We start from the raw sequence: 72089 nt of genomic DNA on the forward strand, positions 1-72089 counted from the left end.
ACATTACTACAACTAGTCCAAGGGAATCAATTTGGGGGAGGTCCAACCGAAAACCCAAATGAGCATATAAATGACTTTTTGGATAGTTGTGAGATGTACAAGGCCAATGGAGTCACGGATGATGCCATCCTGTAGATACCTCATTTCTGCACCTCCCGCCAAACATCCAGTGATGATTGGGCCGCATGTCTAGCATATGTCGCGATTTTATGACGTTTCGTAAATCGGTTAATAAAAGGTAACTCAAACACTTGTGTCTACCCCTTGGTCGTCATCTACGTGTCATTACGGTCATTTTGACAGTAATTAGAGTTCATTTGGAGTCCGGGTCAAAAACCGTCTTTATTTCCTAAAACCGTCAAATCCCGAGTCAAAGCAATGTGCTTGTCTACCTAAGGTTAGGATGTCATAAAATATTGAGATTATATCTCATTTTGAGTCTCATGTCACTTCATTAGGCTAAACTAAAAGCTTACATTACAAAATGTGCATTTCATTTAGTTAAAATGACAACCCGAACTTTAGGCCCGTTTTACGAGGTGATAATGACTTTTTGGGTCAAGCCTATTTCACAGAAAGTTCTATATCTTTCTCTTAGATTTCCAACGCCACCGAAATCACCTAATTCCGAGTCTTGTAGAGAAAGTTATGCCTAAAATACGACATGCTGTCAAACGCGCTTTCTTGCGCAGGAGAAACTCGCTGAGGAAAGGACGCAGCAAGTGCTGCGCCTCTTCCAAGGGACGCAGCACTTGCTGCGCCTTTTCCTCAAGGTTTTCTTTTTGTCCAAGTTTCCGTGTTTAACCTAAGTTGGTTTTTTCCGGATCTTTCTCTCCTTTCCTAATTCCCTCCGTGTGATTAGTATAAATAGAGACCTTCGGTCTCACATATTTCTCACGCGAGTGTCCGCCCTTCTCTTCTCCCTTTGCATTCTAAGACCACGCTCTTACTTATTGGCGCCTACGTGCTTGAACTTTCGACCACGTAAGCTCGGATCCTTTCGAGTACCAGCCTCGTTTTGCATGACCGGCCAATTTGACCAACTCCACTACACCATAATCAATTAATAAATTCAATTTGCTTTTAAATCCTTTTTCAAGGGCAATTTCATATTTGCATTATAGATCGAGTCGAGTTACCACTAAAAACCGATTTAGTTAAATCTCGCGACGCTAACATGTAAGTCTGAGGGTGTAAAATCCCAATTTTATTTAATGTATTTATTTTCTGTATTATAATTAATGTAAGAATTTATATCATAAGCATGCTCGAAACCGTCTTTTAAAACCCTTTTTAACGGAAGTAACACAGATCTGACGTGGGGAAGAATCGCATCAACTGATGCGCCTTTTGGAAAGGGCGCAGCATCTGCTGCACCTCTTCCAGGGGCTGCTTTCAGTTGATGCACTTCTTCTTCTTCCTCGGGTTTTTGTTCCTTTCGTCTTTTATTTTTCTTTCTTCGTTCTTTCCCTTATTTCACCTAATAATTTTCAAATTAGTTTTTATGAATCCATTTCAATAATTTTCGACTTAAATCCTTTGTAATTAATATTTGTGGGTTTTCGTCACAAATTCAAACTCGGATTTTAGAGACTCGATTCGTTTATATCAAGTCCCTTGATTTCGTCTTTGATACATGTTTTAAATCTATTTTCTTCATCAATTCGTAATCTTTTGTTTCCACCATTAACTTCAAGTTTGTAAATAAATCAACTCCAACATCGTAAATAATATCTAACTTATAATAATTCGTTTTAAATTGTTTTCTTTCACTTCATGACGATCTCAGATGCATGTAAATCAATTAATCACTTCTACTCGAGTTACCAATCAATAAATCAATGTAAATTAACCAACGAACATTAAAAAACAGCTAGTCGACTTTCACAGTCAGAACCCAACTCAAGAACAGACGCAGGAAGTGTTGCGCCTCTTCCAGAGGACGCAGCAGATGCTGCGCCTGTTCTAAGGTGGTTTCTGCCTCTGAACTCTTCTCGTTTTGACGTAGGGTTTCTAATTAGGATTTTAATTAACCATTATTCTTATTATCACCATAATTTCCATAATTTCCTTATTTTCCATAATTTCCATATTTTCCAAATTTCCATATTTTCCAAATTTCCTTATTTTCCAAATTTCCATATTTTCCATATTTTCCTTATTTTCCAAATTTTTCTTTTCTTCAAATTTCCTTATTTTTCAATTTTTCTAATTTAAATCAATTTCCAATTTCCTTATTTTTCCAATTTTCTAATTCTTATTTATTCTTTTATTTTATTTCTGAAACTCTTTTGGGCATGTTTATGACGTAAATTCAAGTTTATCAATTGTAATTTATTTCTTTATTTCGTATTCGTATTTATTATGTATGATTTATTTACTTGGCATTCACATGTAATTAATCTAACATTCACTTCGACCCCAATTTATGTGTTAATTACTTGTTCACCGACTTAATCTAATTCTTCACATGTTAGGATTAATCTAATGAATGTTGCATTGCATGCATATAATCGACAACATATCGAGTATAGACAATTTCCCTAATCATTAGTAGAGGCCGCTATCGAGGCGGGCGGGATTAGGTGTTCGATCAAAAGAGCTTCCTAATACGTACCCTCACCCCTTAATCCAGATCTCTGTGAACATCCGTGTTCATTGGCATCCACGAGAGTCATTCTAGACATAGAATGCTAAGGGTAACGAGTTCTTGGTGTTCATGTCACTACTTTGTGTCTTGACATGGCACGAGGTATTCGAACGATTTTCAATTTTCCAAAATAAATTGGTGGCGACTCCACAAATGCAAACACTTGTTCCCAAGCGCCCCTGTGGCCCATGTCCACACATCCGCCTTAGGCTATTCCCTTACTCTTTGAGGGGAAGTGCTAAGGAGTGGCTCAAGAGTTTAGAATCCGAATCTCTAAGGACATGGAATGATGTCTCAAAAGCTTTCTTGAACAAATACTTCCCGCCTCAAAGAACGACAAAGATCAAAAGTGAGCTTCAAGGCTTCACTCAACTCGATGATGAAACCCTCTACGGGGCATGGGAAAGGTACAAGGCCCTTCAAAGGTTGTGTCCTCATCATGGGATTGGTGAGGATGATCTCATTAACAACTTTTACGAGGGTTTGCACAATGACATGAAAATGAACCTAGATTCCGGTTCCGGGAAAGGGGCACTTGACAAAATTGATCACAAGACGGCCAAAGAGTTGATTGAGGAGATGGCATCTCGAAGTTTCCATTGGAACAATGACCGTCATAAAAGGAAAGGAAAGGCAAGTGTTGAGTCGGTGAACAACATGGAGGTTAAGGGATTGATAGAGGAGCTTAAACAACAAGTTGCATTGTTGAGTTCTAACACACCCAACAATTCTTCACCAAGAGCCCATGTTTATAGTTGTGACTTTTGCGGAGATCAAGGGCATCCACCAAATAAGTGCCCTTTGATGGTGGGAGATGTGAGTTGCATGGAACAAGTTAATGGGGTGTGGGAATCAAGTCCGGCTAGACAAGCTTTCAACAACAATCAATACCATCCCGGAATGAGAGCCCACCCAAATTTTTCCTATGGCTCACAAAATGTCCAAAACCCCACTTTCCAACAAAAACAACAATTTACACCAAATTTCCAAGCCCAGCAGCAAAATTCCACCTTTCAACCAAGACCACCATTCCAACCACTTAATCAACCCACCCAACAACCATTTCACCAAAATTCCCAACCTCTCCAACAATCCACCCAACCCAAATCAAACATGGAGCTCATGATGGATCAATTGATGAATACTCAAACCCAATTCATTACCCACTCTAACCAAAAACAAGAGGAGACAACATCTTCTATCAACCAACTAAGGACTCAAATGCAAGCCTCCCAAAGAATGACAGATAATCAAATCTCTTAATTGGCTTCTCAAATGAGTTAATTGTAAGCCTCAAATGGAAGGTTTCCGGGTAAAACCGAAGAAAACCCAAAGACTATAAATGCTATACATTTGAGGAGTGGTAGAGAATTGGAAGACCGGGTGTTCATCAAGAGGAGAAAGAGTAGCAAGCCGGAAGTTGGGGTTGAACCACCAAAAGTGAATGAATAAAAAGTGGTTGAAGATGATCTTGTAGAGGTTGTTGTGGAGACTCCCATGCTTGTTGATGAGTCCACCAAGGTGTTGATGAACCCATCAAGGTTGTTGAGGAACCCAAAAAACAACATGTGAGAACATATGTGTCGCCAATTCCTTTTCCCCAAAGGTTGGCCGGTGCAAGGCTTGAGCAAAAATATGGGAAATTCATGCATATGATGAAGGGAATGAATATCACCATGCCTTTTATTGATGCCATTAGAAAGATTCCCGCTTATGGTAAATTCTTGAAGGAGTTGATTTCCAACAAAAATTCTTTTAATGCCTCAACAACGGTGAATTTATCCAAGGAATGTAGTGCCCTTCTAATGAATGAGTTACCCCAAAAGCTTGAAGATCCGGGGAGTTTTTTCTATTCATGCACCATCGGGACCGTTTAAATAGAGAGGGCTCTATGTTACTTGGGGGCAAGCATTAGTCTCATGCCTCTAAAGACCTTCAAGAAATTGAAAGGTTTTGAACTTTCACCTACAAGAGTATCTTTGCAACTTGCGGATAGATCGGTGAGGTATCCAATTGGCTTTGTGGAAGATGTCTCACTCAAAGTGGGTAAACTTGAAATTCCTTGTGATTTTTATGTGATGGATATACCCGAAGATTCAAATATTCCTATCATATTAGGGCGCCCTTGCCTCGCTACGGGGGGTGCCTTGATCGATGTGAAAAATGACAAACTATCTCTTCAAGTTGGTGATGACAAGATAGAATTCTCGTTGGAAAATTCCATGAAATCTCCTTCTATGAGTGACTCTTGTTGTAGAGTGGATGTGTTGGAGGATTGTTTGAATGAGCATAATATTAAGCCTTCACACTTGGATCCATTGGAAGTTTGTCCAACCAACAAGGAGGGAAATGGAGGTGATCCTTTGTTGAGGCTTGATGTGAAAGGAGATTTGGGTAAAGATGACTCAAGAGAAGATCAACTTGTAGACCAAATTAATGATGAGATTGAATCGTTCTTGAACTCTTCGGATTCATTTGTTCTAAGCTCTTTAAAAGACGCACCTTGGTTGGATAACTCTTCAAGTGATTGGGAAGCTCAAATTGATGCCTTAGAGGCGGCTCTCAATGGAAATAGTTCGGTTCAAAAGGAAAGTCAAGAAAATGGGGATATGAATGTTAGCATTATGAACCTCAATGTTGAGAAGTTGACTCCTCCACCTACTATTCCCTACCAATTTCCTTGCCTTGATGACCAAGAAGAGATTTTCCAAACTAGTGACACTTATGAGATCCCGTTCCTCCTACCGCCTAGCTACCATTCCAAGATGAAAGGTTCTAACCATCAAGAGGACCCAAGAAACGGTGCTAAGAAGGGTAAGAGGAACCATAACAAGAATTGTTGGAAAAGAAGTTGGGTGTGCCTTGCTATAAAATGGTGTTATTTGTGCCTATTTGAGGTTTTTGTTAAAGCCTTCGACCGGTTGCTTCGTGCCTTGTGTGACATGGATCATGTCACTAAATAAATCAAGAGATGAAGCCCTTGAAATAAGAGGTTTGGTGGAGTTCCTTAAGAACCACCACATTGTTCGAATTCTCTTCCTTTGCTTTATTTATGTTTTTTCTTGCATTTGCGTTTAGTTTACTTAACCGAATAAGAGTTAATTCAAATTAGCTCTCCCAAATCATGCATCCAAGTAAATTGTTTTGCATTAGTTTAGCTCATCATCATTTGCATTAGGTAATTCATTGCTCATTTAGTAGTAACTATTCATGAGAGAAAGAGAAGGAGGGTACTAATTTTGGATGAACTTGTTTTGTGTGTAGTTTGTTACGAGTGGAGCGGATTTGACACGAATACCCTTTGTTAGAAGCATACTTTGCTTTTATTTTGGCCTAAAGACTGTCTCAAGTAATGGGGAAATGAAGAAGAGGAGGAAAAGTTTCATTTTCGGTATCCCAAAAGTCATCCCTATGGGACAAGAAAAGAAAAGAAAAGAAAAAAAGTGGGGATGAAAAATGCATGAAGAAAAGAAGTGGAAAGAAGAAGAAGAAAAGAAAAGGAGAAATTAAAAAAAAAAAAAAAAAAAAAAAAAAAAGCAAGACAGGGGAAAAACAAGGGAAACACCCGACAAACCTCCCTCCCACCGGTACAAGCCCCTCCTACAACCCCTTTCCCTGCCCGGTGTCCCACCGGGACCTTCACCCATCCCGACCGGTACCCCCCTACCCCCCCCCCCCTCTCCCTCCTCGTACCGCAGGTACAACTCATACCGCACCCAACACCTTCATCCCACCGGTGCACCCTCCCCATCCCTGCCGGGACGGGCCCCCTTCCCCCCTCTACCTGGTTTTCAATAAAAAAAAAAAAAAAAAAGAAGGGATTTTTCCTTTTTACTTTTCCTTTTTCACTCAAAATCTCTTCATTTCTTTACACTTTCCTAATTACTTTACTACCCTTTTCAAACACAAACAAAATATCTCTTTCATCTCTTTTCTTATGTTTCATTAGCATTTTAATTGCATATTTAGCATTGCATAGCATATCATGTAGTAATAATTCGTGCATCATATTTACATTTTCGCTAAATCAAAATACAAAAAAAAAAAAAAAAAAAAATTGAAAAACTCAAAAATTTCAAAAAACATGTCTTTTAATTTGGTTCAATTCCCACATTTATTCCTTTGGAATTATGTAAATAAATAAGTGTGGGGAGAGAACATTAAATCTAAAAACACAAAAAATATGTTCTTATTTTCAAAAATTCAAAAACCAAAAAAAAATGTTATTTTCTTTCAAAAATATGCCTCCTACCCATCCTTCATTCGTCATAGAATTTTGTAACTATAAAGTGTGGGGAGGAGGCCCCAAAAAAAACAAGTTATTTAATTTCAAAAATACAAAAACATGCTCTTTCATTTTACTCTATTTTCTCCCTATACTTTGTTCCATTGAGGACAATGTCAATTTCAAGTGTGGGGAGGGAAATATCTACCCCGTATATATTTGTAAATTTTTGCACAAAATATATACTTGTGTACATTACTTGTAAATTTTAGAAATATTTCAAAAATTCCAAAAAAATTGAAAATTTTCAAAAAAAATCCTATAAAAATGCATTGTATATATTCGTTTTATCTAACATGTTTAGATAGCACACATCACATGGAGCATCGGAGACAAGGAAACTAGAAGATGCTCGGTATACTCTTTCCTATTTCTTTTCCTTGTCCATTTTCTATCGTTTGTATATATTGTTGAGGAGTATGGGCTATTGTTGATGAGGATGTTCCATTTTTGGAACTTGGTGATGTGTGTGGTTATATGTTGTTAGGCCTTAGATTGCTTGCATTTAGATTAGTTTGATGTTATATGTAGGATGTTAGTTGCATTCATATAGCTTATGTATATATTTGTTTAGTTGCATCCATGACATTTCCCTATTATTTGTAAATATTTGTCAAAGATGTTTTAAAAAGGGGAATAATAACCTTATATGACGAAAATTGTCTTGACCGTGCTTTTTCCCTATTTGTAGCTTGCACCTTAATGGCATGACATAGTTACGGGTGTTTGCAAAGACACCCCGGAAAATTGTGCTAAAATGAGCAAGTCTTGACCGCCTTGTGAAACCTTGTCGGACCTTAGACTTGACTAGATGCCAATATAGCTACCAAATTATGAGGATAGAGCCTCCTTATGGGCCGGCCCATCTATAACCGGCCCCCGTTTAGGATTGAGAGTAGGCCTCCTTACGAGGTACGTCACATAAAAACGCATAAGTGTGGCATCATTACTTGTACCGTGGAAATGTTTATTTTTTGTGTACATGTTTAGAGGCAATTTTAATGCATAAAAATTAACCTCACATAGCCATACGAGCCTTGTTTATACCCTTTAGACTAGGTCCCTTTTTTATTAACCCATTTGAGCCTAAGCCTTATTCCTTTCGTTCATTAAACCTACATAATCAACTACATCCCATAAACAACTCACCTGGTCGAGTAGTTTGTCATTGTAGTAATTGTAGTGTTAGAATATGGGTCGGAACCTAGTTTGAAATGTTTGAGTTAAGGGTTAACATTAAGCCCGTAATTTGGCTATTGTTGCATAATAAGAGGTCTTAGAAAAGAAAAGAAAAAAAAAGGGAGATGAAAAATAAAAAAGAAACAAAAAAGGGAGAAAAGAAATGAAAAAAGAAAAAGAAAGAAAAAGCCAAGGCAACACCCCTTATACATCATAGAAAGGGGTAGTAAAAGGCGTTGCAATAAGGGGTCTTGGTGTTTTTTGTTCAAATGAGCTAAGCAATTATTGCAATATCTAGCTTAAGTGTTTCACCATTTTGTAAAGAACTCATTTGTTATTCTAGGAAAGGTTGAGTCGGATAGGATATGATGACTACTCGATGATTAGCTCCACATTCCTATAATGGCGCATGCGCCAACCCACTTTCACCTAACCCTTAGCCCCGTTACAACCCGATTGCCTCTTTATATGTACATTTCCTTTCCTTTTTGCATTTCTTATACGGTTATTAGGGAGAATTTCCACATTAGAATGCAGGCGTACCCCGCAAGTCATAGTAGGAGAGTGATTCTTGGTTACTAATTTTGCAAAAGAAATCACCCGAAATTCACTTGAGCGGCGAGTGGAATCCGTGAGGAAATTGGCATTCTAAGTCTCCCTTGGTCAACGGTTTGGCATTGTCTAATCTTGTGCATTTGTCATGTCAATCTTGCAAGTTAGGCTATTTTTTTCCCCTTTCCCGCCTTGAATTCGTTTCATTAGCATGTTGCATTGTTGCAAAGGGTGCTTGAGCTAATTCTAGGGACTAGGCACCTCGTTGAGACCCGAGACGGTTTTTCCCCTAATAAAACTCTTTGTCTTGAAATGAAAATTGAGCCATTTAGATGAGGAAATTGGCTAAACTTTTGTTGATGCATCCTTACTTGTCTCTTTGTGCCTTTATGTTGGATGTGTCTAAGTTTTGTGCAAGACCTTACTTGCCTTACGATTTTTGCTTTTCCCTCATGAGTGAAATTACGTGAGTTGAAAGGGTGTTGAGTGCGCTAATACTCATTCGGATTTTATTAGTTAGAATAAGTCAAGTGATGCTTATATTGTGCACCCACTTCGATAGATCTAGCTTACTCGAGGACGAGTAAGGTAAAAGTGTGGGGAGATTTGATATGCTATTATTTTGTGTCATTTTACCGCTTATTTAATGCCTTATCAAATGTCATTCCCGCTCTTTGAAGCGATTTTTGGTACTAATAGCTTCCCTTTAGTTCATTTGGCTTTAGATAATGCTTTGTAGGTGAAACAAGGCAAAGTGAGACGGAATTGGTGCATTTTGAAGCCATTTGGATGGAGCAAGGACTTAGGTGCGGAATCCTAGCTTAGGAGCGGTCCCGGCTCACTTGGAGACCCTTTGGATGAGCTCTCAAGACCCCTTGTCCCTTAGGGAGGAGTTATGAAGCAACTAGTGTCGTCCCTTTAGCCATCCCTTAGGGACAATGATTGGTATGAAGAAGAGAAACAAGAAGCAAGTGCTGGAGTCCGTCCCTAAATCCATCCCACCGGGACAGCCACAAGGACAAACACCCGTACCGGCCGGGACAGATTTTGTCCCTAAGGGACGGTTCACTTCGCCCATTTTCTCTTCCGGTTCACCTCCATTTGTTTTTCAAACACTATATATACCACCACTTTGTAATTTTTGAGACACACAACCCTAGATCTACTTTATTTCCATTCTCCAAGTCTGAAACTTTGCTAATTACTTTGTTAATCCTTCCCTAATTAGACTAATTCCTTCAATAATTAGTAGATTATTTGTAATACTACGGTTTTATGGGTCTTAGGGTATTCTATCGAGTGGGGCTTACTCTGTCGAGTAAGTATGGTTTTACGCAAAACAGTAGTCTGTCTGATGGGTACTCGATCGAGTAAGCTTGGCACTCGATCGAGTAAGGGTCACTCGATCGAGTAAGTGACTTACTCGATCGAGTTAGATCGAGTTAGTCAGTTGACGGGTGATTTGGACGGGTTTGTTAATAATGTGGATTGGTATATAAGACTTCCGTCACTTTTTCTTAAAACACTTTTTGCAACCTAAAACACACAAGAGAAGATTAAGAGTTACGTTCTTTCATCCTCGCCGCATTATTAGCAAATCCCGGAGCTAGGAGTGTTGGTTTTCGTCGTTCTTTACATCTTTGTGATCCTTGAGTCGAGGGTAAGCTTTACATATAATTTTTATACTGTTTCGTTAAAGTTGGTTAAACCCTAATTGGGTGATTTGGGGGTTTTTGGTGGTTTATGTGAATATGGTTGTGATTGTATGTATGTATGTATGTATAGGAGGAGGATTCGTTGAGGAGAGATTCTGAGTTAGCTGCTTGATCGTCTATTATCGGTGTTTGCATTCCAGGTAGGGTTTCCCTACTCAGTATTAGTTACATGATTGTGTGGTGAATGTTGTTGTGGCTATTGGTTACGTATAATGTTGGTTGATCTGGTTGGTTGTGGATTTTCTACTGTTGATTGGTTTGTATCTGTCTGTGATCTTCGGGGTGCGTCCCTGGCTGAGTGGAGTCACTTACGGGAGTGACTTCACGCCCTTGATTCGCCTTCTGTGGAACCCGCCACAGGAGGGATGTCCACATTAATGAACGTGGGTTTATCGCTCGATGGAGATGAGCGGGGCTTAGGTGGGAACGGTTGCGGTCCCCTACTGGCGGCGAGGAGTACCTGTTGCGATGGGTACTCTGGCAGGGTTACACACTTTAGTGTGTAGTCAGTTGTGTGGAGATTGGAGATGGAGACTGGGGTTGTGCTCAGCTGTTTGAACTATTTGTGTACTTGTTTCATTGTGGCATTGTTTTTGTGTAATTAGTACTGACCCCATAAATTGTTTTGAAAACTGTGGTGATCCATTCGGGGGTGGTGAGTAGTTGTCGAGCAGGTATGAGAAGATACGCTTGGGTTAGCTGGGATGAGTCACCACGATGCAGTCTTAGAGTCTTCCGCTGTTTTGGACTAGTTGTTTAGCACTTTTGGATTTGAGAACATTGTATTTCACTTTTATCAGTTTTGGGTTTTGGACATATAATCACTTTAAACTATATTGTTATTTAAGTATGTTTCTTTATTGTCATTTGATTATTTTTGCCTCGGGTAACCGAGATGGTGACGTTCTCATACCTTAAGTGGTCCTGGTAAGGCACTTGGAGTATGAGAGTGTCACATTATTAGTTCTAGTAATTGGGTTGTAAAAAGGTTGAAGATTTCTCCATCCTTATTTTCAATCTAAGTTTCCTTCTTGTTATTGAATTGGTACAATCTCTCTCCTTAGTTTCATTTGTTTACATTTGTTTTCTCTTAAGTTTTGTTTAGTTGTTTATGTTAGAATTCTTCTCTTTGTTGTTTGATTGTTGTTTTTCTCTCTCTTGTTAATCTTTTCCTTGTTCACCATTGTTGTTTTCACCCAAAGATTGAGTCTTCGGGTTTATTGTGTCAAAGTTTGTGTCTTTTGGTTTAATCCTTACCCATCTTAGACTAATTTGCCTTTCCTCATAATTTTGTTGGTTTATTGCATGATTAGTAGTAGAATTTATTCTCCTATCATGTTTATGCTTAAAGAATCCATCTTTATTAATTGTTTTTGACTTGACAACCATGATTAGTGAGTAGTCTTTCACTAGGATTCGGTTTAACCCAACATGAGTAATTTAATTAATTGATTCACATAAAGGCTAATTGTTGGGGGAGATTGGTAAGGGTAGACTAGAGGATTGATTTGATTTATGAGTCAATTTTGGGTAATGTTGATTTGTGACCCTTGTCCACCAACGAGAGTTGGTTAGGTCGGGAATCAGGTACCCGGGATTTGGTCTTATTGCTAACCTAGGCTGAGACCGAAAGGGAGAAGCAAGGGAGGATACCTCTAGGCTAGCGTTTGAAATCGACCTCCGAGAGGAAGAGTGGGATGACCCGGAATTCGATGGGGGCTAAATGACCTTATCCAATATTAGGCTACCTTGGGAATATGCATGTTTTTGGGGTAACCGGGTGTTAAGCTAAGGATTCCGACCTTCGAACCCGAGAGGGGGGTTGGTGGGGAGTGCTAGTGTTCTATTGCGAACCCGAGAGGCGGGTTTTAGGCGAATTAGAGCCATCTCCTCCTTACTTGTCTGCCCAAATAATTAGTCTAGGGAATCGTGATGTGGAATTACGAATTGTTGAGGGGGAACCGAGTTCTAGGCCTTTTAATCATTTGATTTACAACTTAATCTTCTCTTGCTCTTTTTTTTCTTCTCTTGTTAAATTGCATTTCATTTTGTTTAGGTTAGTTGTTAGTTTAATAACCTCATCTAAATATTGTCGACTTAGCTAAGCCTAAGAATTAAAACAATTAGTAATCTTCCTAACTCCTTGTGGGATCGACCCTCAATTTTGCGTGACGACAACCGTGCACTTGCGAGGTTGAATTTGACACCATCAGGAGTACGGGTATGAGTCGGGATTTAATTATTAAATAATGGGTACGAGTCGGGATTTGAATTTAATTATATTAAATTATATAATTTAATTTAGCTAGATTAGTTAGTAATTAAATGTATTTAATTATTATATTTAGGTGACGGTTTTGTGCAAGATTATTATTAGCCGGATTGCTTACGGAGTATGCTAAAAGGTGGGTTTATCCTACTCAGTTTCAATATTGTGTTTATTTTCTAATGAGTCATTTGTTATCAATTGCATTAAATGAGTCGGTAATTGGCATGTTATATGGTATATTGCATTTATTGTGTTGTCTTGTATGTCGGAGGACATGGAGGTTTGATTGGTTACTTGTTGTATGGAGACGGAAGGCGGTTGGGAGACCGTCTTTCGCTTGAGTCGCCTCTTGGAGCTTCCCACTCCAAGAGGGATGTGCACATTAATGGCTTGAGTTACGGAGGGACTCGTGTGGTTGAGACACGACGTCTGGCAGGGGATCCGGTTGGCTTCCGGACCCGGTATGTTTGGGCGTGTCCCGGTACCTGTTTGTGGTTGTTGGTATGTATGGGCGTGTCCCGGTACCAGTGTGGGTGTCGGTATATCTAGGCGTGTCCCGGTACCGTGGTAGTGGTTGTTTGATAATGGTTCATTCATGTTATAGTCATGTTGCATACTCACACACTTTGAGTCGTGTCACACTTTATTTATTTATTTAAACTGACGTTTGTGTGTCTGTGTACTTGTTACCTATTTCCGGGGTGGCCTGTGTCGATCCATATGATATTTCCAATCATATGGGGAGCAGGTTAAGTACAGGTTTTGCTTGTTGACGTAATCGGGATTTGGGCCGCGCCTTGGAATCGGAGTCGAGTAGTGTAGCATGGATGACATAATCATAGACGAGTTGTATTTCATTTATCCATTATTTTATATTTGTAATAACTAAACTTGTATTTATAATAAATGTTTCTTAATTGTATCTCCAGTTTACCGCCTCGGGAAACCGAGATGGTAACATCTCCCAATTACCTTGACCGGGTAAGAAGGGGGTGTTACATATACTCCCTCCGTCCCAACTTAGTTTTCTTATCTTATTGAAAAAAAAAATCAACCTTCCAGCAGTTGCTCAACATTGACACAGGAGATAATGGTAGAGTCGTTTTGCTATGAGCAAAAAAGTGTTGATCTAATAGTATTCTTGTTGCTGAAACTCTCGCTTTAAAAGAAGACATTTTAGCAGCTAAATACTTAGGAATCTCGAAGTTAATTGTAGGAAGTGATAATTTATGTATTATCAACTCAATCCGTAATACTTTGGCAAATTCTTTGGAAAATTTCTAGTATTATCAAGGATGTAAAATTAGATCTTCAGTTCTTTGATGAAGTGATAATTAAACATTGTTTTCGTGAGGTCAACAAAGTTGCCGATTTTATGGCTTCTATTGGACCTTTCGAGGTGGTTTGAAAGCCGGTGGCTTCAATTTACCTCTATCATTCGAAAGGATGAGATAGGTTGAACTTACCTTAGAGGATCAATCTAGTTTTATTACCTAATAAAAAAAAAAAAAAACAAAACAAAAAACATTGACACAGGAGGATTTAGGACATTTGCAACCTCCTTGTGCTTTAAAAAAAGGTTTATGAATTCATAAATGAGGAGTTACAATTTTATATTCAAGTTTGTGTTTATATTTTTACAATGCCAAAACTGTTGCTGTTAACACAATAACATCATTAATGAAGCACGTTGTAACACATTCCAGGACGTCAATTACGCCGTTGTCAAGAACAGTGTAGCTCTTTCAATAACTGGAAAATTTGTAATCAGCTGAAGAATTGTCGAATGATCAGTTCAATAGTCTCTGTTCATCTATATTTGTTCCATTACCACCTTTAGAATTTGATTCTAATAGTCTTTCCTTTGCCTTGCATACCTGTAATACCAACAAAACAGTGAGCACAATAAAGACCCCCTATGCTATTTTTTCCCTCTAAATAGCTGAGATATTAATCAAATAAGAAATAGCAAAAGAGGTGGGTCATACTTGTTTTTCCCAGTTTGTAGAAGCATTAATGATGGATAAAAGCAGCACTTGCACAGTAGAACCACAAAGGATTCCGATCCACAAGCCTCTTCCTCTCATTTGTAGCCAGAAGCCTAGTGTTGCTGCGATTGGGATTCCGAAAAGATAGTATGCAGCAAGATTCACATAAGCACCTATATGTTGCCATCCACATCCCCTAGCGACGCCTGTTTTACAAGACGCCCGAAAGAAAAGCCTAATTAAATGTGTGAACTTGCATTCTCTGATCATCTTCCGACTAACCAAGTAATGCTTACCAGAGAGAACGGCTTGTAGACCGTCTATTAGAATATTGAGACAAACCAAAGGCGCCATGCTCGCGGCATAATCTATGACTTCTTTGTCATCGCTGAAAGCATATCCGAAAACTCTTCGTGAGGCGAATAAGGTGGAGCTTACAAGTATACCACAACCCACCTGAATCACCAAAGCTGCCAAGGCAGCTGTTCGAGCGCGTTCAGGGTTCCCTGCCCCAAGTTCGTTGGCCACCCTTGTGCTGTATATTAAATTCAAAATCAAAATGTATAAGAAATCTAAAACAAATTTGTTATGCAGTACTCCGTATAAGAAAAATACTTGTCAAAAGCATACCTTGCTGCAGCACTAATTCCGTAAGGTAATGCATAGAGTGCTGCGATAGTTGTCAAGCTATTACCGACCAAACATGCACACAAAACATAGTCATTTCATATGCAATGAGGAATGATACAAATGCTCTGGGAGTAGTTACAAATAAACATTACCACACTGAGAGGATAGAAGTTTCGAGTTCAGGATTCGGTAGCAGCCCTGATAGCAAGATCAGCAACTCATATGACCACCATTCTAAACTATAAGCATACGAATTAATCGTTAGTCAAAAGATCTGGTTTTCTCAAGTAGTTTTTTCTGTAACAAATGTGAGGAATTAATTATAAGATGCAAAGAGAAATTGAACTTACCAAACCATTGTAGCGGAAGGAATGGCATAACCAAAAAACTCTCCAATTCCATGGAAGATGTCCATGGAGAGTGGAGAACGGGTTTCTGCGCAAGAAGAAGAGAATTTCATGTATAAAGCGAGGAAAACAACGTTCACCCAAAATGACATATTCATTGCCAAAGCAGCTCCGACATTGTATAGCCCTGACTTAAACACCAGAGCCCAACATAGTGGTATATGGAGACACATAGTTGCGAAGGAAGTAATGACCATCGGCATGACCAAACTTTGAACTTGAAAGAATCGAACAAGTGGTTGAAGAACTGCACAGGCAAAGAGGGACGGAACTAGGAGTGTACAGAATCTACCGGCTTCGTGGGCAATCGATGGTTCTTGTCCCATTAATACAAGGATTTTATCCATGTTAATCCATATCATGGAAATCGGAATGCAGGTCAAGAGGAGACACAAAATGGCGGTGTATGTTTGAGTTCCAAGTTTGTTGTGTTGTTGTGCTCCATAGGCTTGTCCGCTTAAAGTCTCCAGTGCACTCGACATCCCAAACTGAGAAAAAAGCATGTTAAAAACTAATGCAATGAAGCAGGGAGAAAGTGTCCTATCTAATAAAATACAGCATAGCAGCAATTAGCAAAAGAGCTCAAACAATGTATATTCCTTACCTAATAAAATAAAATACAAAAGTATGAATACTGTTGGCGGAAAGCATAAAACTTTACCAAGAAGCTAAAACCGGTGACAGTACAAAAGGAAAAGGCGATAGCAGTACTGGAAAGATAAAGTGGACCAAGATGGCCAGCCATCATCTGAGAAATAACTTGTAACATGTATTGTAACAAGACTACAGCCATCATTGGACCTGCAATCCAACTTATCGTCTTCATCTCGTCTACTATAATTCGCCATCTTACATGTCGTCTTCCAAATGCCTGGTTTCCTCTGTTATTCTCAAGCAGCCCTTCTTCCATCTTCTTATTTATCTCTATCTCTCTATGATGATGTTGTCAGCGTTTGAATATATATATATATATATGTGTGCGTGTCGCGTAGAATATCGCTGTATGTGATCAGTGATTACGGCACGATTATTATGCTGATTGATTGATATTAACAAGTCCTGTCTAATTAATTAAGATGTTGGATGGACCTCTTCTTTACAGTATAATAATTTGTAGCAAGTTGTAGACATGCTTCATATGCTTTCTACTCTTATTTGTCTCATTACCTAACACCCTAAAACTTGTAAATTTTTAATTAGGGAGGTTTTGTTTAATCATTATTTTGTTCTTAGATACTTACTTTAATAAACATCTAAAAGAGGAGAGGAGTCAAGAAAGGAGGATATACACCAAGTCAAGGCATTATGTATGTAGGATAGACTTGTCCACCAAGTTACCAACTCGGAATTCTCATGAAATCAACTCTCCAATATGAAGTCTTTTTTAGTGACCGTAACAAACTTGGAACGTCTCACAACCCATTTCTTTTTTAAAATTATTTAAATTGGGTGTGAGTTGTCACAAGCTTGTCACGCTCACAAGTAAGAATTTGTGTTTTTAGAAAATTCTTATGAATTAAGCGCGAGGGGGGTTTATTTCCCATGATATATGGCAAAGCAGAGGATACTTATCTCTGTGCAGCAACTCAATTGTTGGAGAGTTTGTTGAAACTTGTACTTCAGAACACAGTAGTAACTCTGCTCCAACAAGGGGAGATAGATACACTGATGAAGAGCTCCAAATAGTCGCTTCATCATTTATACAAATCCATCCAGCAGCAGTTCAAGCATACCCCAAGTCCCCCATTCCCCAACACATTTCGAAAACCTTGGGTTTTGATTCTTTACTGTAATCTTCGCATAACCTAACAATTTCTTGTACGCACACTTAGCATTGTCTAACAGCTTAATGCTTCCATGACTTGAATTGCAAATCAGGTATCACGCGAGTGAGAAACAACAATTTAAGGTAAAATTCGCAAAGAGCAGATGACTCTTGTAAAATGGTTACTTTGGCCTACCCAGACTTGCGTTTCCGAACTCCACGAACAAAAAAAACTGTCATCAAGCCAACTAGAAATCAAAGGTGCCTTAGCTGACAAGGCACTACTGAGAGTGACCGTCTTGCATCAAGTGAAGATTACCTCTGACCTTGATCCATGAATTACTGTCAACTGTCATCCTCTTAAAAGTACAAAGCCAATGATTCAAGTTTCTTGTATGCACAATGCCACTAAAAAGCATTCAATTATGGACCCATTCCAAGAATTTCAATGCAAAGATAAGACAACTGATTACATCCAACTCTTCCTGAAAAGGTTAATTCACCATTCAATTTGTAATCCCTCAAATACATCTTTTGCTATTCAAGTGTATTAAATCGGAAACAACTTGTTAAGTTTTACACTTTAAACAAACGACTGGCTGATAAATTCACTAATAGGTAATGGTAATCCTCCCAATTTGGATACACTGAAATCAAATTAAACTCCAATTTTTGTACACATGAGAAATACAAATGTGATGAAAACATTTTTTAGGAATATATATGACACAAAATGAACAATAATTCTAGTCTTCTATTCAATGCTATAAGCCTTATAAAAACATTCCGGATGCACTGCAGATTTATCAGTTACTTTTCCTTCCCCAAAGTACATGACAACAACGATGCAGCTAAGCGATTTTCCACTGTTATCATATTACTCCTGCTTTCCAACTTGTTAGGTAAAATCTTTCCTTGTAAATATTCTATTCCACTTGAAAAACATCTTACCCAATGGGAGTAATAATCCCAAAATTGTGATAAGGAACTTGCACGACACACCAATGGGGCGGCTAATATCATTGCGGCTCAATGAAGTTCCAAAAAGTGTCAGGTAGACAAAAACCATGCTACAAGTGATGAACGTTCTTCGCTATTATATCTGTCTTAACTCTTAACCATCATTGGCAGCATGATTACTCGGGAAGTTGGAACGCAAAAGACACCACTTGCCATCTCACTTCTCCCCTCCTAGAGCTTTGAGATCATTTTCTTTTAGTTCAACATACTTCCCAAGCCTACAGAAAAAAAAAAAATGGCAGACAAAATAATGTTGAGAAGGTAATAGTTTGTAAATGGTTTAACGTGTTTTATTATCAATAAATTAAACTTTAGGTCCTGTGCAAGAATAGAATTAGGTCCCTCATAGTTAGGGATGGGATTTGCAGATCACGGATCTATCCAAAATTTCACAATCCATACGGGATCCAATATAATTTTTCATGTAATCCGAGTACATACCCGATCCACGATATAATCCAAAAGCCAATTTGACCTAATAAAAATGTACTATATGGCCAAAATTGAAAGTGTAATAAAGCATTAAAGCCTATATTTTTTAAGAAACTTATTTGGATGGACCAATAATGGATTTAGTTCGGATTTTTTATGTTGGATTTGAATATGGGTTTTTAAATAATGAATCTGGGGCGGATTTCTTAAAGTTTGGTTTGGATTGGATTTTTTCCTTTGGATTGATTCCATTTAGGATCGGTTTCAGCCTCAATTGCCATCCCTTTTGTTTGAAGAGGCGCAAGATGCATCGAGGCCGCTAAGGGGCCGAGGCCTAGGCCTGTGTTACCCCAACTCTCCGACACGGGTGTTATGTCTGACACGTGTCGAGTGTCGGATACGACTATTTTGTGCAAAATTTTCAATTTTTTGGTCTAAAGTAAAGTGTCAAAGTGTCGTGTCGGTATCGGCACGATAGGTGTCGCACACTCGACACGGCAGTTAAGTGAAGTGTCGGAGTAACATAGGCCGAGGCAACGAGGCGTAAAACGCAAGGCGAATGCCTGCATCTGTGTGGTTAGACTGTGCGGCCATATTTTTGGTAACAAATTTGGATTTTCCCAATAACATTTTGGGCAACAATACCCTTTTAAGAGTTTTCAAATTGGCTAATATGTAAATAAGTAAAAGTTGGCAAAAATGGGGAAAAGAAATGGCGTTATTATAAAATTTATTTATAGAATAAAAAGATATGAAAATTGTGTATTAATGAGCTTAGTTAGGTGAGCCTTTTCTAGAAGGCACACCTAAAATGCACCGAGGCTTTTGGCTAGTGCGTCATACAAGGTGTGCTTTAACGGCGCTCCAAGCACGCTTTTTTAACTAAGGTTTGAAAAGGCGCTAGGCGCTAAGGGGGTGAGACGCCAAGGCGCAAGGGGAAAGCGCGCACCCTTTGGACGCAATGCACTCCATTTTTAGTAACAACTTTGTATTTCCCAAATAAAATTTTGGGCAATAATACCCTTTTTAGGAGTTCTCAAGTTGGCTAACAGGTAAGAAATAAAAGTTAGGAATAATGGGGAAGAAATGGCATCTGTGTTACTCTGACTCCCCGACACGGTGTCGTGTCTGACGCGTCTATTTTGGGTGAATTTTCCTATTTTGTGGTCTAAATTGAAGTGTCGAAGTGTCGTGTCGGACACCAACACGTGTCTGACAAGCGACACGACAGTTAAGTGTCGGAGTAACATAGAATGGCATAACTAAAGATCTAGAAGAAAAAACACTGAAAGTGCGTAGTGTGAGCCTTATCTAAAAGGTGCACCTAAAATGCACCGTGGCGCTTTGGCAAGCTAAGGTGTGCCTTACATGCACTTCCGGCGCGCTTTTTTAAACTGAGGCCAACCCTACTTGGATGACGATGAAATGGAACAATGGGGAAAATGGAAAACACGGGAATGAAATCCAGAGCAAGATTGCTTAAGACCTTATAAATACACCACATCCATACGCAATACGCTCTAATACTTATAGAGCGTCTCTTATTCAACGTGATAGAATACGCTCTAACCCAAAACTGGAGAAAAGGAAAATGTCAAAGGAAAATAAGAGTTCTGGTGGAGTTATGAAAATGCAAAAGGTGAAAGTAAAAAGTCAACGCAAAGAATTGGTAGCCGCTGAATTTCAAATACGAAGAACTTGATGCCATACTTCCGCATTTTAAAAGTCATGGGAGCAAAATTACTATACAGATTTCAAGCTCACTAAAAATATAATTTGTGCCCATAAAAAATAATGCCATGAGTGAGGCACCACCCTGTCACGTGAGAACTCTTGTAGCTAATTAAACAGCAAATCATCACAGCTTCAAAAAGAGAGGATCTTGATGATGGTTAATACAAGGTCTTCCTATAGTTACTATAACTACGAAGATCAGAGAGAGGAGCATGTACTGGAATGGTCAACAACTTCGAAAAGAGAGGATCTTGATGAATAGGTACAATTATTCAGATTTCTTTTAAAGGAAGTGACAAGAGATTAACGCGCCATTTAAAAGCAAAGCATAGATGATTGAACCAAAACATGTTGGCTTGTCAAAAAGGAGAAGTTATACAGAACCTAACATTTCAATATCAGCTACTTGGACATGACTATATTAATGCCACCATTACCATCAAGGTGTACCTTTGTCATAAGATCAATATTTTATGTTATCACTCTCTCCCTCACAAGGCAGCTGTCGTCCTAAGTTGCAAGTTCCAACAAGTCCAGAATCCAAAGTCCAAACCTATTTTTCTAGCTAGTAACTCAAAGAGCAAGTAACAAAATCATACAAACTTGCATCATAAGATGTTCTTCCCTCTACAAATTGGAGGACCATACAAGCTCCAAGGTTTTGTGTGAGCTTGTACGACATCGCTGATGATTTAGAGATGCCATGTTTTTCAAAATCTTGTCACTCCTATCTATTAAAAACCCGGGCAATAAGTTTAAACTAGGATGGTTTGACCACAATCTATGATATGACCATCTTATTAAAGTGTTAAAAAAATTCCTAATCCAGTATTGCAAACAGTTTCAAATTATAGGGGAACGCTGCCCAGTTGAACCCTCGTGCTTGGAGTGCAGCATCTTTGGAGAGGCCAGGGTAATGGTGATGATGAGATGACTAAGTTGATCAAGCTTTTAACCATCCGTTTGATTGTTATAAACATACACGGTGACATACGAAAATTTATAGGTAAAGAAATTTAGGATCTTGAGGCACCCAACTTACACACATGGTGCATAAATCGGCTATTTTTTGTCATATTTGAGAAATTAAGCTGCAGGAACCTCACATGCCGTTACTTTAAGGCACAAAAAATATTTCATTCTCTCAACATGACAACATTGTTTCAAGCTACTAAAGGCTAAAGCAGAAAACAGCGACAGCATCTATCTTAAGATAAATACAAAACAATACTTGGTCACTTTTAGCCACTACTACTAGTTACTGGGCAATATGCAGAAAACAGAAACTTCCATCAAAATTCCTAAAAGAAAACAAGGAAAGCTGCAAACTTAATACTTACCTGAGGTCAGTGGAAAGCCTGAACCCACCAATGCGTGTTCTTTTTAGGGTATGAATCTGGAAAAGGTTAAACAAACAGCATGACATTAGGAAAATTCTAAATCACGGAGTAGTCGAGAAAGATAACCATAACAATATTAAATATATCATTAAAGGGGTTTTCTATTCTGACATGCCCAAAACAAAACAAAAAAAGATTGTTTAGAGAGTACGGATTCTCATTGATACTTATCCACATTATACATGTGTTACTTTTTAAGAGGTGCTGAGAATCATGTTTTCATCGGTCAGTTAAATATTATTGAGAAGATGGTGTGATAGTTGTCAAGTACTTCCAAAATCTAATATGGAGGCATAAAATGAAAAAAATAACTGACAAAAATGTTCTTGGTTTTGATACCACTGATTGGGCTCGTAGCACTACTGAACTTTCCTATATGTATGTTGAACAGGGCCATATCTGAGTGAAAGCAAGTAAAGACAAGTGCAGCTGCCTGATAGAACTGATAGTTACCCTAGTTAGCGAATACTGTCTCACAGGAGACGAAAAACAGCCGCAATCATGCTGTCAGTAATCAGTAGTTAATAATAGCTCAAAAAGAGGAACCAACCTCAAGCCCAGCGTTTTTCACCAGCTCGCGAACCTCATGGTTTCTTCCTTCACTAACCTGTCAATTGCTCCATAAATTAGTTGGTAAAGAATCCCAACCTCACCAAAGCTAGCAACCATTAACCCTTTATTTGGAGGGATACAATTTCCCTTGTTTGGTCAGCAGGGGTGGACAAATGTGTATGGGGGATGAAATTGAGAGATCCATTTTCCCACCTCCAAGAAAAATCATAATTCCTTCAATATATGAAAGATTTTGAGTAAATCATAATCCCTCCAATATATGAAAAATTTGGAGGAAAAACTCTCTTGCTCCATTATAGAGACAAATAGAAATTTCAGCTTCAGGAGAAGCATATGATGATTATGTGGAGAAACAATGCAACTTACAACACTAATAACTATGAGCTACGCCTGCCCTTTACATCTCAACTACCTGAAGACACCATAGAAGTATACAACAAGCCATTCTATTTGTACAACATCATAGCCTTGATCCCAAAATGATTTGGGGTCGGCCGACATGAATCAACCTTTAGAACCGACCGTCACTGAGTGGTCGCACACCACAAAACGGAAAGAGATAGAAAGAAAAGAGTGAAAAGCAAATGAGAAGGAAAACATAATACTAAGGTCAAGCTAAACCTATAGGTATAAAAATTAACAGTTCAGTTTTATGCTACAAAAACTTGGATATAAATAAAATTAATAACAATTATTTTGAAAATAGAAGTAAAATTTAATGTTTGAAAATTTTTAAAAGTAAACAAAGCATTATTATATAAGGAGTTTAAACAAGAGAAAATTGTTGATTACAACCTTTTAAAAATCACTTTTTGAAAATTACAGCTTTATATAATTTTTTTTGCAAATTACATCCAAAATATCACTTTTTTTTCTAAAATTGCGCCAAGTTGAGGATTCTGGCTAATTTTTAAAAAATCTGACCGATATACCCTTGTCTTATTTTAAAGCTTACCCAGATTTTTTTACCCTCAACATCAATCTCTTCTAAAACCCTAAAATCTAATTTCTCAAAAATCAATCCAACATTCTCAAATCAATTAATTAATCAAACAAATTACAACAACAACAACAACAACAAAATCAACATTTGTTGCATCATCAAGAAGCCCAAAATTGAAGAACCCTAATTATTTCCAATTTGGGGAAATTGATTTATAAAGTATAAGAGAGATGATGAAGAACACTAACAATTTTTAAGAGAAAATGGAAATAATAGAATTCAATTATATTGATTAAGATTTGAAGAAGAGGGGCAAATTGAATTAGGTGAGAATGTTGAAAAATGGAGAATTAGGAGAGATGATGGAGTTGTGAAATATGATGAACATAAGAGATGAATTATAAGGGATGAACATAAAGGATATAAAAGATGAAGGTAAGGGCATTTTCGTCAAAAAAGATGAACTCAAGTGACAAAAATTCAAATTTGCATCAATTTTCCACCGGAGTAAATGTTTTGGCTGTAATTTCTCATCGGAAGTGATATCCTGGATGTAACTTACAAAAAAAAATTATATAAGGCTGTAATTTTCAAAAAAGGGTTTTTCAAAGGCTATAATCAACAATTTTCTCTTTAAACAAATAAATACTGAAGAAAAAAAAATCAAATTCCATCATCCACACTTATCATTTCCCTCCACAACGCTCTCTCCGTCACCATACACTATTCAATCACAAGTTATCTCCTATCATTTTGAATCACCTTCATCCAAGTTTTTTTGGGTCTTCCTCTACCCCTTGCAACCTTTTATGTTCCCTAAGTTTTGAGCGTCCTAACTGGTGCATTAATAGGTCTCCGTCTCACATGGCCAAACCATCCTAACCGATTCTCCATCATCTTGTCCTCTATTGGCGACACTCTCTTTGTATAACAAATTATAACAAATTAAATTGATCCCCCAAAATTAACATGCATAGGAATCATAATAATGCAACCAAATTCAAATTTACGAAGATCAATGCATACTGAAATGATACATTGGACTCTGAAATTACTATGAGAAAAGAGCCATATATACATGTCATAGAAGGAAAATTAACAACGTTTACCACAATACGAAGACGGTCTCTGGGTTTATCTGGCTGCCGAGGAAGTAGTTCCACATATTCAGGAGTACAGTGCACACCATCAATTGTTGTTCCCTGGCCAAGGGCCACTAAGTGACGTTTATGGACATCACCAACAACTGTGGCAATATATCTACAGATGCCAACTGAAGTTAATCACAGACTGATCATACGATACAGCACTAAACATGGTGGCAAACTTATGTTATCATTAACTCCAGTTAGACTATCAACAACGTAGACACAGGATACCCACCCCACAATTCTGCAGACAAAAGCAGTTGTTTATACTTCCAAAGTTCATAAATATATAGTACTCCATGTAAGATAGTATACAATCAAAGCATAACTCATGATTTATTAATTAGATTGACAAGAAAGATTGAGATACATAGGCATCTAGCAAGTTACGTAAAAATAGCTAGGAATTTCATATAAGATAGAATTTCGGAACAGCACTTGAAGTAAAATTCGTCATTTCAAATATGAAAAGTGAAAAATAAATTCCAAATCCAAATTTCCTGTTTGGGAAACACAAAAAATTCAAAACTAGAATTTCGATCTAAAACTAAAAAACGTCCGTCATTTTGGAATGCTCATTTTTCCTCTTGGATAGCCAATACCTGTCACACTCTTTCTCCTCCCCCTCCAATTTACTCATAGACAAAATAATATAGGAATTTTCAACTCACACCATGGAAATCTACTTCTACAAATTTGTAAAGTTGAAATGAATAAATAGATCAGCTGTAAACTACAAACCATTAAAATTTGCAGAGCTCTCAAAATTTGATAATAACCTCCCAAAATTTACTTCTGCAACTTTTAGTAATTAAAGAAAATGCATACTTTGATTAATTTCCAAGCCCTACCGACAAACTGAAGATGTAAATTAATTTTTTTTAGAAAACCTACTAGAACAACCCTTCCCAACAATTCCTAGCACAAAACCATGAACGTAGAATAGAACTTCTACGTTGAAGCTATTGGAGGTCGAAGAAAGTTAGTTTATCTTTCCCCTAGGTCGTAGTACAAAACCATGAACAGCCCTTCCCAACAAAGCACATGCAACACAATTTGGCTTGATCTACACCAAGTTTGGTTACTTGATAAAGAAAATTAGAAAGGTAAGATTAATTATGATCATAAACAATGACGCTTGTAGTCTTGTACCAATAAACGCCCAAAACAGAAAGTCAACTCCATTTTTTTAGGTTCTTCCTCGGGTAGGAGAAGAACAGTGCATTAAGTTTATGTTTTACCACAGAAGAGGAAAATCTTTACAAATTGCTTTAACTATCAGAAGTAAAAGGGCACTTACTCCTTTGTTAGATTAGAAGAAGGGTGTGATACTCTTTGGGCAAAGTCACCTGGACAGGAAGAAAAAAAAAAAACATTATTGTCTTCATAACTCTAAATTGTGCTACATAATCCTGAAACTACGAAGTTAGACAGGGAATTGTAAATTTACCATCATTGGTGACAATAATTAACCCCGTTGTTGCAACATCCAGGCGGCCCACAGTAAATAGTCGTGGTTTTAGCTCTCCAGGAAACTTTTTGTCCTGAGGGCATGCCAAGCAATATGATGACAGATTAGAGTATGAAAAGCTTCAGAGTTCAGGGTGTCAAGATAACCAAAAAAAATGTGAGAGAAGTCAAAGTAGCCTATGATGCACGTACCCAACTTTTTAAAAAGTCATCAAATAAACACAGAACAGACTTCGACTCTTTCAGACCAGCTGAGCATATGTACCTGAAATGATGAAAGTATATCAAGCAAAGAATAACAATGTCTTCAAAGTTCTGAATTACAACTTAAAAAAACTCTTGCAGTAACAAAGATTGAAAGGAAAAAAAATTCAATAGCTCTTTGTAAACATTGTTGGATTTGAAAATATACCCTTTTGGCTTGTTCAGAGCAAGATAGACCTTCGGTGGCAATCTTTTAGGTAAGCGGTTTCCATTGACATAGATAACATCTTTACCTGGATCAACTCTTGTCTGCACATCATCCATAGTAAATAGCTATTCAGTGCCACATAGACAAAGGTTAATGATAGTGTCATAAAGAGTCGAGTCAAGTGAGTGTTCTTAGCACCACTCATGTGTTTAATAAGGGTCTTTAAGTATGTTTATGATAATAAGTGATTCTCTATTGTCGGGGCTATGATCGTAGTGTATTTGGACTTGCTCGGGATTGACAAAGTGAACAAGATCATGTCCAAGTTATGTCACAAGTCAAGGGAGGGCAAGAAAGACCTTTGAAGCAACAAGACAAGCATTAAGGTGGATTTTGGAAAGAAGCGACCAGGCATTTTGGCAGACTGCCATTTGCCACAGCAGTCTGCCACGGCAGTCTGCCATTAAGCCGGCGGTCTGCCGGTGTGCTGGACTCAAATTTGTTGCTCTGCTTTTTGGCGTAAATCAAGGCCCATTCCGTGCTTACCCTAGGATTTCGTGTAGCACTATATATACCCCAAATATTTGAGAACAAAAGGGATTATGCTTTGCTTTGAATCTGATAATAATTAGACCTTAATCATTTCCATTTTCATTGTAATCTTTCCACAAAACTTGGGTTGTAAGACAATTATGGAAGGCTAATCTTCCATTACTTGGTGTAATTTCATTCAAAGTTTTCAACTTTGGTATTGTAAGACTCTCTAATCTCTCTTAATTTATCTAATATCCTTTCCTTGTGCTTAATTCCTTATGTTGAATGATGTTTATGTTTGGGTTGGCCATCCATGCTTATTGTTGTTCAACTATTGCAAATTCTAGAGAAATGGCTTAATCTATCTAGAATTATTTGGAGCAAACTTATTGTATGTTGATTTGGTTTAAAGGATTCATATAATAAGTAGGAAAGTTTATATCTTTTTCTCATTTGTATGGTTTAATCTTATAAGGGATTGATCCTAGCTTCATCTTTTGGTTAAAATCTTAATGCTCATGCTTAGTCTCTTTTCATGGTTTAATGACTTGTTGTCTAAGTTTGAAGGGTATACGTAGATGGTTTAATTTACATGTATCAACATCTTGAGATGGTAGTATTGGGTAGATAATTTTGAGAGAGTAAAAAGAGTCAAACTTTACTAATTGTTGGTTACTAAGAGGAAGTTACACCAAGTTCTCTTTAATATTGAATTTTCTTGCACACTAAGTGTTTGTTAGAGTGTCTTGTTAGAAAAGATTACAACTTTCTTTTATACTCATGTTACCAATCAACTCAAACCCCCTTTTTGGTCTATGTTCACCTATTGTTTGTCATTGTTAATAACCATTGTGTGTTTATAAAGTTGATTAGCGAGTCTTAATTAGTAGTAGAGTCTTAACTAAGTATTCAATAGTTTACAATTCAAGTCTTTAGTTTAAAAGTCCTTCTCTTGGGATCGACCCCTTACTTGCACTATATTGCTTTATCAATTAGAGTAATCTAGAGTATAGTTTGGCTTATAAACTATTAATTTGGTAGTTAATTCTAGTATTACGACACCTAGTAATTCAACTTATCAAATTCACCTAGTAATTCACCTAATAATATTCTTGGCTATTCACCAACCCTTGGTATCAACGACCTCCAAGGGGAGGACAAGTTGAAGAGGAAGACTTCGAACTCCTCTCGGTTGATCCAATAGAAGTAGAATATCTACAAATGGCTAATGATACAAGAACCATCCGGGATACTCAACCTCTATGCATTGCCTACCCACCCATGGGAGCCAATGCAAATTTCGAGTTGAAGGGCTACTTTATCCACAATCTACCGAAGTTTCATGGGCATGCGGGAGATGACCCCAACCGTCATCTCTCCGAATTCCATATAATGTGTGAAGGTGCTATACCAAATGGTGTCACAGAAGACCAATTTAAGTTGCGAGCTTTTCCATTCTCTTTACTAGATTCGGCAAAGGATTGGCTATTCTACCTTCCACCGGGTACAATTCGTACTTGGAAGGACATGAAAGCGGCATTTCTTGAAAATACTACCCTGATTCAAGACATAACCATTCCAAGAAAGCCATCACTTCTCCGGAACAAGATCCAAGTGAAAGCTTGTATGAGTATTGGGAAAGGTTCAAGAAGTTGGTTGCTCAATTTCCCTACCATGGACTAAGTGGTGATGATCTTTTGATTAACTTTTGTGATGGTCTTACTCAACAATACCAAATAATGGTGAATGCCGCTACGGGTGGTGGGGTTGACAATTACTCTCTGGCGGAGGCAAATGAAATCATAGAGAGGTTAGCCGCAAGCACAAGAAACTATGGGAGAGGTCGAGGGTCTAAAACTCTCCACTCAATTGAAACACCCTCCACTTCCAACCAAAAACTTGAGAAGACCGTGGATGATCTCACCAAAATGGTGGCTCAATTGGTGGGAAACAATCAAGGTGGAGGACAAGGATCCAATGTAGAGTGCAATTATTGTCAAGGTCCACACCCGATAGAGTCTTGTCCCATCATGGAAGAACAAGGGATAAGCAAGGAGAATGTGAGTGTCATGATGCATGGTAACTATAATTCTAGAAATCCCACCGGGGGAGGATACTACAAATATGATCCAAATAGGAGGGGATACTTCAAAGAGTTTCCAAAATGGGCAATTCAACCATTTGAGGAACCAAAATTCACAAGGTCCCAACCCAAATTACCAAAGAAACCAAAATTTTCAACAAGGAAAAGAAAGTTCTTTCCAATTTGGAAATCAAGGTAACCAAGGTTACCAAGGCAACCACAAGAATTTTCAAGGAGGGGGTTCCTCCTCTCAAGGAGATGACGATTTATCCACCAAGGAGATTTTTAAGATGCTTATGAAAGGGCAAGCCGAGACAACCAATAGGTTTGACAAAGTGAAAAACCTTGAGATCCAACTTGGCCAAATTGCACAAGAGATTGCCAAGAACAATCAAAAGAACTCCAATTCAATTCCATCTACAACATTTCCTCCAAAGGAAAATGCAAGTGCAGTGACATTGAGGAAGGGGAGAACTCTAGAATCTCCCCCAAAGAAGAAGAGAAAGGCAAAGTCAAATGAGAGGGTCATTAACATTGAAGAACAAGTAGAAGAAGAGCTTGTGATTGAGAAAGAAAAAGGGTCATCATCAAAAGCTAGTGGAGATGAATTGAAGAGTCCATTGAGAATGGACAAAGAAGACAAAGACAACAACACCAATGATCATATTGAGGAGATCATAAGAGAACATGTTGTGGAGGTACCTTTTCCTTATACTCTCACACATTCTAAGAGGTTTAAAAGAGATGAGGATCTCTATGAAACCTTTAGAAAGTGTGAAGTGAACATTCCCTTACTAAATCTGTTAAAAGGTGTTCCAAGGTATGCAAAGTTCCTTAAGGAACTTTGTACACCTAGGAGAAACTCAAAAAAGGGAACCCAAAGAGTGAAGGTGAGTGAACATGTCTCCGCCATTTTCAAAAAGTCACTTCCTAAGAAGTGTGGCGATCCGGGGATGTTCACTATACCTTGCTCTATTGGGAAGAAAGATTTCACCCATGCCATGTTAGACCTAGGAGCGTCAATTAATGTAATGCCCTATAATCTTTATGAGACTTTAGGACTCCCACCCTTGTTGAAAACCGATGTAGTGATCCAACTTGCGGATCGCTCAAACATATACCCAAAGGGAATGGTGGAGGACGTGTTGGTAGAGGTAGACCACTTGACTTTCCCGGCCGACTACTTCTATGTTCTTGACATGGAAGTCGACTCGAGGGCCACTCCAATCCTTTTGGGGAGGCCTTTCATGAAAACCTCTAAAACTAAGATTGACGTATCTAATCGAACCTAACTATAGAGTTTGACGGGAAAAAGCTCGCATACAACATCTACGATGCTTGATATGTTCATTTTATATATACTTTTACCCCTCATTTTAGCTCGGTTTCTATTGTTTGTCATACTTTAATTAGTATACTTTTGAGCTAATCTTGTGTTCTAGGTGTATTGTTGTGTTTGCTATGTTTTTGTAGGAATCTAAGCATTTAGAGGTTTTTTCCTATCATTTTGTACACCAAGTCTACTTAGCTAAACAAGACCAAGTGTTGGACTAAGCATGGAGTATTGGAGTGGATTTTGCATGAAGAAATTGGTGGAGCAACATGTTTAATTCAAATGTTGTCAAAAGCAAAGTCAAGCCCGATATAAAAGTCCAATTTGAAGGTGAAGGCATTGGATGCTAAGGAAGCTTTGGATGCTAGGAATGTGAAGCATTAACCGGGTGATTAATCGCATCATTAACCACGAACATTGGATGCCATTTGCAATTAAGAAGAGAATTAAGGGAATTAACCCGGATTACCACGACCCCGATCGGGGTTGGCGGCCCCGATCGGGGTTGACTGCTCTTTGGATTTTTTCGTTTCTTCTTCCTCTCCTATAAATAGGAGAGGTATTCCAAGGCTTTAGGCATCTCTTCTTCACGTCTCATTTTACTCTTCATAGCCTTAAACAAATATAATTTTCTCCATAGTTTTCATATTAGTTTACAATTTTATTAAGCTTGTAGTTGTTAAACATTTGGTTCCAAGTTAATTCAAGCATTTGTTTCTCTTTGCAATTCAAGTTCTACTTCTATTTCGGTAATTCTTACCCTTGCTTATTTAGTTTATGTTTTTCCATTCACGTTTTCATATCTACTCCCTCCCAGTCGTTATAATGTTCCCTCTTTCCTGAAACGGATTATTCAGGTAATGTTCTCCTTTCCTTTTTTAGTAACTTTTTCATCTATACAATTACCATTCTATCCTTATTTCTTTCTTATTTTTACAATTTATACCTACACTTTATTTCCTAACCCAAACACTAACCCACCTTATTAACCCAACCAATTAACACTAATACTAACCCATTAACTAATCCGGCCCATTTATCCCTAACCCTAATTGTACCCGCCATATTTGAGCCCCTAATCACATAAACCCTAATCTCACCCTCTCTCTCTCTTCCGCCACTCTCTTTTCCCTTTCTCTATCTACTTCTCTGTCAATCTCCATTAAAATCCTTCGTTTCTCATCTTTTATCCTCCCTTCTGATCTACAATTAAAATCATCTCTCAATAATTCAATATGTCAATGGATTTTTATCTAAATCGCCATAAATTTGATTTTTTTTTCAACTGCGCTCCAAGGTATGTTGATGATGATTTTGATGACGGTCCTTGTTTGTTCAACAACTCCGTTGATGTTGTTGAGATTGATGATGAGAAAGCTAGGGAAGTGATGGCGGAGTTTATGAGAGTTGATGTTGAGAGAAGGATGAAGATTTTGAGGGAAAGGCGTGAAAGCCCCAAGTACCGTCGTTTCATTTTGACTGAGATGGCAAAAATTGATCTTATGTTTGCCATTGAAAGTGAAGATGACGAGGGTGTGAAGGGAGATGAAGTCATGTATGAGGATTTTGTTGATGTTGGTGGTTACAGTCAGCCCATTTTCGACTCTTGTGATGTTGTTCCTGACACCTATGGGGAACTTGATACGTTTGTCCCTGATTCTCAGTATTCGAGTATGTTTCTGCCTGATTTGGAAGGCAAATACGATGGGAGGTCTAATTTTATCACTCATTCTTCTCCTGATTTATTGTTTTTATCTTTTAAATTAGGTTTAATGGACTAATGATGTTAATAAACTGTTATGGATTAGAATTACTCTTTTTCGATGCTCAATGATAATTTGAGAGCTAAATGATGACAATCCATGCATTACGCCACCATAAGAAATTGTGATGCAGGCTATGCATGGATTGTGATCTGTGGTTATCTTAACTTGAAACTCAATGATGTTGAAGTTTTACTGCCATAGCACATTTGCCATTTAACTACTTCAGTTTACATCAGCTGCCCAAAAGGATTTAAAAACTTGTGCGAAGTTCAAAAGGGTACATAAATTGCATGTCTGCATACATATGTTTTTCTGCTCTACATGCTTGTACTCTGATTGCATTGATTTGTTGTCTTCAAAAAGTTGAATTGCACGATTCGATTTATCATTCCTTCTCGTTTACTCTGAATGCATTCATCGCCTATCTTCAAAAAGTGAGTATTTTGTCCTTGATCTATCATTCTTGGTTCGCACTAATGACACCTTCATTTACTGATAATGTTACCAACAACTTGATTTGGCATGTTGGGTCATTACTGCAACCTGCATGCTCTGTTAGTTCCAAATCATTTTCTGCACTATTAATTTCATCTACCAGTTCACTAATACTATTTGCATGACCAAGATTTGTTACATATGTTATGCAATTTTTCACCAGTTCTGTGTTAGCAGTTAGATATTCAGGTAATAAACCATTACCTTGTGCTGCTAGTTTTGATTTGTGCATATGAGGTATAGGATAGTCAATCCCACCTTTGAGTTGCATAATCTCTGTCATAAATGCCTGCAAAGTAATGAACACATAGTTAAGTTTAATTGCTTCCAACTGTTCATAAGCTTGCATAACATTGTCAACAAGTTGCTGGAGTGTGTTTGCTTTTTCCTTTTGCTAAAGTGCCTGAATGGCTCTGAAAAACCCCAAATCAAGAACATTTAAATCTGGAGAATTTGGAGGCTCACAAGTTAGTTGAATGTTCCACCCATCTTCATTAGCATGCCTTCTAAAATCTTCATCCATGTTAGTTATATGGGGTCTTGCATTATCTTGCTATATCAGAACATTCTTACTAGTATTATCCTGCCATTTAGCCTTAATAGCAGGCAGCACATTAGAAATCAACATTTCTTTTGTTACTTTCTTAGTTATTGACTCTATATTCTTTGTTTCTAATGTGCCTGCAGTTCTGTATTTCCTCTTAGCTGGTACCTCCATTACAAATGGCCATATACCAATTTTGCCATCACAAATTACTTCTTTATTTTCACCATATTTAGGTCTTGATACCGCACACATAAACATAACCTTAGTTATGAATCTTTTTTATTGGGTACATCTAAAAGGTCTCCTTTCTTTTTTTCCTACATAAAACCTTTGACTTGGTTTTGTAATAAAAAACCATTTTTCATCTATGTGAATCACATTACTTTGATCCTTGAAAATAAACCGTTTTGTGTGTTTATCATAATGAAGGTGTGAAAGACAATAAATTAATCGTTCAAGTTTGTTCTTATCTGATAAAAGAGGCTTGATTGCATTTGTATGTGAATCTATCTATGAGATCTGCCTTGACCCATCTGCTGACTGTTTATTGACTAACATCCATCCCTTTACTTACTCCTTCCTGAGTTGTCCTCTTTAGTAACTCAATGCTCTCTAGTTTTGTAGTGTCAAACACCTTTCTTTTTGGCATTTGTCTTCCTTTGAGCTTGCTATTGACACTGATCCCATGACCTGCTGCATGTTGCATCTTAGCCTGTTTCCAAAGTTTGGTAACTGTTTTTCTACATACGCCAAACTGTGCTGCAACTTCGTTCATTGCCCCATGTTTTAGTTTTCCATCATTGGTTTTTTCTAGTAAAAGATGACAGATTCTTTCTCTTTCCAAGTTATCTAGATTTGGTTTTTTCATTTTTTGCAGACTTTATTGAGAATTTAGTGAGAATTTTTTTTGTTTCAATTATGTGATGGTTAGAAAGGATTGTTTTGGCTCTACACAAATAAATGAGGCAAAATGATCTCAGCCTCTCCAATTATATACCCATGAACTTTGCACACTGTTTTAAAATAAATTTGGGCGCAAAACTGAAATGTTTGTGATATTTGGCTCCTAATTTGAATTTGGTGCCAAATTTTCATATGTGAGGCAACTTGCTTTGATGGATTAAGACTTTGACACTTTGGTTTTTGGTTCAAGGACAACCTAATTGGCTGCCAAGATAGGAGAAATCCATATGCGATTCATCAAGTCCCTCGATCACCTACTTCTCGTCTTTTTTTTTTTTTTTAAAAAAAACAATTTCTGTAATTTGTTTAGTAATCAGGTACTAATCTTGTGTAATTTGATTTTATTAATATTGTACGTAGTATTATTGGTAAACGGAGGCATGTCTCCGTATGTAATGGTTGTTAAACAACCAAGTTTTGTACTATAATTAGCTATAATCAGCTGTTAGTCTTAATATAGATAAGACGGTTTAGCAATTTAATTAAGCATGTGCAGTTTTGTGTTAACCTTTTGGAGGGAACAATTGCCAAAGATCATTACATTATTTAACTACTAACTATTCTTCTCTCTCTCCTACCAACAAACCCCACCTTTGTCCTTTATTCTTTTATATTCACTTTTCTTAAGTATCGTGCCATTATCAAAGGGGAACATTATGACGACTGGGAGGGAGTATATCGCTAGCCTTTCGTTTCTACCACTTAGTTTAATATCACATTACATGTTAAATCATTTAGTTTATATAAATCATACAATCATGTTTATCATTTCTCTTAGCTTAATTTACAATTTACATCTTAATATGAGTAACTAAATCTCTTAGTCTAAGGGCTAGGGGAGCCATGCATAAATCAAATATATAACATGAGAAAATAGGTTAATAATAATATTGTTCATATTGCTTCTATCAGATGTTTGCACCATAATGTTTAATCTTTGTTTAAGGCCTTATTCATAGATTAAGTGTGTTCATTCATTCTAAAAGTAGAGAGGCATGGAATCGAATTAGACAAAGCATGTGTAGTAGGACGACCTAGTCATGGACGAGAGTTTCTCTAGGTCCCGATCTATGGTTGATGCTAATGCCGCAAGGTGGGTATCTTTAAGCCTAAGCAATTGACAATGTTATTAGTACCGAATTTATCATAATCATATGTATACCCTTGCATGTGTGACCCGAACCCCTTAGACTCCCTTTTATTATATAATCTCATTACAACCTTTGTTAATCATTAATCAACCAAACCAAACTAAAAACGAAATCGACCTTGATAAAAATCTACCCATAGCAATTCACGACGCAATTCCCGTTTCCTTGTGTTCGACCTCTATTACTACATTTATTTGTGTTTAGGGAATTTATCTTTGCATAGGTACGCGACAAGCCTATCAATGCTATGAAACATCCCGACGACGCACATTCACACTATTTCTTAAATATAATTGAACCTATTGTCCATCAACTGTATAATTTGTGTCAAAGGGACCCTCTTGAGGTGACCTTAACTAACAATGTGGAGCAAGAAGGGTTGCGTGTTGTGTTGCCAAATGATGTCCAAGATTATGTCAACAAGTTGGAGGAAGAAATCATCCTTGAAGATGACCAAATGGGAAATGATGAAGTCGAAATCAGGGATTATTTGTTTTGTTTGAAGACAAATCCTAACTACTCCAAGTTCATTCCTCTTGATGCCTCGCTTGAAAGACCACTCCCTTCTATAATAAAACCCCCAAAATGCGACCTTTAAACCCTCCAACTCATCTTAAATACATTTTTCTTAGAGAAAATGACACACTACCTTTAATCATCTTCAACAAACTCCAAATTGACCAAGAGGAAAGATTGGTGAGCATGCTCAAGCAACACAAGGGAGCATTTGGGTGGAGCATAGCCGATATCAAGGAGATAAGTCCAAGTACTTGCATGCACAAGATTCGGTTGGAGAAAGAGGCTAAGCCCGTGAGAAAACCTCAAAGAACACTCAATCCTCCCATGATGGAGGTGGTGAAAGAGGAAGTCATCAAGCTCCTTCAAATGGGAATCATCTACCCCATTAGTGACCCCCAATGGGTAAGTCCTACTCAAGTTGTGCCAAAGAAAGGAGGGGTGACGGTAGTCAAAAACACCCAAGGGGCATTGATCCTCACCCGAATGGAGAGTATGTATTGATTATCGCCGCCTAAACCAAGTCACTTTGAAGGACTATTTCCCCTACCCTTTCTAGATCAAATGCTAGAGAGGTTAGATGGAAAAGAGTACTATATATTACTTTTTGGACGGGTATTCGTATTTTCAAATCCCCATTCACCCGGAAGACCAATCCAAAACAACTTTTACTTGTCCATTTGGTACTTATGCTTACCGCCGCATACCCTTTGGATTGTGCAATACTCCCGGCACTTTCCAACGTTGCATGATGAGCATCTTTTCGGACTATGTGGAGCGTATTTTGGAAGTCTTCATGGATGACTTCACCATCCATGGAGACTCCTTTCAGTCGTGTCTAGACCACCTCGCTATGGTCCTAACACGGTGTATAGACTCTCACTTCATACTAAATTCTGAAAAGTGTCACTTAATGGTGAGTAGTGGCATCGTGTTAGGGCATATAGTGTCGAAAAGAGGGATTGAGGTGGATACGGCAAAGATGGATGTGATTAAGACCTTGTCGTATCCATCTAATACTCGAGACGTGAGACGTGAGGTCATTCTTGGGACACGCGGGTTTTTATCAAAGATTTATTAAGGATTTCTCCAAAATCGCTAACCCCTTGTGTAAACTTTTGCACAAGGATGTGGAGTTTGTGTTTAATAATGATTGTAGGGAAGCATTTGACTTGTTGAAGGAGAGACTTATATCGGCCACAGTCATCCAAGCACCCAAATGAGATCGGCCATTTGAGATAATGACGGATGCAAGTGATTATGCTATTGGAGCCGTGTTGGGACAAAAAGAAGACAAAGCTTCATATGTTATCCAATATGCATCCTCTCTTCTCACTAAGCTCAAAAGAATTACACCACTACCGAGAAGGAGTTCTTAGCGGTGGTGTACGCCTTTGAGAAATTTCGTTCCTACTTATTGGGGGTTAAGGTCATCATCTATACCGACCACAAAGCCATCACCCAACTTGTGGGAAAGAAAGACACTAAGCCAAGACTTATGCGATGGGTCCTCCTTTTGAGTGAGTTCGATGTTGAGATAAGAGAAAAGAAGGGACTAGCCAATGTGGTAGCCGACCATCTTAGCCGGTTAAATCTTGAGAAAAAGCAACTAGAGAGGATGGGTGAAGTGGATGAGAGTTTCCCACATGAATCATTATATGCCTTGAGAGCAATGGAACCTTAGTATGCCAATTTGGCAAACTACTTGGTGACTAAGAAGTTCCCTACTTTGTCATCAAGTGAACACAACAAGATCAAGGCTGATTCTCGGTTTTATATTTGGGATGATCCTTACTTATGGAAGATATGCAAAGACCAAGTCATTCGCCGTTGTGTACCGGATATGGAGATACCATCCATTCTCAAGCATTGCCACGAATATGCTTGTGGAGGTCACGTCAGGCCCCAAAGAACGGCACGGAAAATTCTAGAGTGCGGTTTCTATTGGCCCAACATATTCAAGATGCTCACATCTTCGTAAAAACTTGTGATAGATGCTAACGGTTTGGCAACATCTCACGACGGAATGAAATGCCCCAACAATGGAGGTTTTCGATGTGTGGGGAATCGATTTCATGGGACCATTCCCTAATTCCTATGGGTATCTTTACATCCTCTTGGCGGTAGATTATGTTTCCAAATGGGTGGAGGCCATTCCCAAAAAAAGTGATGATGCGAAGACGGTGAGTGCATTTGTCAAAAGCAACATATTTTCAAGATTCGGATTTCCCAAGGCCATTGTTAGTTAGTGATAGGGGAACACATTTTTGCAACAAAGTAATAGCAACATTGCTTCAAAAATATGGTGTCCTCCATAAGGTTTCTACCGCCTATCACCCCCAAACAAACGGCCAAGCGGAAGTTTCCAATCGAGAGATTAAGCGCATCTTGGAAAGAACGGTCAATCCCGACCGAAAAGATTGGAGCAAGAGGCTTGAAGATGCCTTATTCAATTGGTTTTAAAATTGGAATCTATATGTTCAACTATTACGGTTATATTGGCTTGTCATCAGACTCATCACACTGTGCTAGTTATGTGAAGGTGTTGAGGTTAAGGGGAAGGAGCAATGTCAAGTAAGCCTTAAGCAAGGGTATATCATCCACATTTAACAGGTACTTGGGAGCATTGCATTCTGAATTTTAACAGTACATTCCTGTAATAATTGAGTTGAGTAATGAGTACATTGGTTTATGTGATGCTCGTACTTTTTGATTTTTCAGTGACATTAAGAAGGTATTTGCTAACTGTGGATCCTCTTTCTTGATTGTTATTGTTCTCTCAATCATTAGATCTGCTTAATGTTGGTGAATATACCTTCATTACTGTCTATGTTTATTGTTTTCTTTTCCTACTTGTTTACTGATGGATTTAAAAAGAGTGTTCTGATTATTTATCATCATGTGATCTAGGGATATAATTCGACTTTTGGGACAACAACTGGTTTTAAATATTCTCACAGAAGAGGTTGTTATTGAAACAACATAAAATCTGCATTGTCTAGGTAAAATTGTCTACCTCTTCTCGTATTATGAACTTGTATAGTTTAGCTAGTTAGCAATAGATTAATGGCTCATCATAAAAGGAATGCATGCACTTGAACATTTTACTACTCACCAAAACTTCCATGATTCTCATTTGATTCAGATTGTAGCTCCTCACTCCTGCTTGTCAAATATTGTTGTTTGTACCATTTAGAAAACAGGAAACGTAAAACTAATTTCATAATTTGTACTCTGAACAGTTCTGGACATTATTCGATGGATTTGTATGAGCTTGCTCAAGGTACGCTACGTCTCTACCTATGAGGCTCTACTTCATTACATATATCATATTTTGTCATTTTTATATGTTATATATGTACCAGCCTTTTTTGAAGGAGATAATGTTGTGCTTCACAGACTCTAGTAACTTTAATGGTGTAGGACTACCACTTCAAGATCTTGACAAACCTATATAGCATCCCATTACAAAACAACAAATGTTTCCGGTTCTTTTTGAAGAGATTTTTGGTAAGCGAAAGAGAGGTGCTGATATTTGGAAGGAGTACCATTTGTTTAGAGATGTAGGAGGTAATTTGTTTGCTATTTGTTCACATTGTCGAAATGTTACATATAAGGCTGAGGCTAAGTATGGTACTTCAAATGCTAAGCGGCATATAGATGGTTGTGAGCAATTTAAAATGAAGGATGATCTTCGAGCTACTAATGGTCGATGTGTTGCGGATTGACAGTGATTTTGTTGGCAAATGATCTTTTTTTTTGTCAAGCTCATCTTGTACTAGTTATTACTTATTAGTAAGCCGTAAATGATATGTAAAGCCGAGTTTAAACTTATGTAACGGCTTGAAGGTTTAATGTTGAAAACTAATATATTATGATTCTTTTATTCAAGTGTGTAATATTATTCTATGGTGTTTGTCAAGCTCATCTTGTACTAATATTTGACACTCATTCAATAAATCTTCATGGAGAACTATATTTGTTATACAAAAAGGAGCAAACATCATTTCCCTAAAGAATTTTACTAAAGAATTTTACTGTATTTAGTGTATAAGAGCCAACAATCCAACGCCTTATTACTTACGAGTATAGCATATAATGTAAAGTTGCGAAGTTATGACAAATTATTGACAATGCCTTTTTTTTTCTCTTGGAGTCGCACTGACCTTGTTAATTATAACATACAAGTATATAACATAAAGTTGTTTAATTAAGAGAAAACATAATAATTCACTTATTTGATTAGTCATTTTGGAGTTTGCAAATTTAGAATTTTTTTAATTAAATCTGATTACATTTTTTTTATCAAATTGGGCCAGGTTTAGAATGGGTCAAGTCGGGTCGAGTTAGGTCGGGTTGTAAATCGGGTTACGGGTCGGGTCGAGTCGGGTCATGTCGGGTTATGGGATGAATCGGGTTACAGGTCGGGTCGAGTCGGGTCACAGTTCGGTTCGGTTCATACAATTTCGGGTTGTATCGGGTTTCAGTTTAACCTTGGGTCGGGTCGAGTCGGTTTTGGTTAACCCAACGTTCGGGTTCTATCAGGTCGGGTTTCGGGCGGTTCGGGTCGGGTTTCTCGGGTCGGGTCAGCTTTTGCCAGCTCTACTTATGGACTTATAGAAGGTTTATAAGACCCCAATCGATATGTCACCATATAGGCTAATTTATGGGAAGGGATGCCACCTCCCCGTAAAAGTTGAACACAAAGCCTATTGGGCGATAAAAGCTTTCAATCAAAATATCGATGAGGCGGGATTGCACCGAAAACTTCAAATTCAAGAATTGGAAGAGCTTAGGCAAAACGCCTATGACAATCCTAGCATCTACAAGGAAAAAGTCCGGTCTTGGCATGACAAGATGGTCACAAGAAGAGTTTTTGAAGAAGGTCAAGAGGTGATGGTCTTCCAAAGCCGTTTCAAGAATTTTCCGGGCAAGTTAAGGTCAAGATGGTATGGGCCTTACAAAGTTAGGAAAGTTTTTCCTCATGGAGCGGTGGAGGTGGAAAACCTAACATCGGGGAAGGTAATCAAGGTTAATGGTCAAAGATTAAAGCACTACTTTAAGGGAGTTGAGTTGCATGGTGAAGAGGATCTTCTTGTAGAGGATCCGATTTACAAAGATTAACCTTCTCAAACAATGACTAAGTCGAGCCATCGACTATAAACAAGGTACCCTTGTACATACTCGATCCCTTAGTGTAAATTTATTGCATTTTCAACTAGTTTTAAATACTCGTCATTCATTGCATTTCAAAGGAATAAATTACTTTGCATTAAATTTTATGAAGTTACTAATCATTTTTGTGAAGTTTAGATACGATTTTTGAGCTACCTCGGGAAGCGAGACACTTGATGGAGTGACGGAAATAGGGTAGGAAATTGGGTGAGAGCGTGTCTAATGAAGAACCAAAGACGGTCACGGAAGGGGTGAAGCTTTGTAAGCTAAAAATTGGTGTAATACCAAAAATTTAGCTAGCGGAAAAAAATGACCAGGAGGCATTTTGGCGGACTACCAAATTCCTCGGCAGTCTGCCAACTCCTCAGTCTGACAGCTTAAACAGTGAAATTTTTCGTTCTCAAAACACGAGAAAACACCCCATTTGTCATAATTCCAGATTTTCGAGCAAGAACAACACCCCCATATCCCTTCACTCATCCTATTTCCCACCCAAATCACTCAAATTTCCTCCCAACATTCATCAAATCTTCAATCCTTCACACTTTTGGCATCAAAAACTTCAATCACAACACAAAATAACATTGATTTCACCAAAAATCAGAAATTTGCCCCAATTTTTGAAGAACCCTAACTTTCAAGACCTACAAATTCTCAGACGGGTTTTTGAGCAACTAGGAGCAATAAGGAGCATTACTTTGTGGAATTCGGGGAGGTACAAACATGTCAAGCTTGAACCCATTCCGAAGGCCCTCTAAGAAAAGGATTGTAGAGGAGACCGAACATGTGAAGGAACCAATTTTTACCGGGGAGGAAGGGTTAGATGCCGCCCAAGCCAAAATCTTTCAAAAACTCGGCATAACCCAAAAACAACCAATCAAAACCACCCGCTTCCTTTCCCCAACACCCTAAATGCTCTTGGTATGGGTACACTGACTCGAAGTATGCTTGCTAAAGTGGGTCTAGAAGCATACTTTGACGATGGTTTATGGGATTACACTTACACATCCTACACCCGAGAGTTCCTTTCCACCTTGACGGAGTGTAATGTGGCGGAGGGGAGGGAGAAAAAAATCCAGTTTAGAGTGAATGGGAAGTGACACACCCTTACCCATACACAAGTGAGGGAGGTTTTAAGCATTTCAAAAGCCTCATCCCCGATTCTAATGCTCGGCCATAGGAGCGATGTGGCTTGGACCGAGATTGTGGGAACCACCAATGCTAAGCATGACAACATGATCTCCTATGTGACAAACCCCGTGGTGCAACTCCTCACCCGCTTCATCACCACCATCTTCTATGCCATAGGAGAGCCCACTAAGGTCAACTCAAAAATCCGCACCACCATGTGGACAATGCTCCCAGAAGGGGTAGGGGTGCCCGATTGGGTACAACTTTTCATTGATGCATGCATGGTGCACAAGACCAAGAGCTCGGGGGGGAGCATAAATTGTGGAGGGGTAATCACATTCTTTGTTAAACACTTTGAGGGTGACATCAAAGAATCCCAAGACATCTTCAAGACCAAAGGTTTTCCCTTGTACAATGATGCCGTCCTTCAGGAATGCAAGATGTTTAAGAAGGTGAGGCAAACCCCACTTCAAGGGTATTGGTTGGTCCGGATAAACAAAAATACTTGAGGCTCCCTCGGCCTAACAACTCTCCTTTGCCAAGCGGCAACTTTGGTAGGAATTTTTTTTTTGCCATGGATTTATCGGGCTTTGACTCCGAAGAGGAAGAAGAGGAGGCACCGAGTGCACCCCCTCCCGTGGACACCCCCATGTACGAAGCGGGGGGAGCTCTAGTGACCCGGTTGCTACTTGGCAACAAAGTATGTTCAATTATTTCAACGAAACCCGGGGGACTTTGGAAACTATTAGTGGAAGGGTGGAGAGCTCCCACACTTGGCAACAACAATATGGGCCAAGGTTGGAGAGTTTGGAGCAATTCAAGAATGCTTTTGATAAGTATAAGAGGTTGGGAGATGAGGCTGAGTTGGCTCAAATGAGGATGCTTGAGGGGATAGCCAAACGACAAGAGGAATCCTTTACTTGGCAACAACTTACTTGGCAACAACAACAAGCCAAGCAAATGGAGGAAAATCAAGCTATGTGGAAGGCTCAAAACGAGTGGAGGGAGCAAGTGAGTCATCAATTTGGGGTGCAAAATGAAAGGCATCACCAATACATTGAAGACTCTTACCATGATGCCCAAGCATAAGAAGACTCCTTCGGCCTCATCCGCGGCCTCTTTGGCATGACCCTCCATCACAATGAACCTCAATACCAACCAACCATTAATGAGGCACAAGTTGATGAAGCCTATGAGAGAGCGAAAAGAGTAAGAGAAGCAAGAGAGCGGAGGAGGAGAAATCAAGGGACATATGAGCAAGGTGAAGGCTCGGGTCCCTTCAACAACTAATTTGGAGAAGGTGATGGTACTCCTCCACATTGAGGACAATGTGTGATCTAAGTGTGGAGGAGTGAGATGAATTGTAAAATATGTAAATTTCTTGGATTTTAATGCAATTGAAAAAAAAAAAAAAAAAAAAAAAATGAGAAAACTGAAAATCCCGGCTAGGTGAAAACCCACAAGGGTGGGCGCCTAGGCAAAAGCGGGGAGGTGGCCGAGGACGGAATGAAAACCCGAAAGGGCATTCCGGGCAAAATGAAGAAATGAGTTACGAGCCACCATGAGAGGTAAGGTAAAGTTAAGGTGAAAACTCGAAAGGGCACCTTAAGCAAAATGAGGGATTTTCAACAAAAAAATTGGAAAATTGGAAAATGTAACACCAAAAAGATGGAGGGATAAGAAGGGAGTGATAAGGAGGGTCTTGGAAGGAGGCTAGCTTTAGGACTTAATTTGTTTTTTATCACAAAAATTGGTTTCAAATTGGTGGATTTTTGATTTGGCTACTTGAGTTGTTGATGTTTTAAGGAGTTTGGCCAACCAAGTAGCACAATCTTCATTGTATGGAGTGATAAGGGGGTGTCATAAGTGGTGATGATGAGTGTGATTTATAGGACGACTTTGATGGGTCACTTTGCTATTACCTTGGGATAAGGCAAGAGTGGTCATTTCTACTACTTTGGTGATATAAGAAGGGAGGATGTGCGTGATGAGTCGGAGTTGGAGTTGTGTCGTGTCTTGTGTGAGGGATGATATAAGGAGGGTGAGTGAGAGAAGAGTTTGTGTCAAATTTGAGTCTAGATTTTCTTTTAATCGGTGGATTGTTTAAGAGGGAGACATAAGAAGATCGTAGTGAGGGAAGAGCGGTCATTTACACCTACACTAACCTATGGACTTGTGCAATTGCTTGTTTCGGTTTTTGCTCGTGACGAGCAAAAGTCTAAGTGTGGGGGTATTTGATAGTGTCATAAAGAGTCGAGTCAAGTGAGTGTTCTTAGCACCACTCATGTGTTTAATAAGGGTCTTTAAGTATGTTTATGATAATAAGTGATTCTCTATTGTCGGGGCTATGATCGTGGTGTATTTGGACTTGCTCGGGATTGACAAAGTGAACAAGATCATGTCACAGTAGTCTGCCACGGCAGTCTGCCATTCAGCCGGCAGTCTGCCGGTGTGCTGGACTCGAATTTGTTGCTCTGCTTTTTGGCGTAAATCAAGGCCATTCCGTGCTTACCCTAAGATTTCGTGCAGCACTATATATACCCCAAATATTTGAGAACAAAAGGGATTATGCTTTGCTTTGAATCTTGTAATAATTAGACCTTAATCATTTCCATTTTCATTGTAATCTTTCCACAAAACTTGGGTTGTAAGACAATTATGGAAGGCTAATCTTCCATTACTTCAGTGTAATTTCATGGAACTTTGGTATTGTAAGATTCTCTAATCTCTCTTAATTTATCTAATATCCTTTCCTTGTGCTTAATTCCTTATGTTGAATGATGTTTATGTTTGGGTTGGCCATCCATGCTTATTGTTATTCAACTATTGCAAATTCTAGAGAAATGGTTTAATTTATCTAGAATTGTTTGGAGCAAACTTGTTGTATGTTGATTTGGTTTAAAGGATTCATATAATAAGTAGGAAAGTTTATGGCTTTTTCTCATTTGTATGGTTTAATCTTATGAGGGATTGATCCTAGCTTCATCTTTTCGTTAAAATCTTAATGCTTATGCTTAGTCTCTTTTCATGGTTTAATGACTTGTTGTCTAAGTTTGAAGAGTATATGTAGATGGTTTAATTTACATGTATGAACATCTTGAGATAGTAGTATTGGGTAGATAATTTTGAGAGAGTAAAAAGAGTCGAGTTTTACTAATTGTTCGTTACTAAGAGGAAGTTACACCAAGTTCTCTTTAATATTGAATTTTCTTGCACACCAGTGTTTGTTACAGTGTCTTGTTAGAAAAGATTGCAACTTTCTTTTATACTCATGTTACCAATCAACTCAAACCCCCTTTTTGGTCTATGTTCACCTATTGTTTGTCATTGTTAATAACCATTGTGTGTTTATAAAGTTGATTAGCGAGTCTTAATTAGTAGTAGAGTCTTAACTAAGTATTCAATAGTTTACAATTCAAGTCTTTAGTTTAAAAGTCCTTCTCTTGGGATCGACCCTTGCACTATATTGCTTTATCAATTAGAGTAATCTAGAGTATAGTTTGGCTTATAAATTATTAATTTGGTAGTTAATTCTAGTATTACGACACCTAGTAATTCAACTTATCAGTTAACAAAGTCCTTCGTAAAAAGAATCAGAACAAATCACAATCTGGCGCAAATTTTGATCAGCACAAACACTTCCAACAAGTGATTAAAGGCTTAGGTGTTGTTTGGTTGCAATAAGGGAAGATAAATTCACATGAACTTCAATTTCACATGAAATGGAAATTCATGTGAACTGGCCAAAAAGGTGTTTGGTTGGCATATGGGCATTAAATTCACGAGGGAATTTACACTTTCCATGATTTTGGCAATCAAACAAGTGCAAAAAATCGCAGGAATTTGAAGGGGTAACTAAACAAGTCCTTCGGGTGTGTTTGGTATATCAAAGGGAAAGAATCAAGAAGGGGATAGAAGGGGAAAGGAAAGGATTACTCCAAATTCCCATCATTGACTCCCATCATTGACTGGTTACTCTAGGGGGAGGGGGGGTGCGGATGATATTGTGTTGATTGATGAGACGAAAGAGGGGTTGGGAGAAAGTTGGAATTGTGGAGGCATACTTTGGAGACTCGTGGGTTTAGGCTAAGCAGGAGTAAGACCGTGTCCTTGGGGTGTCACTTCAGTAACGTACGTGGCAGGGTCGGGGAGTATTATTTTCGATGGAAATGTTGTTGAGGGGTCAAATTTCTTTAAATATCTAAGATCCATTATTCAAAAAGATGGGGAGTTAGACGGAGATGTGGCTCATAGAATTAAAGAGGGATGGTTGAAAATACTTGAAATGGAAAAGTGCTACAGGGTTTTTATGCAATAAAGATATGCCCCAAGGATTAAAGGGAAAATTTTATCGCACGGAGATTAGGCATGCCTTACTTTACGACATCGAGTGTTGGGCCGTGAAACATTGTCACATTCAAAAGATGAGTGTAGCGGAGATGCGTATGTTGAGGTGGATGTGCGGTCATACAAGGAAAGATCGATTAAGGAATGACGTGATTAGGGAAAAGATGAAAGTGGCGCCAATAGAGGACAAGATGATGGAAAACCGATTAAGATGGTTTGGCTATGTGAAGGATACCTATGGACGCAACAGTTAGGAGGTTGGAGACTTGGAGAACAGAAAAGATTGCTAGGAGTAGAGGGAGACCAAAACAGACATGGCTGAGAGTGTGATACAACATGATATGAGATTTCTCGGGCTTGATGAGGGAATACTGACGGAGAGGGCACAATGGAGGGCAATGATACATGTGGATTTTTAGTATTTGACATTATTTGATATATTTAATGTTTTTTTTTAATTTTTAAAATTTATTTGTTCTTTTCGGATTTATTACACCTTTTTACCAACAACTTTTTTATATATTAATACTTGGTTCACTTTTAAGATATTCCGGACCCTTATGTTTTACTTCGTTTTTCAAAATCGTTTTTGATGGGGCATATTCTGCACCGCTGACCAAGTCAACACACTGAGCAAGGTCAAAGATATCCACAGCAATTCAACGACTTAGATCGCCTAGCCGATCGACCCATCGGCCCGCTTATCGTGGTCTCGGCATGGCAACCCCGCCGGGGGCACATGTCCGCGTACTCACATCCAAGACCCTCTGCCGGCCTGCCGTAGGTTCATCGGCCGAGGGTAGAACGGTCTTTCCACCTAATAAGCCACTTGGCCACTTGGCCACTACGTGCCAAAAGGTGAAAGCCTATAAATACTCCTCAACCTTCATTGAGGAAAGGATCCCACAACTTAACCTAAAATACACTATTCATCTGGTAATATCTCCCTTATCTCTCTACAATATACTCCTAGCCAATTAGTATACAACTTATACCTCTAAGCTCACTGACTTGGGCGTCGGAGTGGGTACGCTTGGCACAAAGCCAAGCCCTCAGTTCGTTCATTGTTGCAGGAAAGGCCGAGAGAGGCGATAGGAGCGAGGAGGGTTCAACCCAAGACATCATTCTACAAGCCACGGGTGGTAACAATACTTGCTCTGGAATTACACCCGGAACAGTTTTAATCTTTATTTTCGATTTAAATTCTAAGTTTTTATAAAAGAAATCTGGACTTTGATTTTAAAACCTATAAGTTTACTTGGCTTTTGTATTATGTTTAACCCCTTTTTTTTTCACTTTTTTTTTTCTATTTTTTCGCATTTTTAAGGTGTGCACCATGGACGGTTCTAAAGGATGATTCATGTCAGTCGACCCCAAATCATTTTGGGATTAAGGCTCTGATGTTGTTGTTGTTGTTGTCAAGTTACTCTAGGGAAAGGAATACATTAACCACCCTCACTACACCACCATCAACCATACCAACCATCACCACGTGCTGAGAGGATTGCCGGCATATCGCCGGTCTGCTGCTGATTGTAAGGCGGTGGGAGTGATAGTGGTTGGTTGGTGGTGGTGGGGATTGATAGTGGGGGATAGAAGTGGTGGATGTTTGTAGTTAGGGAAAGGGGAACGGGTTACCCTTAGGGTGGAGGGAAAGAAGGTAGAGGGGTTTTGGGGTAAGGGAAGGGAGAAGGGAACGGGAAAATGGGGTAAACAAACATCAACAAAGGGAATGATTGTTTTTCATTCCGTTACCCTTTCTTATAGACCGATTACCAAAGAGCCCCATTATTGCCTTATACATCATGTCGTTGAGAAGCACCTAACCTGAGGTTTATCACAGACAGTACCATTGACAGTCACCTTTCTTTGAAATATGAGCTCCTCACTGCTTCTCCGTGATGCCACTATGAAAGGAAACAATGAAACATAATTGTGAAAATAAGATACGCGGCTTGACTTACAAGCAATATGCAAAAGCAAATAATCATATAAAACTGTGTAATAACTAATGACAGGCTTCTGATACGTGATAAGTGAAAATCAATCCCCTGAAGCAGAAAGGTGAGGTAGTTCACAGGAAAACTAAACTCATATTCCAGAATTTGAAAATCTGTGCAAGCCCGTAGCTGATCAAGGAAATCGTCGACAGAGTAATATGGAGTATATTTTATTTATACATTATCGTTATTAAAAGCTTAAAAATTCAGTAAATAAGCTAGTAAGAACGAGAAGTTGAGACTTTGAGAACTTAAGCCTGGATGAGAGATCGAAAGATAAGTAGAAGATTAGAAAATGTACATCAAGTGTTGTTTCACCAACAAGATCATTAGGTCGTCTCGCAGATGTCGAGTTTGACTTATAGATTCTGAATATTCATAATCCCATCGCTCAAGGAAATCATCTACAGAGAAATAACCGCAATTCTTGGAACATGTGATCTGTTTTTGCCATTCTACTCTCGAGTACTTACCACACCATTGTCATTAGATTGACAGTAATGTCACCCTTTTCTTCTCCTACACTTCCTTTCCTATCAACCCTTTCTTATCAGTAACTCTCACTCACAAAAATGTGTCAGATACTCAGTTTTACTTTCGTTTGAGATTTGCATTCAATCAAAGTCCCCTCTCCCCTCATTCTCTAGGTTTTCTAACAGAATGCAAAACCCTACTTTTTGTTGCTAAATTGCTGTACAATTGCCAAATTTGACTTATATATTAATCAATAACAAGCACATAATCAGAATGCAGCTGCAAATGAAAGACTATTTAAATAATACTGTAATTGAGACGGTAGCAGTAATAAATAGGAAAGAAGTAATACCGCCAGCAGCGGCGAGAACCTTAGCGAGGCGCTGAGGAGGCTCGCGAAAGCGCTCGTTATAAAACCTACGAGCGGCTTTAGAGTACCTTGGCTCTTCCGTCGTCGTAGTCGTTGTTGCCGCTTTCTTCTTCTTCTCAACAGCCACAGCATTCCAAGGCGCATCCTTATCGGCACGTGTTTGTCGTGAACGCGTCGGCGGCAACGCGTGGGGGGAGAGTTTGTCGTCGGAGCGGCGGGAGAGTGGGGTCCATGTGACAGGGTGGTTGGGGGAGAAGGAGGGTGAATCACGGTGGTTGTGGTGGTCGAGAGTGGTGAGGGAAGAGCGAAAGCGAGGGGAGAGAGCGCGGAAGGAGGTGCGGTGGAGAGAGAGGAAAGAGAGTTTAGTAAGAGTGGTTGCGATTGTAGTGGTGGTTGCGGTGAGGGATGCCATTCCTGGAATTTCGCTGTGACTACGCGGGGATTTTTGTGTTTTGGATAGGACGGAAAATTACGGGGTACGTACCACTTTGTGATTCTCGCTTACTAAATTATAGGTAGGGATGACAATGGAATTCAGATTCTGTGATTCAGATTCTATGGATCGGATATGGATCGCAATATTTTAGATTCAATGGATAAGGATATAGATATGGATTGTATGATCGAGATCCAGATTCTGCCCCTTAGATTCATTTTTATTTCATTTTCTTAAACAATAAGTTAAGTTAAAAAAATAATAAAACTACATTTTCTGTTTAACATTTTTCGGAAACAATAACTTTTTAGTGTTATTGTAATTTCATAAGACTTTAGTTTCATATTTTTAAAATTTTAGCTTTATCATTTGTATGTAATAGAGAAAAATATTATGTTACGCCGCAATAAAATCTAAAAAATTAACATTTTCATATTTTAAAAGGGATTTTTCTTTTACTATCAAAATGATATGGATAGATCCTGATCCAATTCAAATCCTGCGGATCGGATATGGATATGGGAATTTCAGATACGGATCGGATCTGGATCTTATAGGATCATATCAAGATCCTATCCATTGTCATCCATAGTTTTGACCATGCCGGACTGGGTTTAGTTCATAATTTGAGATAATTGAGTGGGTTTGGGTTGGGTACTTAATACTTTAGTTTATGATGAATTCATATCTCATGGCTAAACGAGTTAACGGGGTTCAAGAGTCACGTCTTTATAAATTTTTGTAGCTGCTTTTTCATGAACAAGTTTTGCTTTTTTTCATAGACATTTTACCACAATTTTTCCATCCTTTACCCTTTTCCTCAAAAAAAAGAAAAAAATCAAACTCCTTTTTTCATCTCAAATTAATCAAATTCTCAACAAATTACTTGATTTATAGATTTTAATTCTTGTTCTAAACCTTAATTCATAGCTTTATTAATTATGCACCTATTTTTTTTCACTAAATAAAGCAGACTTTGTTTAATTTATGGTTGATTAAATTAGAGAATATGAAAATTAGGGTTTATGGGAAAAAGGTGGTTGGGGTAAAGGGGGAGATGGGTCTGATGGTGGCCGAGGAAGGTGGGCGTGAGGGAGAGGGGGTGGATGTCACCCGAGGGTGGTGTGCACGGAGGTGTGCTCGTGGTCGTCGACAACTTCGCGCGCAAGTGAGGGAGGGGACTGGTGAGGGCTGCCGGTTCTAGGCCATGCAAGGGTAAGGTAGGTCCGGCCACCCTGGCTGGAAGCAGCACAAGTGGGGGTCGGTGGGGTGGTTGATGTGGGCGAATGGTTGGGTGGCAGCGGCAGTAGCGGCGGTTGAGGGTGGGATGTAAATGAGAGAAAAAAAATATGTGTTGAAATGAGAGGGGTAAAATGATCATTTGTGTCAATGATTTTGAGTAAATCATGTCCATGAATGAGCATTTTTTTTTTTGCAGTATCTTATCTCTAGTTGTTTATTATGCGGATTAGATGGAATGTACAAGATAAATCTTAAATTATGCGCCATCATATATTCATGTCCTCGGGATTTATTTATTTTTAAATAAAAGGAAATTTCTCATGATACCCCTTAATTTTGTCAGATTTTTCATGGTACCTCTACTTTTAACAATCTGTCATTGTACCCCTGAGGTTCCATTTTTGTGCTTGTGGTACCCCCTTAATGTAACGGTCCTTAACAGAACGTTAACTTTTAATTATTAAATTAAAATTAATAAAAAATATGAAATAAAAATAAAAGTTTGAGCATTTCTCATGGTATCCCTGTACTTTATATATTTTTCCCCAGATATCCCTGCTACAACAAAAGAATCATAATGTTCTGCCATTACAACTCACCACCTAAAAAATAAACAAGGGTAAAGTCGTGTGCCCTAAATCAAAGTAAACATAGTTCACTACTCACTAATAGTCAGTGGTAAGTAAGGTATCAAATCTGCATGGAGGCGGTAATTAACTATTTGTCTATGTAAAAGTTTGTCTTAAAGATAACCGATTTCTTGAAGGTTTGATTGATTTCTAAAACTAATTATGAGGTAAATAAAGGCGAATTCAAATATATTAAAAGAGTCTAGGGATCAAGTTCACTAGGTCAGTTTTCCGGGGGCAAGATTTAACTAATTTACAGAGCAATTATGTTGTTTAAGGTTACATGTCAGGTCGGTACTATATACCCACTAGATCTAAACTTAACATGTGGTCGCTATAATTAAGCTAGTCTATTCAATTGTCGTAGCCTATATTAGTCTTAATCCGGTCGGCAATACTCTTAATTTGCAAGACTAAGTAACTAATCCTGACTCGTAATTAATTACCTAGGGATTTAAGACAACAATTGAACAACAACAAAAAGTAATTTAACTTAATAATTCATTAACTAAACCCTTTTCTAACAACCTAGATCGTCCCCTTTCACCTTATATTAATACATTAGTTACACATACTAACAAGTATTATGACAATAATATTGAAAGAAAGCATAATTGGAAGCATAAAAGATGAACAAACAATTTAAAGAACTAAAAGAAAGATTGAATATTTACCGAATTCAAAGGAATAAAGAACAAGCGCGTAGATCCGGAATAATAATAGTAGCTTAACTAATCTAAGAGTTTTCTAGGAGTTTTTAAAGTAAATAAGGCGTAAATAAGCATAACCTAATAATTGTATATGAAGTTCCTATTTATAATACAAATAAACCGACTTAAGGAAGTTTCGCCGAAATAGGAAACGAAGGAACACTCGATCGAGTATTGGAGCACTTGATCGAGCGTCCTAGCTATCACGACTCGATCGAGTCCAGCATTACTCGATCGAGTGACTTCAGTCTAGTAGCTTCTTTCGTTCTTTTCTTCTCTTTTCCGTCCTGATTCTCGTGTCATTCTTCTTGCACTTCGTCTTACCGACTCCGTGGTGCTCCATATTAATCATTTGATCCACGAATGCACCCAATCTGCATTAAAGCAGCAAAAGACGAAAGTATCGACATTTCTAACATAAACGGGATATAATAAAAATGATATAGCACAAAACCGTCTCAAAACAACTAAAGGGGAGGCATATAAATTTATATAAATATGACTCATCAGAGATTATATTAAAAATGAATCCTGACTTATTTGGCTTTGTTAACTCAGTAGAAGAAGCTCGACAGATGTCCAACATGACTGTGTAAATTAAAAGAAGATTGAGAAATAAATTTAACGGATAATTCACTAGATACCCCGGAACTTTGTCACTTTGCATATGGTACCCAATATTTTAAGTTTGTGTATATAATACCCTTTTATGTTTGATTTTCATGCATAACATACTTTTTTTGTCGCTATTAAAAAATTCAATTGAGCATAACTCTTAGACCGGATTTTAGAATCGGCCAATTTTTGTTCTAAAGTGATTATCTCGTCATACCCTGTGATTTGATGAAAAAATGTCGACCGACGTTTTATTGTTTTTTTTTTTGCACGAAAACCTTAAATCAACCATAACTTCGATCTTAAATTTCCAAATAATCATTTTCGTTTTGTCAGATTATAGAGCACGGATAGTTAATCAATTTGAAATAAAGAATTGGCAAAATCCGATTTTCAGTCTATAATTTATACTCAATTGAGTATTTTAAGAATTAAGAACGATAAAAAGGGCACGTCATGCTTAAAAATCAAACCTCTAAGAGGGCGTTTGGTTCGCGCATGGGTATGGGTTTGGAAACAGGAATCATACCTGAGTGGTATCGGGTTGGAATTTAATACCTCATACCTTGTGCTTGTTTCAATTTGGGTGGTATGAAGTTAGAAATCAATCAAAGCAAAAAAATCTTCAAAATACAATATTTTTAATAACAATTTTTAATACTATTAAACATGTAGATAAAATTAATCAAATAAATATATAAAAAGATTTTTTTACAATATGACTACGAGTTGGAAGCATAATTATTAATCGATCTTAAGTTACTTTCCAAAATCGAGTCTATAATGTAGTTTCCTAATGTTGGTTTCCTTATTTTTCGGTGTTGCTTTTTTTTTTCACATACGGACTTTACTCTTTCACATACTTTTTTTTCATAAAGTTTCCATTCTCTACCCTTTTCCTAAATCTAAACAAATTACGTTTTTTTTGTACCATTTTCCTTAAAATTAAAACCTAATTCTTCTAAAACTTGAACAATGGATTACAATTCTTCAAATTCTTCAATTAATGAAGTAATAATAATTTGTTTAGCAATTATTAAAAACTTGTTTATTGTTTATTAATTATTTTATCCTAAAATTACGGTTTATAATCATACTAAAAATTCTTCAATTATGTTAATGGCGGAAGGCATGGTGGTTTGTTGGACGGTGGTGTTCGGAGCAAGAGTATGGTGGACGATAGTGGTCGGAGCAGAGAAGGGGAGTGCGGGGGAGGGGAGGGCTGGGAAAGGAGAGTTGTCGGGTCAATGCGTGGGAGGTGGTGGAAGGGAGGGTCGTCGGGTCATGAGAAGGCGGTGGTCGGAGTCATAGGTGGTGGAGTGTTGCTAGGGAGGGGGGAGTGCGGCCGCCTGATTGAACGTTTTTTTTCTTCTAAATTTATTATTGGTTTATTTTTTTTAATAATAATTTGTTTTTTTAATAGTTATTTATTAATTATTTTTGATTTTAGTTTGATTTTTGTATTAACTAAGTAGATTAATTCATTTATTTTGTTTATTCGAAATTGTAGGACGGTGACGATTTTGAACATTTTGCCGACGATACGGTTGAAGATTCGCATGTACAACTTGTGTTTGTATTTTATTTTTTTTCGTAAAATCGTAATTAGTATGTTCTTTTTTGAATAATAATTTGCGTTTTTGTTTTATTTTATTTATTGATTATTGTTAGTTTTAATTTATTTATTTTATTATTTAAGTAGATTAATTTATTTATTTTGTTTATTAATAATTTGCTTTTTTGTTTATTTTATTTATTGATTATTGTTAGTTTTAGTTTGATTTTTTATTATCATGTAATTAGATTAATTTATTTATTTTGTTTATTTGAAATTGTAGGACGATGATGATTTTGAGCATTTTGCCGATGATATGGTTGGCACTTTACATGTTTTCACTCTTGATCATTCCATCAATTCATGTGCCGAACTGAAATCGGAAACTAGAAGAATTGGTATTTTACATAATGTTCATATCCGTTTACAAGTTTATCACGAAGAGCGAAGTGATGGTTTTGGTGAAAAACGACTTTTTTGTGACCAATCTAGACCATATCAGTACCGGTCGAATATAAACGCTCCATCTAGCAAATGGTTAACTGGCGCACAAAAAATGTCTTTGTCCATTTAGATTGAAAGGTATTGAGCAACCAGACGGTACGTGGAAGTTATTTGTTCTTAACGGGATGCATAATCACAAGCTTGTAGAAAAGAATAAAATTTTAAATCGTAAAGTCAAAGAAATTTTTATGAGTATAACTGCAAGTCAATTTCCCGTGGCGAATATATTGATTGAGTTGCGTAACAAGAATTATAATTCTGGTTACGCAAAAACAAGTATACAATGTACGGGCCAGAGAGAAGAAAAGGTGAGAGGAAATCGCACATCACCGGAACAATTACTAATACTTGCTGCTGCTCATGGGTATTGATAGTATCATAAAGAGTCGAGTCAAGTGAGTGTTCTTAGCACCACTCATGTGTCTAATACGGGTCTTTAAGTATGTTTATGATAATAAGTGATTATCAATTGTAGGGGCTATGATCGTGGTGTATTTGGACTTGCTTGGGATTGACAAAGTGAACAAGATCATGTCCGAGATATGTCACAAGTCAAGAGAAGTCAAGAAGGACCTTTGAAGCAACAAGACAAGCATCAAGGCGGATTTTGGAAAATAACATTCAGGCATTTTGGCAGACTGCTGTTGGACCATATAGATATATGATTAAGTTTTGATAATGACAAGTGTGTGTTTTATTTCATATACTCTTGCTTGTAATTGTTTGTTTAGTCTTTGTTAGATTAACTTAGGTTTACAAGCTTAGCAAGTAATGTTATTGCTCTCTTAGCTATAACATTAAAGATTTGTGAAGCGTCATTCAAGTCATGTTATAACAGCTTGAGCTATAACATTGGAAGTTCTTAAGGCATCATAAGCAACTGTAACAAGTTTCAAGTATGATGATCATTCAAGCAAAAGGCTAGATCAAGTCTTTAACAAATCTCAAGATGAAGAGCTTTTGGTCAAGATAAAGAGAAGATCCTTTACTGAAGATCTCCAGGAAGATTAGTTAGTATAGGTCTTCATCTAATGACGGTATCTTAAAGATAAGAGTATTGGGAAGTAAAGTTATAGCTATTTCACCTATAACTTTACTAACCAAACTTAAAGTTATAGCTGTTTCTACTATAACTTTAGGTAGCATTTTTAAGGCACGATTTTAATAGTTTTAAAATCATTTTTCAAAAGATAAAATTCTTTTAAACATATTTCGAAATCTTTTGTGTATATAGTAGAGTTGAATTATGGGTTATTATAATTGGTAACTTGCATGTTCCTATTGGTTAGTAAAACGACTTATGGGTCGTCATGCTACCTAGGGTTTGCTAGTCTATATAATCTAACCCTAATCCAAGAAGATAGGTTTTATCCAAGATTGGACACGGGCCTAGGGTTTTTAGTGAGTCGCAAACCGTTGGGGCGTGTGAGGTGATTGTGTTTAAGTAATCTATCTAATCAAATCTAGCTTATATTTATATAAGATATTTTCCTATCTTTATAATATATGATTTGATTTGTTTACTTATCCTAACATCTTAAAGATATAGTTTTACTTGTTAAATAAGATTTACTTTTATCTTATTTACTTAAACTATAATATCTTGGATTAAAATTAGGAAAGAGATAAAAATTTATCTCTTATACCCTTGCCGCCTATCTCACGGCATCCTAGGGTTTCGTGCAAACCCTAGTACCCACTTCTAATATAAATACAATTGATCATTCTTCATTTATCTAAGCTTTTCGAAATACAACAAACTTTGCAAAACATATTCGAGTTTAATTCTTAATTGGTTTTTTGTTTTGTTTTAGAAAATATTTACGAAAAGTCGTGCTCTTCAAATTGCTTGTCTTTCTTAAAGGTTACGTCTTAAGATAATAGTACTTCATATTGTTTCTTACTCGTTCAATTGTGTGAACACTTAGAAGAACAATCAAGTGCTTTCTTAGTAACTTAAGATAGTCAAATCGAATATCTAGTGATATTAAAATCGAGTTATAGTTAGAGTTAACTATACGAGTTGGGTTGATAATTTTGTAATCTGGAGTAAGGTACTAAAATTATTAATCGGGAATAGTGGACGTAGGCTTCGACGTGTGAAGCTGAACCACTTCAAATATCGTGTGTCTTTGCATCTTTCGTTTCTGTCATTTCATTACGTTCATAATCAATTAATTAATTAGTTAAAGTTTAATCAATAAACTTTAAGTAATTAATTACCTTGATATAAAATAAAAAGTAGGCATATTTTTTAAATACTCAATTCACCCCCCCCCCTCTCGAGTATTTGGTGTGATAGACTCTTCAATTGGTATAGAGCCTCGTGCTCTTGATTGCCTAACCGCAAAGAGGCTAGATCCGTCTATCTTTTTATCTTTTAATTTTATTTTTATTCATTTGCCTTACACGTGTGAAATGGATTCCAAGTATCTTAAGTGTCCAGTCTTTGATGGGAAGAATTATGGACTTTGGAAAAACATGATGACACACTACATAAAAGGACATGATTGGGAGTCTTTGGACGATTATAAAAACGGACCACATAAAATCTTGGTCGCATCTTCGGAAGGCACTACCTATGAGAAAAAGAAGAAGACTATGTGTGATTACAAGAAGGCTGAGAAAAACTCGAAAGCGATAAGCCTGTTACAAAACGGCATGACATCAACTGAATTCGATCGTTTTTCTTCTTGTACTTCGGCCAAGGAAATATGGGATGGTCTTGAATTGGCCTATGAAGGAACGTCGGCTGTAAGGAAATATCGTATTGACCTGCTGATTAAAAAATACGAACTCTTTAGAATGGAAAATAATGAATCACTTGATAGCATGTCAGCACGATTTTCTACTATAGTCAATGAGCTTAAAAATCTTGGTAAAACTTTCAACTCCGAGGATATTGCTAGAAAAGTACTTAGGAGTTTAACCAAGAAATGGCGCCCCAAGGTCACGGTTATGGAAGAAGTAAGAGATCTCACTTCTCTCCCTTATGCAGAACTCATTGGTGCTCTTATGGCTCATGAACTCGTCCTGGATGACGATGAGGCCGAGTCCAGTAATAAGAAGAGCATGGCTCTACAAGCTTCTGCTAAGGAAGAAGAAGATGTAGAAATAGAGGACGAAACGGTCTTGTTTGCTAAACGATTCAACAAACGCATTTTCAGAAATAAGCAAGCAAAATCGTTCAATAACAATAATAATAAATTCTCTAATAAGAAAGTTTCAGAGTCAAAAAATACGTTTGCTAATAGAGGATGCTTCAAGTGTGGAGAATCCGGTCATATGATTAAGGATTGTCCCACATGGGAGAAAATTAAGGACAAAGCAAAACGTGAGAAGACTAAAAGGGAATTCAAGCAAGTGATGATAGCATCTTGCTGGGGAGATCTAGACCATGAGGACGACGAAGCATCAGAAGAAGAAGAAGAAGTTGCTAACCTATGCTTAAGCAACGTCAGTCTTGACCTCTTCTCAGACAATGACAAAGATAGTGTGGACTCCTACTGCTGCTTCCTAGGAGATTCCGATTCAGAAGAAGAAGAAGAGGTAAGCTATCTTGAACTTAAGAAGAGTGTCAAGAAACTTTCTAAGAATGCTTTAATAGAATATTTTGAGCAATCTCTTGATAAGTGTCACGAACAAGAGATGGAATTGAAAGATTTGAAAGAACAAATTCTCGATATTCTTTCAAGAGAATCAACTCCTTAAGGCAAAGGCCAAAAAGCTCAAATCTAAAGTTACTGACTAATATAGCTACAACTTGATTCGACAAATCGAGAAGAAGGTTCTTGAGTCTAAAGTTATAGCTAATGAAGCTATAACCTCAGACCTAAAACTCAACATTAAGCATCTTCAAGCCAAAGTTATAGCTACTGAAGCTATAACATTGGAATTGAGGAAAGTCAAAGAGCTTCTTGAGACCAAGGCTACGGCTAGAGAAGCCGTGATCACGGATCAAAAGAAGGAGATTGAATCTCTAACAAAGAATTAAAGGAATCTAAGTCTGTTCTTTTAAATACTAAAAGAAGGCATACCGAGATGGTACGAGTTCTTAATGATAGATTCCAGAACTTTCGTGACAATTATAAAGAGACTCATCCTCCCAAAGTCGTAGAGTCAGACCATTCCAAATGCAACAAAGAAATAGAGTCCCTAAAGGAATTACTTTTGCATGCTAGAAAAGTTCATGAGAAATGGGAAGGTAGCACACGTGTTCTAAATTTCCTAACTGAGCAATCAGATAATAACATGAAAATGGGATTAGGACACGAGTGCTACGGTCGTAGAGATCACTCTAAATGCAAATCAACCCCTTCCGAACGAGACTTCAGAAGGAGAAAATATACAAATTTACCCGAATACTTGATTTGCAATTCTCGTGGTCATCTTGGACATATCCAAGAAAATTGTGTCAAATATGCTCAGGATTTAAGTAAAGGAATTAACTTTGTCAAAGCATCTGACACTATCTTCGAGGAAAGCGTCAATACCCCATCTGAACCAAGTACCAGTGAAAAACGCAACAATGATCATCGTTGGTTTTATGATATGAGCTTCGATTTCAAGAAGGCTACCAAATCAAAACAAACACCTGAGCCCTTCAAAACCAAAGCTCTCCCCAAACAACCTGAAAGACCACGACATAAGGAACCCATAACTCAACCCAAGACGGTTCCTAAACAAACCAATTCGCCTCCAAAACGTAAAGTCATAAAAAGGGTTTGGGTTAGAAAAGACCTAGTTTTTAGAGTGACTAACGTCAAAGGACCCAACTTAGCTTGGGTACCTAAAAACTGTATCTAATCATTTTGCAGGTTGTGGTGAAAGAAAATAATCTATGGTACCTTGACAGTGGATGCTCAAGGCACATGATTTGGAGATATAAACTTATTTCTTTCACTTGAACCCTTCGATGGAGGTAAGGTCACATTTGGTGACAACAAGAAGGGTAAGATCATCGGTGTAGGTAAAGTTGGAATATCATCTTCTCATGCAATTAGTGATGTTTATCTTGTTAGTGGTCTCAAACACAACTTGCTCAGTATCTCTCAATTATGCGACAAAGGAAATAAAGTTGTTTTTCATTGATTCTGTCGAATAATAATTGAAGGAACAAGTAGTGTTGTGCTTGAAGGACACCGTAGAAGGAACGTCTATATGATTGACTTAAATAACATTCCTACTAATTCATTCACATGCATGAAAGTAACGACAGATGATCCGTGCCTTTGGCACAAAAGATTTGCTCACATAAATTCAACAACCTTGAATAAGCTAAAGAAATGGGATCTGGTTGAAGGACTTCCATCAATCAAATTCGATCAAGAAACTCTATGTGATTCTTGTGCCCGTTGCAAGCACGTTAGATCATCGTTCAAACCAAAGAGAATAGTAAGTACCAAAGAACCACTAGAACTCGTGCACATGGATCTTTGTGGCCCAATGAAGGTAAGAAGTAGAGGTGGATCCAGGTATGTCTTCGTTCTAGTTGATGACTATTCTAGATTTGTTTGGCCAATCTTTCTAAACTCAAAAGATGAGACTTTCGAGGAGTTTGCAGTTCTAATGAAACTTGCCCAAAATAAGTATAAATCAAAATTAATTTCCATTCGTACGGATCATGGCACCGAATTTGATAATCAAGCTTTCATACAATATTGTAGGGAGAATGGTGTTGGGCATAACTTCTCAGCACCACGAACCCCACAACAAAACGGTGTTGTGGAACGTATGAATAGAACATTGGAGGATATGGCACGCACGATGTTATTGTGTAGTGGCCTACCTCGAAAGTTTTGGGCTGAAGCTATTAGTACTGCATGCTATGTTCATAATCGAGCTTTGATTAGACCTATTCTCAAGAAGACTCCTTATGAGCTTCTTAGGGGACGTAAACCTAACATATCACATCAACGTTGCTTTGGGAGTAAATGTTTCATCCATAATAATGGCAAAAATAGATTAAGCAAATTCGATCCAGAAGTGACGAAGCGGTATTTTTCGGTTACTCTAATCATAGTAAAGCATATAAGGTTTTTAATAAAAGAACCTTATGCATCGAAGAAAGTGTTCATGTTGTTTTTGATGAGAATAATATGTTTGACAAAGCTGAACAGGATGAAGAAGAAGATTTGAACGAACCTGATTTCCGACTATCCAGGGATGTACTTCCAGAATTGGATGAGGAAGATAAAGAAATTGAGGGCACAAATGATGAACAAGGAACCCCTTCGAATGATAAAGGAAAGAGTACTGAGAGTTTAGTTGATGATACTAAAACCTCTTCTCAATCCAAGCAATTGGAGGATAAAGTTATAACTGATGAAGCTATAACTTCAACTTCCAATCAACAAACTAAGTCCAAAGTTATAACTGATTCTGTTATAACCCCAGACTTGGATTCAGGGGGAACAAGGCTTGAACCCCAATCATTCGAAGAAGGCGAGACGAGTTCAGATGAAGATGTGCCTCGTATTTCTAAGAAATGGAAATATAAGGATTCCCATCCAATGGAAACCATCCTAGGTAGCTTGAATGAAGGCGTTCGAACTCGGAGAAGACTTAACAACTTTTGCTCTTTCTACTCCTTTTTGTCAACCATTGAGCCAACAAATATCAAAGAAGCACTTGCCGAACCAGATTGGATCGTTGTCATGCAAGAAGAGCTTCAACAGTTCGAACGAAACAAAGTGTGGCATTTGGTTCCAAGACCTAAAGATCGAACGGTCATCGATGCGAGATGGGTGTTTAGAAACAAGTGGACGATACGAGGAGTTATTGTTCGAAACAAAGCTAGATTGGTTGTACAAGGGTATAATCAACAAGAAGGAATTGACTACGATGAGACCTTCGCTCCCGTAGCTTGAGACTTGAGGCTATTAGATTGTTAATAGCATTTCTTTGCTCATAAAGGAATAAAACTTTTTCAAATGGACGTTAAAACAACTTTTCTTAACGGCTATTTGAATGAGGAGGTTTTTGTTGAACAACCCCCAGGATTTCTCGATAGCAAGTTTCAAAACCACGTTTTCAAATTAGATAAAGCTTTGTATGGTTTGAAACAAGCTCCGAGATCGTGGTACGACAGATTGTCAAAATATCTTCTAGAAAGTGGTTTTAAAAGAGGATCTGTCGACAAAACCCTATTCCTGAAAACTGAGGTTTCCGATTTATTAGTCGTACAAATATACGTTGACGATATTATTTTTGGTTCAACTAATAATCGTCTATGCAAGTATTTTTCAGATTTAATGACCTCAGAATTCGAGATGAGTATGATGGGAGAACTCAAGTTCTTCCTTGGACTCCAAATCCAACAAACTCCTGAAGGGATTATGATACACCAACAAAAATACATCAAGGAGCTAATCAAGAAATTCGGTATGGAAAATTCTAATTCTAAGCCAACTCCTATGGGTACTGAGAAGAAGTTGACTTTGGATGAAAACGGTAAGTCTGTCGATGAGACGACTTATCGAGGTATGATTGGCTCTCTTCTTTATTTAACTGCAAGTCGTCCGGATATCATGTTTAGTGTATGCGTATGAGCTCGATTTCAATCGTGCCCTAAAGAATCGCATATGATTGCAGTTAAGAGAATCTTGAAGTATTTAATTGGTACATCTAAATTATATCTGTGGTATCCTCTTGAGTGTAATTTCGATCTCATAGGGTATTCAGATGCAGATTATGCGGGATGTTCACTTGTGAGAAAAAGTACTTCCGGCATAGCCACATTTGTTGGACCGTGTATCATCACATGGGGATCCAAGAAGCAAAATTCCGTTGCATTATCTACTCTTTGAAGCCGAATACATTCTTCTTTGGATTGGTATGTTCTCAACTTTTATGGCTTAAGCAACAACTATGTGATTATGGTGTTAATGTAGGGTGTATACCTATTTTATGTGACAACACAAGTACTATAATTATATCTAAAAATCCTGCACAAAGACTCACGAACTAAGCATATAGACATTAGACACCATTTTCTACGGGATCATGTAGATAAGGGCAACATAAGACTGGAATTTTGTAGTACGAGAAAAACAATGGGTGACATTTTTACCAAAGCATTGGCTAGAGAACGTTTTGAGATTTTACGATTGGAAATTGGTTTAATTGGTGGCAACTAAACTTGTCACAAAAATTTTATTCTCTATATGGTGACTAGATTTGACGAGATTGTATGATGATCGTGTCCGTATTTTTAGTTGCACTTTTATTTATGTCAACTTTATATTATATTATGAGAATATTCCATTTTCTAGTCATATATATTTTAAGTTTATTATGAGCCAAGAGTCGTAACCAATCGCTCGTTTTTCTTGCCAAAACCGAAATTTCCATAAGTCTATCTCTTACCATATCTTACTTTATCCTTATATATCTTACCATATCTTTTACCCTAACCACTTGTCTATCTTTTGGTAAATCTTTTAATAAAAAAAAAAAAAAAAAAAAAAAAAATCAAAATTTACCTAACTTCTCTCCACACGCCACCTCCACTATCCTACTTCCCTTAAATCTCTTTACCATAATAAGATTCCAACTCCCATAAATACTCCCTCCTACCGTCACCATCACCATCACAAACACAAAACCCAAAGCTCTCTTTTTAGACTTTTCTACACACTCAACCTCCAAAATCCTTTGATCATCATGACTCCTCCCTCAACCCGTTTTCACTCGCCCTCAACTCGGTCCACAACTCGGACCGGGTCCTCCAAACCTTCATGCACTAAAACCTATGTCCCTATCAAAACTCCCTCACCTTCATCAAACCAAAAACCAACTAACCCCGATCATAACCGGGTTGATCCTAACTTAGAAGGGAAAAGACGGAAGTTGAATAAAGGGAAAAAGAAGGCCGTGGGGTTTGAAGACTCGGTGGAAGAGATTGAGGTTGTAGCTACTCAAGAAGGTCCCCAAAGGACAATGTTTCGGGAATATATGCCGAATGCAACATCAAAAGGGCTTGATACGCTTCGACTCACCGCGGATGAAAGAACCCGTGTCAACAATGTTATGAGGTACGGTATTCATGGTGGTCGTCTCTATTCCGAAAAGTGGTATGGAAAAATCGAAGCCTTGCAATTCTTTAAGGATTTCTTGAATTTTCAAGAATGGAAGAAAGTTTGTTCCTTTGTTGGTCCGGTTTATCCTATAGAGGTAATCCAATTTTATTCTTCCGTCTCTGTCAAAAATAATGTGTTGCATGCGGTGGTGAATGATACCGAAGTCAAACTCTCCCTTGCCGATTTTTGTACTGCTTTTCGGTCCCCGATAATGGGATCGAAATAAATCCGAGTGCGGAATGGGGAGATGTTACGGAGGAAGAGAAGCTTAAAATTAAGAAGTCGTTTGATGTTGATGCTACGGGGTCAAGTAACATGCTTGCGGGGTCGTTTACTCCAAAATTGAAATTCTTTCTTAATTTCATTTGGAACACCGTTGTTCCAGAGAGAAGGGTGGTCGTGATAAGTTGTCTAGCTATGAGATGTTGTTGTTGTCTAGGTGGCTCGAGGGAACCAAAGTTAGTCTTCCTCGTCTTATGTTTCATAAAATCATTCAAACTAGTGTTTGTGTCACTGAGGAAAAATTTTATACAACTTTGGATTTGCCTTATGGCATGTGGGTCTCTCGGCTTTTGGAACAACAAGGGGTGATTGGGATTTCTAGTTATGGTGTAAAGGTGAAAGATGAGATGTGTGACACTCATCTTAAATTGATGAAAGTTGGTGCTATTGGACCCGATTTGGTGTTTTTGTCGAAAGGGAATGTGGTGGAGAAATCGTCTGATGTGGTCTCGGTTATTGAACAAAAATTGGAAGTGTTTATGGCAAGTATTTGTGAGAAATTGGATGCACAAAATAAGATGGTTGTGGAGTTGGTCTTGGGTTTGGGAAAAGACAAGGGTGAGGCTTCGGGTTCGAAGGGTTCGGATCATGGTGAAGTCTTGTCTTATTTACATGGGCTTGAAGCACGAGTGGATGCTATGGCTAAGGATGCGGCTAGGGCGGCAAAGGAGTGTGTTCGTCATTCTAGTTCGTTAGCTAATTTGGCTAGTCAAGGTGGGGCTTTGTGGAAGGAAGGGAAGGCTATGCATGAGGATATGCGGGTTGTGTACGAGGCTACTCAAGCCTTGTCAATGAAGGTGCTTAATTTTGAGCGGTGTCTCACGGCTCAAGCTAATCATGTCCGTTCATGCTTTGATCGTCTTGACTCTCTTGAGTTTAGGACCCGTCCTGGTTATGTCAACCCCAATGTCGTGAAACGTGACATTCCTTGAACCCGTCCTCCTCTTTTCCTTACCTTTTCTTTTGTTAGACTTTATATTTTGAATAATTGTCTAATTCGGCCCATTTTGGCTTACTTCTCATTCGGCCCATTTGGCTTAAAACTCTTGTTCTCATTCGCCCGATTGGCAATTAGACTAATTTGGTTTGTAGTATGCTTATTTTCTATTTTGACATGTTAATGTAGATTACTTTCTCGTTTTCTAATATCTCTTTGCATGCTTAAATTGTGTCTCGACTAATATTATTCTAGTTGTTTTATGTCTTTTCTCGTCTTTTCGATGATGTCAAGAGGGGGAAGGAATCTTCGTGACTTAAGTATTTGCCTAAGCTTGCTCCTTGTCGGAATCTTTAATCTCTTAAGGTCCTTAGATGCTATACTTTGTATATAAGTGATTGTTCTTGCGTTCAACTGTCTATGACTTTTTATAGTATTATGTTGAGGGGGAACTTACACTTAGTCACAAATCTTAAGAGACTTGTCATCATCAAAAAGGGGGAATTTGTTGGACCATATAGATATATGATTAAGTTTTGATAATGACAAGTGTGTGCTTTATTTCATATACTCTTGCTTGTAATTGTTTGTTTAGTCTTTGTTAGATTAACTTAGGTTTACAAGCTTAGCAAGTAATGTTATAGCTCTCTTAGCTATAACATTAAAGATTTGTGAAGCGTCATTCAAGTCATGTTATAACAAACTTGAGCTATAACATTGGAAGTTCTTAAGGCATCATAAGCAATTGTAACAAGTTTCAAGTATGATGATCATTCAAGCAAAAGGCTAGATCAAGTCTTTAACAAAGCTCAAGATGAAGAGCTTTTGGTCAAGATAAAGAGAAGATCCTTTTTCAAGATCTCAGGAAGATTAGTTAGTATAGGTCTTCATCTAATGACGGTATCTTAAAGATAAGAGTATTGGGAAGTAAAGTTATAGCTATTTCACCTATAACTTTACTAACCAAACTTAAAGTTATAGTTGTTTCTACTATAACTTTAGGTAGCATTTTTAAGGCACGATTTTAATAGTTTTAAAATCATTTTTCAAAAGATAAAATTCTTTTAAACATATTTCGAAATCTTTTGTGTATATAGTAGAGTTGAATTATGGGTTATTATAATTGGTAACTTGCATGTTCCTATTGGTTAGTAAAACGACTTATGGGTCATCATGCTACCTAGGGTTTGCTAGTCTATATAATCTAACCCTAATCCAAGAAGATAGGTTTTATCCAAGATTGGACACGGGCCTAGGGTTTTGGTAGTGAGTCGCAAACCGTTGGGGCGTGTGAGGTGATTGTGTTTAAGTAATCTATCTAATCAAATCTAGCTTATATTTATATAAGATATTTCCCTATCTTTATAATATATGATTTGATTTGTTTACTTATCCTAACATCTTAAAGATATAGTTTTACTTGTTAAATAAGATTTACTTTTATCTTATTTACTTAAACTATAATATCTTGGATTAAAATTAGGAAAGAGATAAAAATCTATCTCTTATACCCTTGCCGCCTATCTCACGGCATCCTAGGGTTTCGTGCAAACCCTAGTACCCACTTCTACTATAAATACAATTGATCATTCTTCATTTATCTAAGCTTTTCGAAATACAACAAACTTTGCAAAACATATTCGAGTTTAATTCTTAATTGTTTTATTGTTTTGTTTTAGAAAACATTTACGAAAAGTCGTGCTCTTCAAATTGCTTGTCTTTCTTAAAGGTTACGTCTTAAGATAATAGTACTTCATATTGTTTCTTACTCGTTCAATTGTGTGAACACTTAGAAGAACAATCAAGTGCTTTCTTAGTAACTTAAGATAGTCAAATCGAATATCTAGTGATATTAAAATCAAGTTATAGTTAGAGTTAACTATACGAGTTGGGTTGATAATTTTGTAATCCGGAGTAAGGTACTAAAATTATTAATCGAGAATAGTGGACGTAGGCTTCGACGTGTGAAGCTGAACCACTTCAAATATCGTGTGTCTTTGCATCTTTCGTTTCTGTCATTTCATTACGTTCATAATCAATTAATTAATTAGTTAAAGTTTAATCAATAAACTTTAAGTAATTAATTACCTTGATATAAAATAAAAAGTAGGCATATTTTTTAAATACTCAATTCACCCCCCCCCCCTCTCGAGTATTTCGGGTGTGATAGACTCTTCAATTGGTATCAGAGCCTCGTGCTCTTGATTGCCTAACCGCAAAGAGGCTAGATCCGTCTATCTTTTTATCTTTTTATTTTATTTTTATTCATTTGCCTTACACGTGTGAAATGGATTCCAAGTATCTTAAGTGTCCAGTCTTTGATGGGAAGAATTATGGACTTTGGAAAAACATGATGACACACTACATAAAAGGACATGATTGGGAGTCTTTGGACGATTATAAAGAACGGACCACATAAAATCTTGGTCGCATCTTCGGAAGGCACTACCTATGAGAAAAAGGAAGAAGACTATGTGGAGGTGATTCAAGAAGGCCGAGAAAAACTCGAAAGCGATAAGCCTGTTACAAAACGGCATGACATCGACTGAATTCGATCGTTTTTTTCTTCTTGTACTTGCCAAGGAAATATGGGATGGTCTTGAATTGGCCTATGAAGGAACGTCGGTTGTAAGGAAATATCGTATTGACCTGCTGATTCAAAAATACGAACTCTTTAGAATGGAAAATAATGAATCACTTGATAGCATGTCAGCACGATTTTCTACTATAGTCAATGAGCTTAAAAATCTTGGTAAAACTTTCAACTCCGAGGATATTGCTAGAAAAGTACTTAGGAGTTTAACCAAGAAATGGCGCCCCAAGGTCACGGTTATGGAAGAAGTAAGAGATCTCACTTCTCTCCCTTATGCAGAACTCATTGGTGCTCTTATGGCTCATGAACTCGTCCTGGATGACGATGAGGCCGAGTCCAGTAATAAGAAGAGCATGGCTCTACAAGCTCTCGCTAAGGAAGAAGAAGATGTAGAAATAGAGGACGAAACGGTCTTGTTTGCTAAACGATTCAACAAACGCATTTTCAGAAATAAGCAAGCAAAATCGTTCAATAACAATAATAATAAATTCTCTAATAAGAAAGTTTTGAGTCAAAAATACGTTTGCTAATAGAGGATGCTTCAAGTGTGGAGAATCCGGTCATATGATTAAGGATTGTCCCACATGGGAGAAAATTAAGGACAAAGCAAAACGTGAGAAGACTAAAAGGGAATTCAAGCAAGTGATGATAGCATCTTGCTGGGGAGATCTAGACCCTGAGGATGACGAAGCATCAGAAGAAGAAGAAGAAGAAGTTGCTAACCTATGCTTAAGCAACGTCAGTCTTGACCTCTTCTCAGATAATGACAAAGATAGTGTGGACTCCTACTGCCGCTTCCTAGGAGATTCCGATTCAGAAGAAGAAGAAGAGGTAAGCTATCTTGAACTTAAGAAGAGTGTCAAGAAACTTTCTAAGAATGCTTTAATAGAATATTTTGAGCAATCTCTTGATAAGTGTCACGAACAAGAGATGGAATTGAAAGATTTGAAAGAACAAATTCTCGATATTCAAGAGAATCAACTCCTTAAGGCAAAGGCCAAAAAGCTCAAATCTAAAGTTTGACTAATATAGCTACAACTTGATTCGACAAATCTTGAGAAGAAGGTTCTTGAGTCTAAAGTTATAGCTAATGAAGCTATAACCTCAGACCTAAAACTCAACATTAAGCATCTTCAAGCCAAAGTTATAGCTAGTGAAGCTATAACATTGGAATTGAGGAAAGTCAAAGAGCTTATTGAGACCAAGGCTACGGCTAGAGAAGCCGTGATCACAGATCAAAAGAAGGAGATTGAATCTCTAACTCAGCAATTAAAGGAATCTAAGACTGTTCTTTTAAATACTAAAAGAAGGCATACCGAGATGGTACGAGTTCTTAATGATAGATTCCAGAACTTTCGTGACAATTATAAAGAGACTCATCCTCCCAAAGTCGTAGAGTCAGACCATTCCAAATGCAACAAAGAAATAGAGTCCCTAAAGGAATTACTTTTGCATGCTAGAAAAGTTCATGAGAAATGGGAAGGTAGCACACGTGTTCTAAATTTCCTAACTGAGCAATCAGATAATAACATGAAAATGGGATTAGGACACGAGTGCTACGGTCGTAGAGATCACTCTAAATGCAAATCAACCCCTTCCGAACGAGACTTCAGAAGGAGAAAATATACAAATTTACCTGAATACTTGATTTGCAATTACTGTGGTCATACTGGACATATCCAAGAAAATTGTGTCAAATATGCTCAGGATTTAAGTAAAGGAATTAACTTTGTCAAAGCATCTGACACTATCTTCGAGGAAAGCGTCAATACCCCATCTGAACCAAGTACCAGTGAAAAACGCAACAATGATCATCGTTGGTTTTATGATATGAGCTTCGATTTCAAGAAGGCTACCAAATCAAAACAAACACCTGAGCCCTTCAAAACCAAAGCTCTCCCCAAACAACAACGAAAGACCACGACATAAGGAACCCATAACTCAACCCAAGACGGTTCCTAAACAAACCCATTCGCCTCCAAAACGTAAAGTCATAAAAATGGTTTGGGTTAGAAAAGACCTAGTTTTTAGAGTGACTAACGTCAAAGGACCCAACTTAGCTTGGGTACCTAAAAACTGTATCTAATCATTTTGCAGGTTGTGGTGAAAGAAAATAATCTATGGTACCTTGACAGTGGATGCTCAAGGCACATATTTGGAGATATAAACTTATTTCTTTCACTTGAACCCTTCGATGGAGGTAAGGTCACATTTGGTGACAACAAGAAGGGTAAGATCATCGGTGTAGGTAAAGTTGGAATATCATCTTCTCATGCAATTAGTGATGTTTATCTTGTTAGTGGTCTCAAACACAACTTGCTCAGTATCTCTCAATTATGCGACAAAGGAAATAAAGTTGTTTTTCATTCAGATTCCTGTCGAATAATAATTGAAGGAACAAGTAGTGTTGTGCTTGAAGGACACCGTAGAAGGAACGTCTATATGATTGACTTAAATAACATTCCTACTAATTCATTCACATGCATGAAAGTAACGATAGATGATCCGTGCCTTTGGCACAAAAGATTTGCTCACATAAATTCAACAACCTTGAATAAGCTAAAGAAATGGGATCTGGTTGAAGGACTTCCATCAATCAAATTCGATCAAGAAACTCTATGTGATTCTTGTGCCCGTTGTAAGCACGTTAGATCATCGTTCAAACCAAAGAGAATAGTAAGTACCAAAGAACCACTAGAACTCGTGCACATGGATCTTTGTGGCCCAATGAAGGTAAGAAGTAGAGGTGGATCCAGGTATGTCTTCGTTCTAGTTGATGACTATTCTAAATTTGTTTGGCCAATCTTTCTAAACTCAAAAGATGAGACTTTCGAGGAGTTTGCAGTTCTAATGAAACTTGCCCAAAATAAGTATAAATCAAAATTAATTTCCATTCGTACGGATCATGGCACCGAATTTGATAATCAAGCTTTCATACAATATTGTAGGGAGAATGGTGTTGGGCATAACTTCTCAGCACCACGAACCCCACAAACAAAACGGTGTTGTGGAACGTATGAATAGAACATTGGAGGATATGGCACGCACGATGTTATTGTGTAGTGGCCTACCTCGAAATTTTTGGGTGAAGCTATTAGACAAAGCATGCTATGTTCATAATCGAGCTTTGATTAGACCTATTCTCAAGAAGACTCCTTATGAGCTTCTTAGGGGACGTAAACCTAACATATCACATCTACGTTGCTTCGGGAGTAAATGTTTCGTCCATAATAATGGCAAAAATAGATTAAGCTAATTCGATCCCAGAAGTGACGAAGCGGTATTTGTCGGTTACTCTAATCATAGTAAAGCATATAAGGTTTTTAATAAAAGAACCTTATGCATCGAAGAAAGTGTTCATGTTGTTTTTGATGAGAATAATATGTTTGACAAAGCTGAACAGGATGAAGAAGAAGATTTGAACGAACCTGATTTCCGACTATCCAGGGATGTACTTCCAGAATTGGATGAGGAAGATAAAGAAATTGAGGGCACAAATGATGAACAAGGAACCCCTTCGAATGATAAAGGAAAGAGTATGCGAGAGTTTAGTTGATGATACTAAAACCTCTTCTCAATCCAAGCAATTGGAGGATAAAGTTATAAGCGATGAAGCTATAACTTCAACTTCCAATCAACAAACTAAGTCCAAAGTTATAACTGATTCTGTTATAACCCCAGACTTGGATTCAGGGGGAACAAGGCTTGAACCCCAATCATTCGAAGAAGGCGAGACGAGTTCAGATGAAGATGTGCCTCGTATTTCTAAGAAATGGAAATATAAGGATTCCCATCCAATGGAAACCATCCTAGGTAGCTTGAATGAAGGCGTTCGAACTCGGAGAAGACTTAACAACTTTTGCTCTTTCTACTCCTTTTTGTCAACCATTGAGCCAACATATATGAAAGAAGCACTTGCCGAACCAGATTGGATCGTTGCCATGCAAGAAGAGCTTCAACAGTTCGAACGAAACAAAGTGTGGCATTTGGTTCCAAGACCTAAAGATCGAACGGTCATCGGTACGAGATGGGTGTTTAGAAACAAGCTG

At 37.8% G+C, this 72089-nt stretch overlaps 2 protein-coding genes and 1 non-coding gene across 3 annotated transcripts; all 3 read right to left on the bottom strand.

Annotated features, from left to right (window-relative positions):
• Positions 1-2989: 2989 nt before the first annotated feature.
• On the bottom strand, positions 2990-3096 carry LOC141625297 (small nucleolar RNA R71). Its single transcript, XR_012535085.1, has one exon. It is a non-coding gene; the product is annotated as a small nucleolar RNA R71 (small nucleolar RNA).
• An 11122-nt stretch (positions 3097-14218) lies between these two features.
• LOC141623377 (protein DETOXIFICATION 12-like) lies at positions 14219-17925 on the bottom strand. Its single transcript, XM_074439490.1, has 7 exons — positions 16337-17925; positions 15619-16163; positions 15421-15507; positions 15269-15325; positions 14935-15173; positions 14639-14844; positions 14219-14527 (listed from the first exon to the last, which is right to left on the bottom strand). The coding sequence occupies exons 1-7, from the start codon at positions 16583-16585 to the stop codon at positions 14441-14443; spliced, it is 1470 nt and encodes a 489-aa protein (XP_074295591.1). The 5' UTR covers positions 16586-17925; the 3' UTR covers positions 14219-14440.
• A 105-nt stretch (positions 17926-18030) lies between these two features.
• On the bottom strand, positions 18031-49950 carry LOC141623378 (putative ribosomal large subunit pseudouridine synthase SVR1, chloroplastic). Its single transcript, XM_074439491.1, has 10 exons — positions 49440-49950; positions 48441-48520; positions 26573-26673; positions 26353-26425; positions 26141-26234; positions 25991-26039; positions 24652-24802; positions 22577-22633; positions 21967-22022; positions 18031-18678 (listed from the first exon to the last, which is right to left on the bottom strand). Exons 1-10 carry the CDS (start codon positions 49867-49869, stop codon positions 18618-18620), a joined length of 1152 nt encoding a protein of 383 aa, XP_074295592.1. The 5' UTR covers positions 49870-49950; the 3' UTR covers positions 18031-18617.
• Positions 49951-72089: the final 22139 nt, after the last annotated feature.

This window comes from Silene latifolia, chromosome X, assembly GCF_048544455.1.
Source record: "Silene latifolia isolate original U9 population chromosome X, ASM4854445v1, whole genome shotgun sequence".
Lineage (NCBI taxonomy): Eukaryota > Viridiplantae > Streptophyta > Magnoliopsida > Caryophyllales > Caryophyllaceae > Silene > Silene latifolia.

Coding starts and splice junctions, on each gene's coding strand:
- LOC141623377 (XM_074439490.1), bottom strand. CDS start 16,585: ATGGAAGAAGGGCTGCTTGAGAATAACAGAGGAAACCAGGCATTTGGA. Junction 14,845..14,934: donor TCTACAAGCCGTTCTCTCTG/GTAAGCATTACT, acceptor CTTGTAAAACAG/GCGTCGCTAGGGGATGTGGA. Junction 14,528..14,638: donor CTACAAACTGGGAAAAACAA/GTATGACCCACC, acceptor TTGGTATTACAG/GTATGCAAGGCAAAGGAAAG.
- LOC141623378 (XM_074439491.1), bottom strand. CDS start 49,869: ATGGCATCCCTCACCGCAACCACCACTACAATCGCAACCACTCTTACT. Junction 24,803..25,990: donor TCTTCTAATCTAACAAAGGA/GTAAGTGCCCTT, acceptor TGGCATCTGTAG/ATATATTGCCACAGTTGTTG. Junction 22,634..24,651: donor GAGACCGTCTTCGTATTGTG/GTAAACGTTGTT, acceptor AGCAATTGACAG/GTTAGTGAAGGAAGAAACCA.